The sequence below is a fragment of the Cavia porcellus genome, unplaced genomic scaffold (assembly GCF_034190915.1).
Source record: "Cavia porcellus strain 051 isolate PalLab524CR breed Dunkin Hartley unplaced genomic scaffold, mCavPor4.1 scaffold_17, whole genome shotgun sequence".
Classification (NCBI taxonomy): Eukaryota; Metazoa; Chordata; class Mammalia; order Rodentia; family Caviidae; genus Cavia; species Cavia porcellus.
The window spans coordinates 44704628-44776716 of record NW_026947500.1 but is presented as its reverse complement, the minus strand read 5'-3'; the positions used below and the strand labels follow the sequence as shown (position 1 = coordinate 44776716).

The 72089-nt window shown below is 37.1% G+C and overlaps 3 protein-coding genes and 2 pseudogenes across 4 annotated transcripts; all 5 read left to right on the top strand.

The window, feature by feature from the left end:
- Positions 1-17153: 17153 nt before the first annotated feature.
- Positions 17154-34112, top strand: LOC100732459 (olfactory receptor 4C15-like). 2 transcript variants are annotated; one of them, XM_063229256.1, is made up of 2 exons: positions 17154-18060; positions 33125-34112. In XM_063229256.1, exons 1-2 carry the CDS (start codon positions 17157-17159, stop codon positions 33742-33744), a joined length of 1524 nt encoding a protein of 507 aa, XP_063085326.1. In that variant the 5' UTR covers positions 17154-17156; the 3' UTR covers positions 33745-34112. The 2 variants fall into 2 exon arrangements, with proteins under 2 accessions (XP_063085326.1, XP_003465136.2); XM_003465088.3 differs by lacking the exon at positions 33125-34112 and having other exon boundaries at positions 17154-18092.
- A 5068-nt stretch (positions 34113-39180) lies between these two features.
- Positions 39181-45203, top strand: LOC106026547 (olfactory receptor 4C11-like; annotated as a pseudogene).
- An 11882-nt stretch (positions 45204-57085) lies between these two features.
- On the top strand, positions 57086-58021 carry LOC100734883 (olfactory receptor 4P4-like). The gene has a single exon (XM_013147400.2). The coding sequence runs from the start codon at positions 57095-57097 to the stop codon at positions 58019-58021; it is 927 nt and encodes a 308-aa protein (XP_013002854.1). The 5' UTR covers positions 57086-57094.
- An 8205-nt stretch (positions 58022-66226) lies between these two features.
- On the top strand, positions 66227-67159 carry LOC100732184 (olfactory receptor 4C11). The gene has a single exon (XM_003465087.1). The coding sequence runs from the start codon at positions 66227-66229 to the stop codon at positions 67157-67159; it is 933 nt and encodes a 310-aa protein (XP_003465135.1).
- A 4585-nt stretch (positions 67160-71744) lies between these two features.
- LOC106026546 (olfactory receptor 4C16-like) overlaps positions 71745-72089 on the top strand; it is a 603-nt pseudogene continuing 258 nt past the window's right edge.

Here is a 72089-nt window from a genome sequence, read left to right as displayed (position 1 = left end):
ATGTGTTTTAAAATGTTGCAATTTTTTAAAGAAATTTTGAGGCCAGAGAAAATATGACAGTCATGATATTAGGTGATAGTTTCACTTCCTCCAAATTCAGATTCCTCAAAGTGAAAATATAAGTAACTACCTACTTGACTAGTGAGAGGTCATGGTGAATGGCAGCAAAGTAACACTCCCACTGTTTTCTCCTGTGGGACAGAGCGTATGAGGGCACAATAATTTCACTGCCTGATACTTTCCATCTTCTCAAATTATAAATTTTAGTGTTTGAAGGACACAAAGTGATAAATTATGCTAATTGGGGATTACTAGTCAAATAGTTAGAAAACCAAAAGTGCTTTATGTTTGGAGGTAGTGACAAATTTACAGTTCAGACTTCCCAAGACATAATTTTGTACATGTTGCATATAAAAGTTATTCAGATGAAGTATAATGAATACACACACACATATGTATTTATGTGCCATCCATTTATCCATTCCTGCATCTGTTCACTCACACAGACACAATCAACAGGCACAGAGAAACAGATAGGCAGGAAATAACATGCAGGTGTGTTATATGCTAAACAGTGGTAGAAAAGGGAGGTACAGAAGAATTTCTTCCCCAGATACACTTGATGTGAGAAAAGTTGCCAACAAAAGATTTTGAAAATTATTCATCACATGTGATTTTAAACTCAGGATAGTGATATAATTTGCAAAATTTTGTATATAGTTTAATCAGAGATTCATAAACTTTTGCTATGTACAAAGAAAATTGAAAAATAATATGAGATAATATCACGAAGAGAAGCAAATATGAGAAAAGGATAAAATATCACACGAGGGTTTAGGAATACTTCAGGGAAATTGATGCATCTCAATCACGAAGAGACACTTGATCCAAAGCATAATAAAGCACTGAAACATTAAAAAGACATTTGTTAGTAGTGAATCTCACTTAAAGATGAGCCGACAACAAAAGAAGCCAGGCACCTAAGTATATGAATCAGAAATGATAAACAGAATCAAATAATAACAGATAAATAAATGAAATAGGCAAGTCAAGCAACAACAAAAAAGTACCTAAACAAAAACACCAACAAAATATTTTACAAAAGAGAAGGCTGAAAATAATTTTCAGCACAGCAATAGCAACTTCAATCTAAAAGGACATTTGAAAAGGTGTTGGCTATAATAAAGGGGAACCCTTTTTAGAAATGCGAGGATAGTTTAACAAAAGAAAATAAATTTGATACATCAAATACATTAACAAAAAATCGTGATAATTTTAATAAATTTTTTTGATAATATTCAAAATTTCATAATAAATATGTTGAAATATTGTTTGTAGAAGCAAAATGTCACAATATAATGAAGACCATTGAAAACACAGCAAAAGTTAACATTATATGGAATGTGGTAGAAACACTGAAGGAGTTCTCTCTAAGACCTAAAGCAAGACAAACAGGCTCCTTACCATTTCTTTTACTCAACAATACTAGAAGCTTTCTGCAGAGCACACAGACAAGAAAAAGCCAAAACCAGAATCCCAATTAGGAAAGAAAATGTCAAATTGTTTACAGGTAATAGTATCATATGTGTAGAAGACCCCCCCCAAACCCCATCAAATACTACTAGAACAAATAAATCAACTTCTTAAAGTTGCAGGTTACAAGATCCATATATAAATCAATAGCATTGCTATATATTAGGAGTGAATTATATGAAGTAAAAATCAAGGACACAATCCCACATGTCCATGAATTAAATAAATAATATTATGTTTTAAAAAAGTAACATACTACAGAAACAGATTTTCAGAGCCACTACATTTCTTATCCAAATATCAATGAAAATCTTTACACAATTAGGAAAAATCCTAAATAATATAAGCAAAACCCCAGCCCAAAACAATCACATAGCTAAAATCAAGTAGACCAAAATGAAAAAAGCAGGAAGTATTGCACAATCTGGTTTCAAAATATACTACAGAGCTGTAGCAACTAAAACAACATGGTATTGGCATTAAAATAAAAACAGAAGGCAGTTTCTACAGTAAATCTATGGTCAAGTGTCTTGAAACAGGTGTTTAAGCACATGCACTGGAGAAAGGACAGTCTACATAATAGACTTAGCTGTGAAAATTGTTTCTCCAGTGGGCAACCCACTCTCCAGGCCCCCTTGTGTTCCTCTTAGACAGAAATATTCTTTCTCTCAATGAATTCTTCATGCTCTTAACCTCCATTGATCCTAGAATTCCTTCCTCAGTTTTAGAGAACCTAAACTTGACTTTTATGACATCTAGCAGGTTGGGAGTATATTTCCCCTTTATCATTGAAAGATGCCCCACTGAGGTAGGTGGATAGAGCACCAACTGAACTTCTAGATATAGTCCCATTAAGCTGGGATTCCAGATTTTATTCACATTTCATAGAGCTAAGATCTAAAGGCAGGATAGGGTAAGAGGGAAAAAAAGATAATTAAGAAAAGCCAACCTTGGCAGGGATGTGATTGCCTGCACCAACCCTACTCCAGCCTCAGGCAGCATAGCATGGAGCAAGATAACATCCACAAGAGATGGGTCAGAGAAGTAATCACAGCACTGCTTTGGTTCTTGGTTCCAGGATGTGGGCTCTTAACCCTGAGCATATTCTAATAACTGCCACCCTCAGGTCAATGTCTACAGAGTTCTGTAGGAAGAGCCCTGTGTCAGACAGGGACAATAGTATCAGTCAACTGAATTTCTATTCCCACCCAACACTGAATGTGACTGGTTGTAGAATTTTTGGGCCATGAGTTTACCTCAGCAGTAGATAGCCCATAGAAGTGTGGACCTTGGTCCCAGCCCAGTGCTGCAGTTTCCATAGTGGGCTGTGAGCTCAGGGGGTGACAGAGCATAGCAGAATTCCTGGTCAGAGTTTCTGCATTGAAGCCTGACCAGATAGTCTGACCACGGTGGTTCTGTCCCAAGTGGAAAAATCCTATAGTTCTAGAACAAAGGCCATCAAATTTGGATGAGATATTTCAGCTCACCTCAAAACTGATACAAACTCTTAGGAACAGATTGTCCTTTGAATGTTCTCCCCCAGTTGAAGCTAAATAGTATATATCTGTGATTTTGAGTCAATCCTAGACTCTGAAAACCTTGCATTGATAAAGTAGAGGCAGCTCACCAATAACTTGTGATCAACATGGACATAAGGTTTCACACAGAGCTGAAAGAACAACTGTGACTTCCAGCACACATAAAATAAAAACTTTAGCTGACTTTCTGGAAAAACAGACCATAAAATTCTTATTATGGAGACTCAAATAAACACCACATCCATAAATTCCAAGATGATACCACAAACAAGCATCAAAAGCTTTTAAAAAATATGACCCCAGTCAGAAGTAAAAATAAGCACCAGAAACTAATAAGAAATGTGGGAAAACTCATGCATATAGTCCTAAAATAGCATTTTAAGGAAATTTAACAAACTTCAAAAGAACAAGAGAAATGATTCAAACACTAGAAGAGATCAGGAAACATTTAAAAATCAAACAGATATCCATAGCCAGATACAAAATCATTACCTATTTTGTATTCTGAGAGTTGTGATCTGAACTAGAAATTAAGATATCAGTCTTTTTTTTTCAAATTTTATTTAAGAAGAAAAAGAAAAAAAAGCAGAAAAAAGGGTATAGTTATACAGAATTTCAGAATTTCAGAAAAAAATAAACAGTAGGAAATCACTAGTTAATGGATTACATATTGTCATCTTAGAAATATTTGTTCAAGTTACAAAATTAAAAGCATATAAAGTGGACATTCAAACAGTGAGACTGCAAAGAGTTCTGTTCAATGATCCAACAAAACTCAGTAATATCATTGTCTATTTTATACACTTAAATATACATGCAGTTATATCGTTTAGAGCACTTTCTTTTCCTCTCTTTTGTACAATGACTATTACACTTTTTGGGTTTTATTACTCCCACAGTTAAGATATCAGTCTTATTCACAATAGCCACCAAATAAAATACATATCCAGGATATTTTAAAGGAGTGAATGACATTTATATTGAAAAGTATGTCAGTGATGAAAGAAATGGAAGATGGCCAAATAATGGAAGGGTATCTTGTGTTCATAAATTGGAAGAACCAGTATGCTTAAAATTTCTTAACAACCCAAAATAATCTACAGATACAATATAATCACTCTCAGAGACTTCTAGGAGAACATGGCAGATAGATAACATCAGCTACTGAGGCTCTCTGAGATAGCCAGCTTAGATTCCAGGGATGGTGCAGTGTGGGGAGTCCTAAGCAGGGGGAGATATACCCTGCTGACCCAGGAACAAACTAAGCTGAGAGAAACCAACTGGAAATGCAATCCCGGTGCTATGATTGGAACAGCTAATGTCTCAGTTTCAAAGCTGGAACCCATGCCTCTGGAAACCATGGCTTGAATTTCCTGTCTCCACCGCAGCATCTGAATCTGCACAGCAGGGATAGAGACATGAAAGCTCTGAGAGCAGGAATTGGTGAACCAAATTGAGAGCAGAGCTGGCAGGGAGTCCTGCATCGACCTGCAGTGAGTGAGAGGAATGGGGACCCTTCCACAGACTAGGAGGCTCCAACAGAGGACATTCTGGGACGAGGCCGACTAGCCAGAAGAAGACACTGCCGGGGACCAGGCAGGCTCCCTGCCAGACCAGTGAATGGAGCAATGGTGGCTCGGAATCCCGCCCAGCCTGAGGGAACCTTCTTCCTGAACTGGGGACCAGTCCAGTCCCTGCTGGACAGGTGAGTGGAGCAGCAGCAGCTGGGAATCCCGCCTAGCCTGAGGGAACTCTCTTCCTGCCCTGGAGACTAGGCCAAGATTCCCTGCCAGTTCCAGTGAGTGGGGCCACCACAGGGAATCCCACCCCAGGTGGCAGAACTCTCTCCCACACTTGGAACAACACTTGAAGCTCCAAAATATGGGAAGATGACAAAGCGAAAGATCAAAATGCAATCTCAAACATTCAGCCCAACCCATGAAAGCCTAGGTGCCATGTGCATAGAAGAAAACACATGCCACATAACTGAAATACCTGAAATAATAGTAACTGAAATAAAGAAGCAACTCTGGGAAGCCTTAAAGGAATTCAAACTAGAAACAATCTCTCAGGTAAAAGAAGAAATGATAAAAGAAATGAAGCAGATGCTAAACATAGCTAAAGAAGATGCAGTTAAAAAATTGGAGGACCTAAACAAAAAGATAGAATCCCTGGATGAACAATATAAGAAACAAACAGAATACATAAAACAGATGCAAAGAGATATGCAGGAAATCAAAAACTCCATTGAAAGTTGTAAAAACCACCTCAATTAGTGTGAAGATAGAATCTCAGACCTTGAAGACAAGATTGCAGCCAGTGAACAGGAAAGAAAAGATCTTTTAAAAATAACCAGAAATCAGGAAATAACAATTCAACACCTGCAAGATGACACAAAGAGGAACGACATAAGGTTGATGGGATAAATGAAAAAGAAGGGATCAACATAAAGGATGTCAAGAGGATATTTACAGAAGTAATAGCTGAAAATTTCCCAAACACGAGATTGGAAACTGATACCAAGATCACTGAAGCATATAGAACTCCAAATAGCCATAACCAAAATAAATCTATACCCAGACATATAATAATGACCATTCCAGAAATCAAACAAAAGAATAGAATATTAAAGGCTGTCAGAGAGAAAAGACAGATGACCTATAAAGGAAAACCTATCCGAATCACAGCAGACTTCTCAGCACAAACAATAAAGTCAAGAAGATCATGGAGTGAAGTATTCAGATCCTAAGGAAAATGATTTCCAACCTAGACTGATGTACCCCGCAAAACTGTCCTTCAAAATCGATGGTGAAATAAGATACTTCCATGACAAAGAACAGTTGAAGATCTTCGTGATCACCAAACCAACCCTGCAAAAAATACTGAAAGACAGCCTAGATACATTTAGGAAAAAACCACTAAACAAAGCAGACAAATAAACAGAGCAGAAAGATAAGCATCCTACAACAGAAAGATAACATGTCAACAATAAACCAATACATAACAGTTCTAACTATTACTGTAAATGGTCTCAATACACCAATTAAAAGAAACAGACTGGCAGAATGGATCAAGAAACAAAATCCAACCATATGCTGTCTACAAGAAACCCATCTAACCCAAAAGGATACTCACAGACTGAAAGTCAAAGGATGGAAAACAATACTTCATGCAACAGGAACCCCCCAAAAAGCTGGGGTAGGTATTCTGTTTGCAGACAAGTGAACTTCGAGCCAATAATGATCAGAAGAGATGAAGAAGGTCACTACATACTGGATAGGGGAAAACTCCAAAAGGAAGAGATAACTATCTTAAATATATATACACCAAACTCCAGAGCACCCAGTTATATAAAACAAGTACAAACAGAAATGTAAAACCAAATCAGCAGTAACACAATTCTAACAGGAGATCTTAACACACCATTGACACCAATGGACAGATCAACCAGACAGAAAATCAACAAAGAAATAAAAGAACTGAATGGCACCTTTGAACAAATGGACCTAATAGACATATACAGAGTATTCCACCCAACAACAACAGAATACACATTCTTCTCAGCAGTACATGGGACATTCTCTAAAATAGACCATATATTAATTCACAGAACATATTTAAATAAATGCATGCTATCGGACCATAGCACTATGAAATTAGAAATTAATGATAAAAGATACTGCAAAAATCCCACAAACACATGGAAACTGAATAACACACTCTTGAGTAATCAGTCAGTCACAGAGGAAATTAAAGAAGAAATTAAGCAATACCTACAAGAAAATGAAAATACAGATACAACTTACTGGAATCTGTGGGATGCAATGAAAGCCATCCTCAGAGAAAAATTTATTACACTGTGTTCCCACATCAGGAAAACAGAATGAATACAAGTAAACAATTTGATGCTACACATCAAACAGCTAGAAAAGGAAGAGTAAGTCAATCCCAAAGCCAAAAGAAGAGAAGAAATTATAAAAATCAGAGCAGAAATCAACACAATAAAGCATAAGAAAACAATCCAAAGACTCAATGAATCAAAAAGTTGGTTCTTTGAAAGAATAAATAAAATCGATAAGCCCCTAGCCTGGAGGGGCAGGCCGAGCATAGGCTTCCCAGGTTTGTGTCTCCCTAGTACACTGCAGTGGGTGGTAATACCTAGCCGGTGTAATTCAATCGAATTGTAACTGAAAAAGAAAGAAACTGGCCTCGTATATATGCTTGTATGGAAGGAACAAAAAGTATGGGAAGGGGGAGGAACAAGAAAGGGTCCTCAGTCCCTAATCTTGAGAATAATGATCCAGGAAAGGTAAATGCAAAGGGAATGAGGACAGAAAACATGCAATATCAGGCATGGCACCAATAGACATAAAGCAATAACTCCGGGACCTCATAGACAAGTTCAAAAGTGAAGTATTTAACCAAGTAAAGCAAGATATAAGTAAAATAGTTAAAGAAATGCTAAGCACTTCCCCAGAAAAAAACAGACAGTGGAATGGAAGAACCCAAAAAGAGGGAGAATTGTTCTATGTTAGAGAAAACATAGAATACATGAAACAGGTTCAAAGAGATTCCCAGGAAACTAAAAACTATGGAAAGCTGGTATAACAGCTTGAAAGAAACTAAGGATAGATTATCTGAAGTGGAGGACAGATTTTGTAATGTGGGAGCATGAAATGAAAAACTTCTTAAAAATAACAAGGAAACAAGCAGTAACAATACAAAGGCTAGAAGATGATAACAAGACCTATAACTTAAGAATTAAGAATGCAAAGGAAGAAGCAGGGATACAAACAAATGAACTGCAAAAGCTATTCACAGAAATAATCAAGAACTTCCCTAATACGGGAAAAGGTAATGATACTCAGATCTATGAGGCATACAGGACCCCCGACACCTACAACCCAAACAGAACTACACCCAGGCATATAATAATCAAAATTCCAGAAATCCAAAATAAGAACAGAATATTAAAAGCTGTCAGAGACAAGAAACAGATCACTTACAAGGGAACACCCATCAGAATTACATCAGATTTCTTGGCACAAACCATCAAATCATGAAGAGCGTGAGGGGAAATAATTCAAGCTTTGAAAGATAATAACCTCCAGCCAAGATTGATATATCCTGCACAACTGTGCCTAGCAATTAATGGAGAAACAAGGTGCTTCCAGGATAAAGAGGAACTAGGGGAATTTGCAACCACCAATTCAACTCTACAGAGAATACTGCACATTCTAAAAGAGAAAAATACCAAGATTCCAGAAACAGTGGCAGAAAGACCACAAGGAATGGAGCAGAAATTGAAGTGAAGAAGACAAACTGACAACTAATGACAGAAAAAGCTCTCAACAGAAATGAGGTAGAGAAGTTTGGATGGTATGAACAGCTATTTTGGAGAAAACAAGACACCATAATAGCTAGTGCTGATTTAATATCATCTTGTTAAAGTCCCATCAAGCTTTTGTTCTTCTGTCTCCATCGGACTTAACATGTTGTATCTTATTGGATTTTATTAGATGTGAAAATATAAACAAAAACTTTTATAGACAAGGACATAATACAGAACACATTGCTCATTTTCTGTTAGTTGGTTCTAAATACCCTGTAATACTGTCATTCTCTTGAATGGTTTTACATTGTCTTGATATGTTTGATGCTACAGTATGCAAGGTTATACTCAAAGATTTCAAGGAAAGAGACACTATGGTAACTACTTTTATGTTGGGATATCTTGTGGTGAAACACTATTTTGCTTAAATGATTATGTTCTGACCTGTGCTGTTTTGTTGTTATGTCCTCTTTTATATTAATCTCCTTTTTATTATTTATTTATTTTTTTGCTTTTATCTTTTTAATTAAGGGAATACACATATTAAAAAATAGCAGGATATATTTGACTTTCTATTAACTTGATTTGAAACCCTGTATTGTTCTCACCATCTTGTTTTGACTGATTTTACTCTATGCAAGAGGCAGTATGGTAACCATTGTTTATCACCTTGTATTTTGTTTTTACATTATCTATTATGTCCATCCTTTTGATTTGACTGACTCTGTTTTGTTATGTCACATTTGGTTTTATTCTCTTCAAAAAAGTAATAAGAACTGTGGAAGTAGTAAAACCCAAAATGTGTAATTGTCACTGTAAAAAAGAGAGGAAAAGAAAGTGCTCTAAAGGATATAACTGCATGCATATTTAAGCGTATAAGATGGATAACCATATTACTGAGTTTTGTTGGATCACTGGAAATAACTGTTTGCAGTCTCAGTGTTTGAATCTCCACTTTATATGCTTTAATTTTGTAACTTGAACAACTATTTCTAAGGTGAAAATATGTAATCTATTAACTAGTAATTTTCTACTCTTTATTTATTTTTTTTGAAATTCTTTATTACTTGTACCCTTTTTCTGTTGTTTTCTTTTTCTCCTTAAATAAAATTTTAAAAAACCCCAAACTGTCTTTACAGATCTAAAGTTGTATGGAACCTTAAAGTATTCTGAAAAGCCAAAACAAAAATAGAAAATTAGAATATGTTACAACAATAGACTAAAAAATACAATTCAAAACTGTAACAATGAAAACACTTAATATCCAGCTTGAAGTCTGACACTTAGTGGGGTTTCAGTAGATAGCTCCTGAGTAAATAGATGAGTCATAATCACAGCTGTACTGTACTGGCTGGTTGTTTTGCATACTCTCTTTCAATTCCTAACACTTTAAAATCATTCCTTTCCCTAAAAGTGCTTTGGCCAAAATCCTCTTAATCATTTCACAGACACCAATTTATCTCAACTTTTGATTTCTTTGTGTTTGGAACTCTTTTCCTAGGTCTCCCCCAGATCTTTGCTGTGCATCCCACTAAAGTTCTGAGGAGGGTAATTTCAAAATTTACAGTACACATACAAATAAGCAGTGATGTGTTGGATGTGTTCATCAGCTAGATTTAGTCCACATTTTCATCTGTCATCTATCTATCCATCCATCTGTCCATATATATGATGGCATCATGTTAATGCATAGATATATACAATCATAATTTTTTCATAAAAGAATGTACATTAAAATGAAGCAAAGTCAGAATTCAGTTTTTGTATTCAAACTACTATTTATTGAAAAAATGCATCTCGAAAATATATCTATTATTAAAAATTTCCCTTAAATAGAGTTTTGCTACATTCTCACATGCAACCAAGAACATGCAGTAAGCTGTCCCAGATTGATTATGTGCTTTCTGAAATTCACCTGCAGACAGGATTCTGACTGGAAAATATTTCACCTTTGCCTTCCCAAGAGAAGTATTTGATATTAACGACACATAATATGAAAGTCTTGGGAAAGTCATTTTCTAAAGAGCCCCTTTCCTCCCAATTGAGAAATATGAGCTATAGTTGATCAAAAAATTATTCCTAAACTTATCTTCAAACTCTGGGAAACACTGATGCCATGTACTTATAATGAAAGGTATTAACTTGGACAATACATTATATGTTTTAACTAAAACAAAGCTGAAAAAGTAAAGATGAACATGGATGACCCTGAAGTAGTAGGAATCCCATAAGAGAAGGGGAAAGAGACAGAGAGAAGGAAGAGACAGAGAGTGATGCTGGGTAGGATGCGATCATAGAAAGCTGTGTGAATGTACAAAAGCACCATAATGTAACTCATTGTGCTGTGAAGTGTGTTGTACTAATAAATGCTAGAAAACCCTAAAAATCCTCTTATTTTTTTCCTATGCAATTTTCCCATCAAATGAAGCACAACTTCGTTAAAATGACTGACTTTTCTATAGTGCTAAAAGCACAGGAGTATAAATGTCTTCAATATATTCATTTTATTTCTTTGGCTATATAACCATGAGTGAATTTAATGGACCATAAGTCAGCTCTATTTCTAAGTTATTGAAGAGTCACCATGCAGTTTCCATGATGACTGCATTAATTCATTAACAAACAGTAAACAGCCACGGCATGCAGATCACAGAATACTGGGTAATACGAAGCATGGCTCGAAGTGAACACCAAGTGTTGGGGACCACTAATTCACAATGGGTAGTTTTGTGTACTTCCCAAAGAGATGATAAAATGGAGGCTTGGGATTGTCAATACCTCCTGTTCTCGATTTCTCATTGAATCTTCTCACAGATGATCATCTATGTCCTCGTGAGTCATCCCAAGATTATACTCCAGGACAAGCCTCTTCTTAGCATATGATCATCTATGCCCTCTTAAGTCCAAGACTTCAGCCACATCGTGGTCCTCTGCTAGCCTCACATATAGTCACATTGCTATGTATATAGATAGCTATATATATATATATATATATATATATATATATATCATAGCTATATAGCTAAGATGATTATACTATTAATTCCATTAATTCTTGGAAAAGAACAGTTAATACTCATGCCATTTGTTTAAGAGTATTATACTACTAATTCTACTAGTTCTTGGAAAAGAACAGATAATACTCATACAATTGGATCATTTTTGACTGTCTATGTCTGATAATCTCAGCAACTCTTTTGAAGATGTCAATATGCAGTATGGCAACCATTGTTAAATTCTTATCATCTTGTTTTGAAAAATCATATTTTTAACAAAACTTGCATCCACAGAACACAAAGTCAACCAAGAATACAATGCCCTTTTCCATCTCAGGAAGTTCACTCCTTAAATCAGTTCTTCAGGTCTTACAGATATAGAAAGCTTGTAAACTGGCCTCCCTGCTTTTCGCCTGGTACTGGAGCCTGCACTTTTCATCCCGCTGAGCTCCAGCTCCAAGGAGTCAGCAATGTTAAGTGAGCAGAATATCCATAAACTTCAGATATGTGCAAATGGTCTCTACTTCACCATAACTCACACATGAATATCCTGACAACTGATAAGGATGCCATCCTCAGTCACTTATCCTGAGGACTCCCCAATATCAAGTAAAGCTGCACCTTTAGACCATGGTGGATCCCATTCTGGAGCACCCACACTCACTTCTGAGTGCATCCTGCTTTCTGCCTAACTTACGACCACTTTAAGGTGTCTCCCCTTGTTCTGAAATTCTTTTCTTTAGTGAAGGTCAGTGAACCAGCAATCTGTTGTTGGGTGTGGTGAGTGGAGGCGCAGCATTCTCTTTGGAGGGCTCCTTGGTCTCTATCCAGTGAACATGTAATTATATTTTGCAATGTACTTAAAAATAGATAGTGTTTCTCTCTTAATTCTGATGAGCTTTGGGGTTGCTTTTATAAGGAAGCACTTCAGTTTTGCATTTTTCTGTGAGTATAGACCTAAAAGTAGTGAGGACACAAGTTTTAAAGGCTGCATGAACAGCAGGTTGTTTGATTTGGGCCTGTCATTGGGTCCTGGCCAGAGCCGTGTATCTGGGACTCAAATATTTGGATCGATGTAGGAGCCTCCCATCAAATGTAAGGGAAAGATGAACAAAAAATGGAAAAAAAGAGCTTATTCACAACTACACCAAACTAAGAGGACAGATAATCTGAGGAAAGAGTGTAACTTAGAGAAGGAAAATAGCAAAAGTCAGGTAATACGCAGATAGTGATTCAGCTAGATTTTGGCCTTAGCATACACCCAGGAATCCTTGAAATCTGGTTCTGTTGAACATTTCTAGGTGCCAAGGCTGGCGGTGAAAGTTTTCATTTCAAAATGTGAAAACCTGGGTAACAGGTTATTTTTCAGAATTCAAAATTTTAAAGCTCTATTTTAAACTTTCTTGTTTTGGGCTCTTTCTTAAGAAGTCTGAGGTGCTGAGCTCAAGTTTTTCTCCAAGTTAAACAGATCTGTCATCTTCTAGATAAAAGAAAGAAAGAAATCTCTTTAATCTCCAGAAATTGCAAGTTTAGTTTTCAAGTCATACATTTTTCAACTTACTTTTTGAGAAAAAAATAACACTTCAATTAATGTTTGCCTTATATGAAATGCTTTTATTTAATAAGTACTTGTTGCTACACTGTTACCCAAAACCATAGATACTGTCCTTAAGGATTGATGGATGATTTTTTATCATTTAAGGTGTTATTTAGGGACATGAAAGTTTATAAACTTTGAATAGGTGCACACACAAAGACAGACAGACGGACAGACAGACAGACAGACAGACAGACACACACACACACACACACACACACTGCTACCCTCTTGATGGTAATTTCCAAGTCCTGGGAGGGTAGAAGCAACTGCACATGCTCAGACCCTCTCTGTGAAACCTCCTTAAACTGCACTTTGTAAACAAGGAGGCCACTTTGCTGAGCTTGGCTGGAGGCGGTGCATCAGCAGCAGGGGGAGCATCTCCTACTCTGATCACCTCCTCTTCCTTTCAGATGAAGACGACATGCTGGATGCAAGCCTGATGTTTGGACCAAACACTAAAATGGTGTTTGCGGTAAGATCTGCAATTTTCATTGTTGCACAGTGTGTGTGTTATGGTTAGGCCATGATGTTTAATGAAATTCTTGGTCCTTCCTCTGAATCCTGGGCAATTAAGCTGATTACAGGTTTTTCACTCTCAGACTCTTTATTTTTAATGAGGGTTTTACTACCAAGACCAATGAGTGCAAGAGAAGAAATAATGTATGTGGAGCCCAGAGAACAGCACTTGACCTTTATAAGCAGGCATCAGTTGGCACAGGGGCAGGTTCTCTGACTCTTTTCCTCACTTTTCCTCTTTCCTCCCTCCCCGTGTTGCTTCCTACCTTCCTCCTTACCTCCCTCCCTTTTCCTTTTTTCCATTTCTTTGTGCCTCTTTCCTTCCTTTCTTCTATCTCCTTTGTGTTCTTTCTTTCTCTCTTTTCCGTTTATGTACCCTTCCTTCCTCCTTCTTTCCTTTCTACATTTCTTCCTTTCAACTCCAAAGAAACTAAAATTATTGTCATTTCTGTTATTGTCAGGTTAAAATGAAATATTAGAAGTATCATGAGTGTGTATATTGCTATTAACACTACAAGATATTTTTATTTGTCGTGCTTAAATATATCTCATCCCTCCTGTAGAGATTTCTGCATTCCAATGATTAGGCTGAAAAGCAGAGTGTTTTGAAGCTGCATAAACTACACTGATATAAGACCAAGGTGAACTTGAGTGCTGAAGTTTGTGTTTATTGATAGTGATTGATAGAATATAAATTTTCTGTCATCACAACCACACAGTAACAGATGGCAGAGGGAAGGACATCCCTGGCAAGGATGAGTGGCTCAGAGCACACACTGGAGTCCTCTGATGGAATTAAGTCCGCCCAACTTTCCCTAACGTGCATTTGGTACCCTAAAGGGCATTGGGTTCCTGCTTCCACACCGACAGGAAAGCATAAGTGGGTGAAACTCTGTGCTGCTTTACTGCTAATGGTTGTGGCTGGCCCCTCTCCTTTAGCAAGAGCTAAATCACAAGATAGCAGCGAAAAAGGAGGTTCAGGTCTCCATCAGGAAGGGCACCAGCAGAAACATAGAAAACCATGTCCCACCTCTTCATTTTTTAAACTAAATATTCAAGGTTAGGGTTACTACGATAAATCAAAATGTCTTTATTCATTCTAAGATTTTTTTCTAATGCTTTCCAAAACATTGTAGAAGTGAATCAATATTATTGCAATTTTAGAATTTTTTAAAAGCATGACAAATAAAATATTTAATTCTCATGAATAATTTAAACTTTCTCCCTACTTTGTGATGTTGACACTGCTTAAAATAATGCTGGCATTTGAATTTATCTTCCTCTTACACTTTTCAGAGGGTGTTCATAACAACTCTACTTGTTTCCAGGATAATAAAGCTCAGCGAGTGATGCTTTGTTCAGTGACGCATGGCTGTTAGATGCTGCTGATGCACATGATAGTTTTCATATAGTAGAATCTTTAAAAATATCTTCTTTCAACTCAACATTTTACTGGAATAATGCTATATTTACAGAAATAAGACACTATAAAGATTTCTAGTTTATTACTCAGTTAGTTGCCTTTGGTGCTATCTCTTTATATGATCACAAGTTCACTTGTCAAATTTATGTAATAAACACACAAAGAATGCTTCTCAATATGTACCATATTTTATTTACACTTACCAATATTTTTCCACCACTGTTTTGTGCCATCGTAGATTTCACTGCTACAAAATAGGATACATTTAGGGCAATTACCTTTTAAAAGAGTTAAAGTTGTAAGCATTGTGAACACAAATGATGAACACAATAAGTAGTTCTTTTCTGATTGGATGAATTACAGGGTTTGTTCTTATTTTTGAAACATTGGTGCTAGCTTCTGAGTGGATACATCACTCATGGTGCAAACACTGGAAGTAATGAACCTGAGGATAGGCATGGAGGCTTGTAAGCCCTTACTCAGGAAGCTGAGGTAGGAGGACCACAGTGAGTTTAAAGCCTGCCCATGCTAGATAGGGAGTTCGAGGCCAGCCTGCACTACATGATGAGACATTGTTTCCAAAAATCTCAGAATAAATAAATAAAGTATGTAATAGTACTTCTTTTAATTTTCAATGACAGTCATAAAATATTACCTTATTACTATTATAATAAACCTGAACATCTTTTATTTAAATTTGAACAAGAAGTACACATATGCATGTTTGTCTGCCAAAATATACACTAAAATGCATTTGACTGCTCTATTTAATAGGTTTACTGATGTCACATATACCTGTGGAAAATGAACTCGATGTTGACATATATACCTAGTAACTCATGCAAAAGCTTTCTGTTCATAAAGCACCTGGGTTTTTAAGAAGATTATTTATAACTACAATTGCTAAGGACATTATCTCATGAGTAATATTTTCACATTTTAAATTAGACCCTTGTGTAGTTTAGGAAGACAAACAGTTATATTGTTAACAAATACTTCTGTTTTACCACAAACTTAAAAAAATGTAGCTATATAATAAGATAGTACATCTTAAGAATTATACTTGTCCTTGCAGAGCTACCTTATATAAAATTGGAATAATGAAGACTGAAGACTCTAAAGTATGCTCGACCTGCTGTTTTCCTGCCCATCCATGTGCAGTTTCTCCCAATCTGCTTATGCTGGGATTGGCCATGACTGTGATTCCACGTCACTTGCTTTCATCAAGGGGCCGCCTTCATAAATGAACCTCAAAATCAAGAGTCTATACATCGTACAGATGGAGGGAGAGTGTGGAAAAACCACTTCTCCTGTTAAATTGCTGCTGGAAAAGAAACATATCTCTGCTCCTTTCCTTGTTGATCCAGTGAAAATAATGTGACTGTTGACACCAGAAGTTCTGTGTTCAAACCCCAAGCAGCTGATGGCTTGAATTGCCCACTAATAAAACAGTGATAATAACAACTTTACACAGTGATCTGGAATCATCAGGTCCTGGGCAGGGATTTTCCTCCCATTGCTTCACTTAGTCATTGTGATACATTTTTATTAACTCCTGTTCACTCCTTAAAATAATAAATAAAAGTAGAATATCTTTGAGTCAAGCCAGAGCCAGGCTCTGCCCATGGGAACTCTTTCACACAGAATGAGTTAGTACACACAGAGGCCCAGTCCTTCTCAGTATTTTAGAGATATAAGAAGCAATAAGAAGTGCTCATAAACCACCTCTTTTTCTCTTCTGTCAGTGGTTAAGGCAGTGCTCTTAGACAGATCTTAGACCAGCTGTCCCCACCGTATTCTATGGCATCAGTAGAAATGATTAATAAATAACAATTTTCCTTATTTATAATGTGAGTGTAGCTGCAGAGTGCCTTTCAGTAATCGACCTCAAGAGGCCACTAGACAGTGATTGAGGTCACAGCTAAAAAGAAACCTAATTGTCTTGTTAGCCACACATGCATTGTTCTCTTCCATCTACACTGAGCAGCTCATTCTTTTTAAATATTCAGTAATTCGTCTCCACCCAAATTTTGCATGATCTTCAGCTAATTCTGTTTTTAATGATGATAAACACACTCAAAAAAAGTTTCCATAATTTTGTATGACTGTACTGCAGACTGTGCTATTGGAAACCAACCTATTAGAAGTAATTTTTATCATCCTTTTTAGATTTACATAAATTATTGTTTTATGAATTTTCACCTTTATTTTGGAAATCATGCAAAACCACAGCTTTGTGACAGAGTTTGTCCTGCTGGGATTATCTCAGAATTCAAAAGTTCAGAAAATGGTATTTGCAGTGTTTTTTTTGGTCTACACTGCAACAGTTGGGAGCAACATGCTAATTGTGGTGACTGTCATCTGCAGCCCTGCCCTGCTGGGCTCCCCCATGTACTTCTTCTTGGCTTTCCTGTCCTTCCTGGATATCTGTGTCTCTTCTATCATCATACCTAAGATGATTTCTGACTCCCTCTGTGAAAGGAAAACCATCTCCTTTGAAGGCTGCATGATGCAGCTCTTTGCTGAGCACTTCCTTGCTGGGGTGGAGATGACTGTCCTCACTGCTATGGCCTATGACCGCTATGTGGCCATTTGCAAGCCCTTGCACTACTCGTCCATCATGACCAGGCAGCTCTGTTGCATGTTGATGGGTGTAGCCTGGACAGGGGGCTTCCTGCATTCCATCATCCAAATTCTCTTCACTTTCCAGCTCCCCTTTTGTGGCCCCAATGTCATTGACCATTTCCTGTGTGATCTGTACCCTTTATTGAAGCTGGCCTGCACTGACACACACACCTTTGGCCTGTTGGTGGTTGCCAACAGTGGGTCTTTCTGCATTGTCGTATTCTCCTTGTTGCTTGTCTCCTATGGTGTCATCTTGTTCTCCTTGAGGAAGCACAGTTCTGAAGGGCAGCGGAAGGCTCTGTCCACCTGCGGATCCCACATTGCTGTTGTGGTTTTGTTCTTCATCCCATGTATTTTTACATATGCACGACCTCCAGCTGCCTTCTCCTTTGACAAGATGGTGGCCATTTTTTACACCATGCTAACTCCATTGCTCAACCCACTGATTTATACTTTTAGGAATAAGGATGTGAAAAATGCTATAAGGAAGGTTTGGAGTAGATTGGTAGCTGTTTCCCATGTAAAATAATAAAGCCATGTGTAAAGCAGTCAGAAGATTTTTAGATGAGAACTGTACGGGATTTCCTCTGTATAGAGTGTGTTACTGTACGCCTATAGAAATAATCTTCCTGTAGTTGTAATAAGATGGATTTTTGTTTGTCTATTTCACATTAGGCATTACTTCTGATCTGGTAAATTGATATTCTTATATCTAAATTACAGTTGAATTTTTTTTTTTATTTAAGAGGAAAAAGAGAAAAACACAAAACAAACCAAAGCGGCGTAAGGGTACACGCAATACAGAACTACAAAACAAAACAAAACAAAAAACCATAACAGTAAGAAATTACCTGCTAGTAGATTACATACTATTTTCTTGAAAATAGTTCCTCAAATCACAGTATCAAAGAACACAAGGTGGACATTCAAACAGGGAGACTGCAAACAGCTGTGTTCAATGTTCCAAAAACATTGATAAAGTCAGCTATTTAACACCCCCAAACACACTTGCTGTTATATCCGTTAGAGCTCTTTTTCTTTTTTTTTTCCTCTCTTTTTTACAACAAAATTTACACATCTTGGATTTTATTACTCCTTAGTGCTTATTACTTTCTTTGGGGGGGGGGAAGAATACAGTCAAATATGGCAAAACAAAGCTGTCAGTCAATACCAAGGATAGACATAGCACATGGTGTAGAACAGAGTACAAGTTTATCAACAATGGTTATCAACGTTGTCCCTTGTTTCCTTAAAAAGAATTGTCTATCTTATTAGATATTATAAAGTTGGACAAAACAGTAGAGAACAAGACCAATAAAACTTAGGCATTGTAAACATTACAGGACTTCCAAAGAAGACAATAGTCAAACCAGAATGGGTATCTTAGTGAATCTTATTGTCTTCAAAGTAGTTGCCTATGTCTTCAAACTTGATACTATCATATAGAATGGAACAGAGTCTAATCAGTCAAAACAAGATCGTGGGAGTACTACAGGACTTCAAAACAAGTTAATAGGAAATCGAAAAGTGTTACTATTTATATATCCTAATTTTTTTGAATTTTTTCTTTAATTAAGACAAACATAAGAAATGACTAAATAATTTTTTTTGAAACAATAAGGGGGAGATTAAGATAAAACAGGACATAACAATATAACAATAGAGGTCACAGCATGACTGTTTCAATAACCTAGTACTTCACCACCTTATAACCTGACTTAATAGTAGTTACCATAGTGTCTTTTTCCTTGAAATATTTGGGTAAAACTTCATATACTCTAGCTTCAAATATTTTCATATCAAGAAGCCCAGAATAAAGCCTTTCTAATTAATGAGTGAAAACTTTATAAGGCTTCAAGGCCACCTAATGGGGAATCATGATTACCACATATTTTTATATATTTGAATCATTACTTACGTTAGGGAAACTATTCGGTATTCACACATGTGAGATTGATTTATTTCACTTATGAGTATGGTCTCAAGCTGTGCCCATTTATTGATAAATATCTCAATGTGATCCTTCTTTATAGCTGAATAATACTCCATTGTATAGAAATACCACAACTTTTTTATCCATTCCTCAGTTGATGGGCACTTGGGTTGTTTCCAAGATCTGGCGATTACAAATTGTGCTGCTATAAACATAGGTGCACATATATCACTGTGGTATGATGCTTTCAGTTCTTCTGGGAATATGCCTAGAAGTGGAATAGCTGGAATAAATGGGATTTCCAGTCCCAACTTTTTGAGAAATCTCCAGACAGATCTCCACAAAGGCTGTACCAGTCTACACTCCCACCAGCAGTGCAGGAGAGTTCCTTTTTCCCCACAGCCTCTCCAGCATTTGTTGTCGGTTTTCTTGATCCTGGCCATTCTTTCAGGAGTGAGATGGTATCTCAGTGTGGTTTTAATTTGCATTTCTCTAATGACCAATGATGATGAGCATTTTTTCATGTATTTATTTGCCATTTGCATTTCTTCATCTGAGAATTGCATATTCATCTCAGATGCCCATTTTTGGATTGGATCTTTGAATTTCGGAGGTCTGAGTTTCTTTAATTCTTTGTATGTTTTAGACAAGAGGCCCTTGTCTGAGAGAGAGTTCACTAAAATCTTTTCCCAGTTTGTGGGTTTTCTTTTCACTATGCTGGAGATTTCTTTTGACATGCAGAAACTTTTTAATAAGAAGTGGTCCCAGTTATTGATTCTGGGAAGTATTTCCCGTGCGGTTTGAGTCCTGTTCATGAATTCTTTACCTACTCCTATGTCTCCAAGGTTTCTACCTATTTTGTCTTCCAATAGATTTAGTGTTTCTGTTTTAATATTCAGATCTTTGACCCATTTACATTTTAATTTAGTACATGGAGATAGACATGGGTCTAGCTTTAGTTTTCGGCAAATGGAGAGCCAGTTTTTCCAGCATCATTTATTAAAGAGACTGTCGTTCTTCCAGTCAACCTGCTTGGCTCCTTTATCAAAAATAAGGTGGTTGAGTGTGTTCGTAGTTGTGGTTGTATCTTCTAATCTATTCCACTGATCTTCAGCTCTGTTTTGATTCCAATACCATGTTGATTTTACTACTGTTGCTTTGTAGTATAACTTCAAGTCAGGGATTGTGATGCCTCCTGCTTTGTCTTTGCTGCTTAGAATTGCCTTTGCGATTCTAGGTCTCTTCTGGTTCCAGATGAAATTTAGGAGTGATTTCTCTAGATCTATAAGGTATGTTGATGGTATTTCTATTGGGATTGCATTGAATCTGTATAACAGTTTTGGGAGAATGGCCATTTTCACAATGTTTGTTCTTCCTATCCATGAGCAAGGGATGTCTTTCCATTTTCTGAGATCATCTTCAATTTCCTTTTTCAGTGTATTATAATTTTCACTGTATAAGTCTTTCACTTCTTTCGTAAGAGTAATTCCTAAATATTTCATTTTTTTGCTTGCTAATGTGAATAGTCCAGTTTCTCTTATTTCCCTCTCTGTAATTTTGTTGTTCGTGTATAGGAATGCTATTGATTTCTGAGTATTGATTTTGTATCCAGCCACATTACTGAATTTATTTATTGTATCTAAGAGTATTTCAATGGAGTTTAGGGGGTCTTCTATGTAGAGTATCATGTCATCTGCAAACAATGATAATTTAACTTCTTCTTTTCCTATCTTTACCCCTTTTATTTCTCTTTCTTGCCTAATTGCTCTGGCTAGTACTTCCAGTACTATATTAAATAGGAGTGGTGATAAAGGACATCCTTGTCTTGTACCCGATTTTAAAGTAAAGGCTTTCAATTTTTGGCCATTTAGTATGATGCTGGCTGTTGGTTTGTCATAAATGGCCTTTATTATATTGAGGTAAAGACCATTTATTCCAATTTTCTGTAAAGTTCTTATCATGAATAAGTGTTGGACCTTATCGAAGGCTTTTTCTGCATCTATAGAGATGATCATGTGATTCTTATTTTTGGCTTTATTGATATGGTGGATTACATTTATTGATTTGCGTATGTTGAACCATCCTTGCATTCCTGGGATGAATCCCACCTGGTCATGGTGTATAATCTTCTTGATGATTTGCTGGATCCTATTTGCCAATATTATATTGAGGATTTTTGCATCTGTGTTCATTAGGGAGATCGGTCTATAGTTCTCTTTTATAGTTGGGTCTTTCTCAGGTTTTGGTACTAGAGTAATATTTGCTTCCAGGAATGACTTAGGAAGGATTGCTTCCCTTTCAATTTCATTGAATAGTTTGAGGAGTGTCGGCATTAGGTCTTCTTTATATTTCTTGTAGAATTCTGCAGTGAATCCATCTGGGCCTGGGCTCTTCTTGGTTGGCAAGGACCCAATTACATTCTCAATTTCATTAGCAGAGATTGGGTTATTCAACAGTTTTATATCCTCTTGATCTAGCTTTGGTACTTCATATGCTTCTAAGAATCTGTCTATTTCTTCTGTGTTATCAAACTTTTGAGAGTAGAGGTTTTCGAAATAGGTGTTGATGATCCTCTGTATTTCTATTGGATCTGTAGTGATTTCTCCTTTTTCATTTCTTATTGCATGAATTTGAGCTTTTTCTTTCCTTTTTTTAATAAGGTTGGCTAGGGGCTTATCGATTTTATTTATTCTTTCAAAGAACCAACTCTTTGATTCGTTGATTCTTTGGATTGTTTTCTTAGTCTCTATTGCATTGATTTCTGCTCTGATTTTTATAATTTCCTCTCTTCTTTTGGCTTTGGGCTTGACTTGCTCTTCTTTTTCTAGCTGTTTGAGGTGTAGCATCAAGTTATTTATTTGTATTCGTTCTGTTTTCCTGATGTGGGTACTCAGTGCAATAAATTTTCCTCTCAGAACGGCTTTCATTGCATCCCACAGATTCCGGTAAGTTGTATCTGCATTTTCATTTTCTTTTAGGTATTGTTTAATTTCTTCTGTGACCCACTGATTACTCAAGAGTGTGTTATTTAGTTTCCATGTGTTTGCGGAATTTTTGCAGTATCCTTTGTCATTAATTTCTAATTTCAGAGCGCTATGATCCGATAATATGCAAGGGATGATTTCAACTCTTTTGCATTTGCTTAAATATGTTCTGTGAGCTAATATATGGTCTATTTTAGAAAATGATCCATGTACTGCTGAGAAGAATGTGTATTCTGATGTTGTTGGGTGGAACATTCTGTATATGTCTATCAAACCCATTTGTTCACAGGTGTGATTCAGTTCTGTTATTTCTTTGCTCATTTTCTGTCTGGTTGATCTGTCCCTTGGTGTCAGTGGTGTATTAAGGTCTCCTGTTACAATTGTGTTACTGATAATTTGAGTTTTCATTTCTGTTAATAATTGTTTTATATAACTGGGTGCTCTGGAGTTTGGTGCGTATCTATTTAAGATAGTTATCTCTTCCTCTTGGAGTTTTCCCCTTACGAGTATGTAGTGACCTTCTTTGTCCTTTATGGTCATTGTTGGTTTAAAGTTCACGTTGTCTGCAAACAGAATGGCTACTCCTGCCTTTTTTTGGATTCCTGCTGCATGAAGAATTGTTTTCCATCCTTTGACTTTCAGTCTGTGAGTATCTTTCTGGGTTAGATGGGTTTCCTGTAAACAGCATATGGTTGGATTTTGTTTCTTGATCCATTCTGCTAGTCTGTTTCTTTTGATTGGTGCATTGAGACCATTTACATTAATGGTTATTACTGTTAAATGCTGGTTAATTGTGGGAATGTTATCTCTCTGCTGTTGCATCTTTATCTTTCGGTTCTGTTTAATTATTTGCTTTGCTTAGTGGTTTTTTCCTTTGTGTATCTAAACTGTCTTTCAATATTTTTTGCAGGGTTGGTTTGGTGTTCATGAAGTTCTTCAGCTGTTCTTTGTCATGGAAGTATCGTATTGCACCATCTATTTTGAATGATAGTTTTGCAGGATATATCAGTCTTGGTTGGAAATCATTTTGCTTTAGGATCTGGAATACTTCACTCCATGCTCTTCTTGACTTTATCGTTTGTGCTGAGAAGTCTGCTGTGATTCTGATAGGTTTTCCTTTATAAGTGATTTGTCTTTTCTCTCTGACAGCTTTTAATAATCTATTCTTGTGTTGGATTTCTGGGATGGTGACTATTATATGTCTGGGTGTAGTTTTATTTTGGTTATGACTGTTTGGAGTTCTATATGCTTCACTGATCCTGATGTCAGTTTCTGATCTCATGCTCGGGAAATTTTCAGCTATTACTTCTCTAAATATCCTCCTGACATCCTTCATGTTGTCTCCCTCTCTTTCATTAATCCCTATCATTCTTATGTTATTCTTCTTTGCATCGTCTTGCAGTTGTTGAATTGTTGTTTCCTGGTTCCTTGTTATTTTCAAAAGATCTTTCCTTTCCTGTTCACTAGCTGCAATCCTGTCTTCAAGGTCTGAAATTCTATCTTCACTTTCATTAAGGCGGTTTTTACAACTTTCAGTGGAGTTTTTTATTTCCTGTATATCTCTGTGCATCTGCATTATGTATTCTGTTTGTTTCTTATATTGCTCGTCTAGGGATTCTATCTTTTTGTTTAGTTCCTCCAATTTTTTATCTGTGTTTTCTTTAGATATATTTAGAATCTCTTTCATTTCCTTTATCATTTCTTCTTTTATCTGGGAGATTATTTCGAGTTTGAATTTCTTTAAAGCTTCCTGGAGTTGCTTGTCAATTTCAGTGGCTATTGTGTCCGATATATGAGGTGGATGGGATATATTTTCTTCTATATACATCGCTCCTAGGGTTTCTTGAGATGGGCTGGAGGTTTGAGGTTGTAATTTGGTCTTTCGTTTTGTCATTTTCCTATATTTCTGTGTTTCAAGTGTTATTTGAAAGCTTCCTCAGGATCTGTTGAAAATCCCCTTCTATGTTTGGAGCTACTGGGACTCTGGCGCCGCGCTACTCCAAGCCATTAGGCCTACAGAACCAGTGGCCCTCCTCTGCCTGCTCAGAACTCCGCAGTTCCAGACAAGCTGGGCCTCAGGGACACTGTGCGCCCACCTGCCCCTTGGAAGCTCCACAGTTCTTCAATCGCAGCCGGGTTAGGGTACTCACCACAGGCCGCAGTGCTTCAGGAACCTGTGGACCCTCCCTGGTTGCAGAGATATCCACAGTCCTCCAGACACGCAGAGAGGCCAGTGAGGGCACCCCAGATCTGCCCAGCTCCTCCTCTGCAGACCTATGGCCAGGCGCGGCAGCTAAACAGGCTGGGCTAGGCTGGTTGTGTGGGCCAGCCCACCTATCGGGAGCTCAGCAGGTCTCCAAATGAAGCCGGGAATGGGGAGGCTGATGTGGAAGCCTCAAACCCACCTCTCTCCTTCACTGCACCTGGAAGCCTGAGGGAACTCCAGCAGTCTGGGCGCAGAAATCCAGAGTCCTCCAGACACGCAGAGAGGCCAGTGAGGGCACCCCAGATCTGCCCAGCTCCTCCTCTGCAGACCTATGGCCAGGCGCGGCTGCTAAACAGCTACAGTTGAATTTTTATTTATTCAGAAACTTCTAATCCATGAAGGAACAGAAAAGTAAATTACCTAAGAGATTACCTACCATTTATTCTATGATGTGTGTGAGTAGATTAAAATCATTTTGCTTTAGGAATGGAAAGTTACTGCATCTAGGTAAGTGAGAAAGTGACCATATGAAGGCTGGTGATCTCTGTGGCTGACGCAAAGCAAGCCCAGGACAGAGTGAGCACTGAGCACCTGCAGCTCTTAGCTGCGAGGGTGTTGGATGACCTGAGCGTGTCAGCATTGTCAGTCAACAAGGGCTACCTAATTTAATCCTTGCTGAGTTTCTTTAGAGATGTTTGGTGATCTTCCTATGGGTGAATTCTCCTTGTGTCAGGTAATATCCCCATCCATTGTAACCAGTGAAGGAGAGAAACGGGATCCAGATTCAAATGGAGCAGCAGCCAGTACTACTTATTGTAGAATGGTGAAGGAGAGTTATGGAGCGACACTGTATGAGCAACACAACACTAACGCTATTTATGTAATCACCCGTTTTCGCCTTAAGAAGAAAGTAATCAGTGGCAGCAGAAATGACAAAGCAGACAAAAATATCATGCTGTAATTTGCTTGGTGATTTTCTTGTAGTTCAGTTATTCTAAATGACATGAATTCTATTTGAATAAAAATAAATAAAGAGATCACTTAAATTTAGATACTTTCATTTTTATATTATTTTTAAGGCTTATTCTTCTCATATTGGCAAATGATTTCTAGAACAAATATTTGTAAACAAATTTCAAGTGCTCTTATTCTATCAAAACAAATAAAATACTAAATGACATTTTTCTCTTTGCTGCTATACCAACTCCAAAGTTAAAAAATATATTGATTAGTTTTCTTCCTCAGAACTGATGTGGCAGAAGATCGATAAGATTTCATTACCTCATTTAGGGAAGTTTATTATGCACTTGGATTAGGGTCTGAAATATATTCCACAATAAGTGTTTTTTTAAGATAAAATTTTACCAAAATCCTAGACGTGCTGGGGAGCATGCCCACTCCTTTCTTTGTATTTCTCTCATTTGACTGTCTTCAAAGCAGCAGTTACTACTCTACGCCCTTTCCATTCATGGTGACTTTTGACATTTGGTAAATAATTTATCCCTAAGAACTAGCTAGAAAAATTAGAATCATTTGCCTAATGAACTTATGAATGCTAGATTTGAAATACAATTAAATGATTCATTATTCTTTCGGATGATTTTGTCCAACAGTTTCTTGTCTCTTGCAGCTTACACTCACAAAACCACATTTTTAATTTTTAACTCTCAATATCTGTGGGCTCCTGTGAAGTAAGCTAGCCATCTGGTCCACAAGAAAATTTTAATGAGATAACTCACTGTGGGCCTGAAGGGAAGAAGGAGGCTCCTCACTCAGCTTCTTGTTGTTTCCCAGGCCGTGAGATCCTATGACATTATTGTGATACTTTATTAAAATAAAACACCCTCAATATGTAATTAAGTAATTAATATTCTTGGCTCAGTTCTTCTCCTAACTGGTTTGCCTGAATTTAGGTGAATTTCACCACTTATCTGATTTCTCATCTTCAAGCTTAAGAAAGACTAAGAAGAGCACAAAACTATTTCTTCTGTACTTTCTGTGTATTGAGGTCTTTCTTTTTTATCTATAGATTTTACAGAATTCTATAATAGTATATTTATATGGGCATGTCTTCATCCTCTCATTTTGAGGATGAGGAAACAGACTTAAAACTTTAAGTAACACTAAAACTATTTCTCAGGATTTTCTAAGGTTATTTGAAACAACAACAACAAAAAAGCACAGGCTTGGGGGGTTATTTTTCCTATGATATTTCTCTGAGACACTGGGCTTGTTAGTCGCCCTTAAGCTCATCAGCAAGGGTGTGAGATTTGGTGCAGTCTACTCATGGCATTGTCTAATACTGATTTCTGTCTCCCCTGCCCCACATCTGGACTTCACTTCATCCTCACACTGAACTCCTGACCTCAGAGGGCACACCCAGCAGGTCTGGTTAGTATCTGTTTGTCAAACTTTGAACTTAAAAAATAACCATGTAAATGGTTACACTTAGTTTGAAAGAAAATATTTATGTTAAAGGAAACAACAAAAGTGAACACCTGTGAAAACTATAAGACCACACTCAGGAGCCATGGGATTGTGCCATTAAATTCAATGCATTTGTAATAAAACATATAGTAATATCAAGGCACTGAGAATGGAGACAGATGTTTAATTCTGGAGAGAAAAAAGAGAAGTGATTTTGAGCAGCTATCATGTGGATTGATTAAAATTCCATGGAGTAAACACAAAAATTGAAGATGAGCTAAAAGGAAAGGGCACGCGCCCCTACGTGATGCATCCCGGAGGCTGAGAGGCTGGGAGTGCTGGGTAGCAGCGCTGGAGTCAGGGACCAGCTCTGGGCAGTGCTGATCTGGCAGGTGTGTGCGTCTTGTCAACCTGCGGCTTTCTTGTCTTCCCATCCCCAGATATTTTTCTTGCTTGTGGAAAATGAAACAGTGTGCAACTGTATGACCTGGTTTCTCATGGCTGTCTTTTATGTGCCATGAACATCTTACAACTTTTTGCTTTTTAGAGAGTATAGTTTTTGTGAATATTTTCTCTGTGTTTACCTGAAGCAAGGCAGGCTCTCTCTTTTTGTTACTAGCTCCTTTAGTTACTTTATTATTCTTGGCGCTGTGGATTGAACCCAGGGCCTTGCACACTCAGGGCGAGGGCTCCGCTGTGGAGCTCATCCCCACCCCACTCTTCCCATCCCTTCCTCTTACTGCTCGGCTTCCCACACCCTCGTCAGAAGCCCAGTGCATGAAATAAAGGATCACTTCCTGTTCTGTTTTGCATTTGTCAGAAACAATTCGAAGCACCAGTTGGAACCTGAAGTTATCGTAACAATACTAGTGCATTTCCCTGGATTAATACTATTTTAGCTGGATGGCAAAGAAATAAAGCTTTATTTACCATATAGAACCTTATTACAAGTAAATAGACAAATCAGCTCACTAATCTGAGGTGATAATTCTACATAGAAAATCTAGCATATGGTTACTAGGACATGGATGTTGCAGAAAAAAATTGTTGTAAACTTTGGTATACTGCTTAAAGCCATAGTCCCTTTTCTTACTCATTTTTTGAAACTTCTCTGACATTGACTCATGTTGGGCTCTGCAATTTTTGGGAAAAAAAAGGACTTTCACTTTATATGCAGTGATGAGGAATTTGTAATTTTAAAGTAGTGTACATAATCCAATTTTCTGGTGCTATTCTAGTTTCTGAATATTTAAGTAGCTTCTTGGCACATGTATGGTGATAAATCTAAAATGCAGTGAATTTATTGATGAAATTTTGATTATTCAGAAAAAGTTAGTTTATTTGAAAATCCATAAATAACAATATATAAATAAATTCTAGTAATACTATGAGTTAGAACAAAGATAATAACTCTGAATTGAAAGTAATTGGCTACATTGGAAAGGGAAAATTGGTAATTTGAGCATATAAAATAAAAAAGAGCTCAAAATGTAAATATACCAAAAAATTAACTGTCAAGAGAGTCACCTAGTATAGAATGGATATAATACAAGAAAGAAAAATATGCAAACATTTTGTACTGTTATCCATAATTAAAGAAATTTATGTACTAAATTTATTCTAGTAACCAAGCAAGTAAGACATTGCCTCAGGGTTATTTTTATTAAAAATACATTTCATATTGCTACAGTTTAAAAAATATGGGATAAAAAGCTTAACATGTACATGCAGGAATGTTTAATTAGAAATATGCTGATATGTAACTCTGAACAATCTAGGAAAATTGGTGGGGAATTATCACTTACCTCTGGAAAGTGAGACTAGAAAAATGTGTATTTTAACACGATACTTTATAACCCTGTAATCCACTGTAATCTTTGGATATTTTATTGTGAAAGTATCTCTTTGCTACAACCAAAGTGTCTCTAGTCAATATTGAAACAATGAAATTAAGAGGACATTTGATAATAGTCAAAATCATGAAAATATACATGTCTCAGAAATCCTCGTAACTCATCTTAATGAAATTATTAAAGTGGAAAGTATGAAATGAGAAAAGACTTACTCAAAAGTTTTTTATCAGAGTAGAAATTTGAAAATAAATTTAAAATAATGAAAGTCGTGAAATTTTGATATGTTAAATTACAGTGGGTAAAATGGATGATTGTATTATGCATGTTCTATGAAAATCAGAAAGCAAAATATTGCAGGGTGAGTGAAATTCTAGATATATACATATACGTATGGGACTTGTGTAGAGTAATGGGAAAACATCCGCAGGCTGAAACATGAAATGAAACTTTAAAACTGTTTTAAGAGGCAAAAAGTGGATCAATTAAAATGGTAAGTATACCTTAATTAGTTAAGGCATTATTCAGGTTACAGGTACATAATAAGTGGCATATTACATTTGAAACATAAAATATTAAATTCAAAGCTAAACGTCTAACGTGAGTCATGGGTTATTTCAAATGCACACTAATTTTCTTAAAAATGTCATTTTCAAATAACGCATATGACTGGACCAAAATGAAGGTAAAATTATGGTCACACTAAATCAAAGGTTAAAGAAATAATTCTTCCATTCATTCTTCAGCACAGATTTTCCTGGCTTTAAGCTTGCCCTTCTGTCACCCCAATGTGACTGCTCACTATTTCTGTGATTTGCAGCCCTTGCTGAACCTCGCCTGCATGGACACTTAGGTGATAAATTGTTAGCTGTGTCTAACTGTGGAGTCGTATGTGTGTTGAGCTTCATAATGCAGCTTGTCTCCTATATTGTTATCTTGTTCTCTCTGAGAAGCCATAGCACGGAAGGAAGGCGAGAAAATCTTTCCACCTCCCACTCCATTGTGGTTGTCATGTTCTTTAGCCCATGTATATGTATATGCACACATCCACCTTTCCAGTAGACAGGATGGTGACTGTATTTCATATGACTGGCACACTCTTTATCATCCCTCAGATCTACACATTGAGGAACACAGAAGTGAAAAGTTTTATGAAAAAGTTATGTGTAGTGAGATGTGACTTTAGGTGAACCACACTGTGTGAGAATTCTAGTGTACACTCCCTTAGTGTAACATTTATTGCACGGACTGGAAAAAACATCCGACTTCCTGGAAATATGTAGCCATCTCAAAGTCAGTTCTAGTGTTTCACAACTTGAACTTGTGGTTTTATGTGGGGATATTTTACCAAATGTTATTTTCATTTTGAAGATAACCTCATCCATATATAAATGCACAGTCACAAGACTCCACTTCATAATACCACAGTCAAATGATGCCGGGCTCTTTCACTGTCAGTCCATGATTCCAGTCACACCAAGGACTTTGACTTTAACCGATGCAGATGAAAGACAATTGCAAAGATATTTGTAAGTACTTTGTGTGCACATCAGCGTTACCTTCAAATGAACATAGAATATCACGTTTCACAAAATAATGGCAATAATTTTGATAGAGACAGAGACAGTGTGAATATCTAAGTCACAAATATGATGCTCATTAAAGTCTGCAGTCCTGTATTCACATGTGAGAAATTTGGCTGCAGACCCTCAAATGATCACAGTTTTCCTTATTTCACATTTTAGAATGTATTTATTTTATGAGTAAATATCTCCCTATATAATAGTGCAGGCTAGCCATGAGCTCAAGGCTGTCCTCAAACTCACAGTGATGGTCCCGCCTCAGTCTCCTGAGTGCTGGGATTAAAGGAACGTGCCAACACCTCTGCTCACAATTTGATTTTAAAGAATTTTGAATCTAGTTTTGTGAAGTTTAAAGCATACTTGGTCCTTCATGGCTGCACTATAATTTCACAGAATATTTACTTCACATGGCATTTTATGCATGAACATAACACACTTTGATCATGTCCTACCCTCTCTTATCATCCTCACAGCCCTCCCTTGATCTTCCATTTCTCCTCTATCTTCCTTCTATTTAATGCCATCTCCTTGTCCCCCGACATTCCACACTGCAGGAAAGCACGATGCTCCGTGCTCTGAGCCTGGCTTATTTCTCAGGATGAGCTCCCACTCCATCCATTTCTCTGCACATGGCAGGGTTTGCTTCCTCCCTGGTGTGTGTGTCCTGCATTTTTGTGACTTCCTCCATGATGGGCTCCAGGCTGGTTCCATATCTTGAAATCCATGAATTGTGTTGGATGTGCAGATGCATGCAGGGACTTCCATGGTACACCGCCACTAATTCCTTTGGGTGTACACCAAGGATCTGTGTCACATGGTCACTCTGCTTTTGTTTCTTGAGGAACCTCCATACTGATTGCCACATATTCCCCCCAAACAGAGTATAAAAGTTCCTCTTCTCCACTAGACATTGCCAGCATTGTTTATACATTCTTGGTGGCAGCAATTCTGTCTGTGGTGAGATAAAATCACTACATTTGTTGCTCCTTCAAACTTAAATCAGTGGGAGAAAATTTCTGCCTGAGTCTGAATGAAAAATTTAAAGCTTCATAAATTTTCTTTTCCCTGTTAGAAAACACAGATTCTAAATCTCCATTGGGTTTAGACAGTGATAAAACACAAATCGTCCCATCTATGGCAATAACAGAAACATTATTATACCTGCAACTATACATGCTACTAAAGCCTGGGAAACTAAGTCAGGAAAGGAAGACAAGAGAGTCAGTGGCCTGGGGTACAAGGAAGGATGAATTGTTCAGGGGGCAGAAAAGTTACTAAACTTGGTATCTTAATAAGTCAGCCTTCTGTCTCTGGACCCAGAAAATGCTGAAATATTTACATTTGTCTTCTCTGTTGGGTCCTTTTCCTGGGCTTTTTAAAGATAGTTCTTTTGGACTTCTGGGAGAACATGGGGGACAGATAACAGCAACTACCGGAGGCTCTCTGAAAGGCTCGGCTCAGAAGTCAGGAATGATGAGGACTAAGGAGACATGATCCGGTAGAGATATGCTCTGCTGACTCAGGAACGAACTGGGCTGAGAAAAACCAACTTGGAATGCAGTCCTGGCGCTAAAATAGGAACAGAAAAGACTCGGTGTGGAGGCTGGACCCCGCGCCATTGGAAACCGTGATTTGGCTTTCCCGCCGCTCAGCAGCTGGCTGCCTCTACATCGGCTCGACAAGGAGAGACGCGCAGAAGCTCTGGGAACGGGAGTCTGCGAACGAAGTCAAAAACAGGACGGACTAGGAGGCGTACACTGACTTGTGGCGAGATGAGTGAGAGAAACTGACACTCTACCACAGTTTGACTCCAGCGGAGGACTTTCTGGGTTCCGGCAGTCCTGTAAGAGCAGGGCGCGGTGGCAACTCCAGCCACACATTCCCTTCTCAGATGGGATTGGTGAAAAGTGCCTGGCCTGCGTGATGCTGCGGGCGGACTTGGTAGGCTGGCCCAACCCAGATCCCAGAGCCTGACTGTGGCCCGGAGGGGTGACTGACTTCCGCGTAGGCTGCCTAGTCCGCAACTCCCTGGTGCACAGGGGTGGGCGGGAACACCTAGCCAGCGCAGTGTGATCAGGCTGTGGCTGACAGGCAGGGAAGCTGGGCCTCCTATGTAACCTTGCATATATATAAGGAACAGAGAATATGGGGAAGGGAAGCAACAAGAAAGGCTCCTCGGCCCCCAATTCTGAGAAACAGGCAATAGTGGACACCACACCAATAGACATTAAGTGCCATATAGAGAGCCTCATAGACCAATTCAGGAATGAAGTTATCAACGACCTGAAGCTAGAAGTATGCAGAATAGTTAGAGAAATGGTAAGCACCACCCAGGAAAAAGCAGATGGTGGAATGGAAGAACAGAAAAAGAGGGGAGAATTGTTTGATGGAGAAAACAGAGAAAGCATAGAGTACGTGAAGCAGGTTCAAAGGGACTATCAAGAAATTAAGAAGTCTATCCAAGACTGGCATAACAGCTTGAAAGAAACTAAGGACAGACTATCTGAGCTGGAGGGCAGACTCGTAACATGGGAGAATGAAATGAAAAACTTCTTAAAAATAACAAAGAAACAAACAGCAATAATACAAATACAAGAAGATGATAAGAGGAGCCATAACTTAAGGATTAAGAACATAAAAGAAGAAGTAGGGACACAAACAAGTGAACTACAAAAGCTACTCACAGAAATAATCCAGGAGAATTTTCCTAATTTAGCAAAAGGTAAAGATACTCAGATGTATGAGGCAAACAGGACCCCAGCTATCTACAACCCAAACAGAGCAACACCCAGGCATATAATAATAAAAATTCCAGAAATTCAATACAAGAACAGAATATTAAAAGCTGTAAGAGACAAGAAACAGACCACTTACAAGGGAACACCCATCAGAATTACAGCAGATTTCTCTGCACAAACCATCAAATCACAAAGAGCATGGGGGGAAATAATTCAAGCTTTGAAAGATAATAATCTCCAGCCAAGATTGAGATATCCTGCACAACTGTCCCTGGAAATTGATGGAAAAACAAGGTGCTTCCAGGATAAAGAGGAACTGGGGGAATTTGCAACCACCAATTCAACCCTACAGAAAGTATTGCAGGATATTCTAAAAAAAGAAAAATACAAAGAACCCAGAAATAGTGGCAGAGAGGCCACAACGAATGGAGCAGAGAACAAAATGAAGAAGACAAACTGACAGCTACTGACAGAAAAAGAGCTCAACAGAAATGAGACAGAGAAGATTGGGTGATAGGAACAGCTATTTTGGAGAAAATGACATCTTAATAGGTAATACTGATTTAGTATCATCTTGTTTTGAAGTCTCATCTAGCTTTTGTTCTTCTGTCTCCAATGGTCTAAACAGGTTGTATCTTATTGGATTTTATTATGTACGATAGTATAAGCAAAAACCTTTTAAAGACAAGGAGATTATACAGAAACCATTGTTCATTTTCTGTTAGTCGATTCTAAATACTCTGTAATGCTGTCATTCTCTTAAATGGTTTTACATTGTTTTGATATACTTAATGCTACAGTATACGAAGTTGTACTCAAGGACTTCAAGGAAAGAGTCAATATGGTAACTAGTTTTGGGTCAGAATTATCTGGTGGTGAAATACTATTCTGCTTAAATGGTTATGTTTTGATCTGCGCTGTTTCGCTGTTATGCCCTCTTGTTTCTCAATCTCCACTTCATTATTTACTTTTTTATTTTTATCCATTTAATTAAAGGGAAAAAAAGCAGGATATAATATAGTAACCCACTTTGACTTTCTATTATCTCGATTTGAAGCCCTGTATTACTCTCACCATCTGGTTTTTAACTGATGTTCCCCTATTCTGTTTTGCTGGATAGTATCAGGTTCGAAAGTTTAGGCATCAGCTGTGAAGATAATGAGATTCATTATAACACCCATTCTCGTTGACTTTTATCTACTTTTGAAGACCTACAATGTCACCAATGTTTTGGTTTTGTCAGTTTTGTTCTTTACTGTTTTGTTCAATTGTATTATAACTAATGATATAGGCAATTCTATTAGAGATAGCGGGAGGCATTATGGTAACCATTGTTGATCACCTTGTATTATGTTTTTATATTATCTATTATGTCCACCCTTTTGACTTGACCGATTCTGTTCTGTTATGTCTCATTTGGTTTTACTCTCTTCCAAAAAAGCAATAAGAACCGTGGGAGCAATGAAACCCAAAATGTGTAATAGTCATTGTACAAAAGAGAGGAAAAGAAAGTGCTCTAAACTATATAACTGCATGTATATTTAAGTGTATAAGATAGAAAATGATATCACAGAGTTTTATTGGATCATTGAACAGAACTGTTTGCAGTATCATTGTTGGAATGTCCACTCTTCAAGCTTTAATTTTGTGACTTGAACAATTATTTCTAAGATGGCAATATGTAATCCATTAACTAATGATTTCCTACTGTTCATTTTTTTCTTCTGTAAATCTGTATAACTTGTACCCTTTCACTGTTTTTTTTTCTCCTTAAATAAAAAAAAATTAAAAAAAAATAAAGATAGTTCTTTTGGCCTGGTTAATTATAGAATCTTTCATATAGAAGAAAAATACATCTTTTTTAGAGCCAAGATAACACCTCCTTTCAGCCCAGAGCCAGTGACTCTCACCTTCAAAACTGCCTTCCTTTCCAAACAACTCTGTGGGAGTGACCACCAGAGAGCTCATCACAGGCCCCTTACCAGCCCTTGCAAAAGTTTTATTTCATAGAGACCATTTTATTTAATTTTTAGAAATTGGTTCAAATGGTGCAAACATTCATCAAACAAAATAACATGATCTAAATCATGTTAGAACTCATGCTCATGCTGCTATGCCAAACAGAAACAGTGAAACATTACCGAGGACTGGAGGCAGATTTATTTACATCGATGAGCAATAACAAAGAATCAATTATTATAACAATGTTAGGCTTTGATTCTTGGTAGTCTGGTGCTTATATGGAATAAGCAAGAAGGAAGTAGAGGAGTGGAGTGCTTGGTTTTCTTTGATTGCTTCTTACCGTATGCCCCATAGTGACGAGCTGATTCTAGGAGAGATAACAGTGTTAGGCTTAGCTTAGTTTTTCAAACAGTCCATCTCCTGCATGGAGCCAGGCTGTAGATGCCCTGCCCCTGTACCAGGACTGGAACATGGGTTAGAGGTAGAGCCAGACATGATGGGAGCAGGAAGAGAACCAGGTCATCTAACCAAGGTGTCAACAACGGCCATGCAGAAGACACTCCAGTGTTTGATGAATGAATAACTATCTACAGTACATCAAGCCAAGAATAAGACAACTGTGGTCCAGCAGAGAGGGTCTCTTCAGAGCTTCAGGAGCTCACTAGAGACCCTTGCCAGGGATTTCCAGTGACATGGTTAGTGTAGTCCCAGTGATAACCAGGATGGAATAAATTTGATTAAAACATCACACAATCCATTAACTTTTTCCAAGGACAAACCCTACGAAAAACCTCAGTGATTACACCTAAGCTTGATTAGGTTCACGCTGATTTGAACTGCTGCAATATTTGACTTGCCCGCCGCCTGGTGGCCATCTCACATCAGAACAAACTAAGCAAACTCCGCAGAGGTTCAGAAATCACTAACAATGGTAGTAAGTGAGCCAGGACCAAGGAGTATGGCTATTCTTGTAATGGTTTAGGAAATAGGTTGTTCTGAGATGTTACTCGAGCATTTCCAGTAGCCGTGGTTTACCTGATTTATATACAGTTGTAATCAATTACACTGTGTGTGTGTGTGTGTGTGTGTGTGTGTGTACGCTGTAAGGACTGAACTCAGGGCCTTACACTGAGCTACATCCCTTGTCCTTTCTAACTTTACTTTTCAGTTTTTGGAGACAAGCTCTCTCTAGGTCACTAAGTTCCCCAACCTTGGCTTGAGCTTGTTGACCCTGTTACCGCAGTCTCAGGAGTGCTGGGCCTCCAGGCCTGCACACTACCGTGTCCCAGCCCAAATACTTTCTAAAAGTGTGATGTCATTTCCTACTACTAGTGTTCCCTTTACCTTTTGGTGTAAGAGTCTTTGTCTCTTTCTTTTTCTCTCACATGTGTGAACAGAATTTCACTGAAGAGTTTTAGAAATGGTCTATTTTGCATCCTCTCCAAATACATTTCGAGTCAAAATAAATGTGGAAGCAGTCTGGGTGCCAACGGGGCTGTGGCTGCCCACGGACCCTTCTGAGCATCACTGGGTCTTGATTGTGTTTGCTTCCATCTTTCCCTACAGTTAACAAAATCCTTCCACTGCACTACTGAACTTCTCACTGCAAATGTGGTTCCGATCGGTGTTCCCAAAGGAGACTGTGAGAGCAGTTTTTGTTACAGTGTCATTTTTTGCTACAGGTTGACCCTTTAGCTTCTGCTCTGTGGAGCAGTTTACAGTCTCAGCAGGTGGTTACCTAAGCAGCTAGAGATCTGCAGAAACATAATTATGCAGTCAGAATTACGTGCAGCCCACATAATGTGCTCCACAAACCTGGTCAAGGACGCAGCATGCTGGGTTACACTCACTGCATCCCTCAGCTACGTAGATGTCTCCTTGCAAGCTGGATGGAGGGTGAGCAGCTTTCTCTGATGAATTCTTGACAAGTGTTAGTTCTTCAGTAACTGAAAACCCTACTGCAATCTCCACTGGAGCCCAGCTCACTGGGAAGATGTCCGGGGCAATCAGTTTGCTGATGTTCATGTGAAGCACAATGGGCACCTGCAGCACCCACGACTCCCAGAGATGAATAGCTTATTTTCATCTTTCCAGTGAATACATTTTCAAATTGATCCAGTGCTATGACTTAGCGTGGTTTAAGTGTGCCCCACAGGTTCACATGATGGAACCTCGGTCCCCAAAATGGTGGCAGTGCGAGGTGGAGAAGCTTTAAGAGAAAGGGCTTCATGCATGGTGATTATGTTACGGGTCATTGCCCCTGGGAAGGACAATGCTGCTCTCACTGGGTGAGTTAGGTCCTGACACAATGGATTGTCACAAGAAGAGCAGGCCTGACCCGTGAGGCTTTCTTCCAGTTTTATCTTCTACAAATGCTCCTGCCACTGCAGTGTTATATTCCATGAGGTTCTCACCAGAGTCCTCCAAAAACATGAACTGCAAACTGGCATTATGAAGTGCCTAGCACTAGGTATTTTGTTATAGCAACAGAAATAAAACTAATACACCGAGTATCCATCTTGTCAGCTCTTCCTTCTCCTTCTCCTTCTCCTATGGTCTTCCCTCCTGGGAAATATTTCTCCAACATCTTTATGTTTTAGTATTTTTTGTCTATTTGTTTGTTTGGGTTCGTTGTTTTGAGGCAGGGTTTCAGTGTGCAGTTCCTGCTGGTCCTGAACTCATCGTGATGCTCTAGCTGGCCCCAAACTGCAGTGATTCTGATGCTCAGCTTCCCAAGCACAAGGATCGCAGGAGTGTGGGCCACCACACACGACTCCAATATCTCATTGGGAGGACTGATCCAGACCATTTCCAATGGTCACTGTTCTATAGCGTTATTGTAAAAGGAATTTCCTGTATCTTAAGGAATTGTATGTATGTGAATGTGTGTGGGAGAGTGTGCCTCTGTACAAACATAGTGTTACTTTGACGAAACACCTGAGATAATCAACTTAGAAAAGAGTAACGGTTTGTTTTTACTCATCATTTTGGAGGCTTCAGTCCATAATGATTTGGCTCTGTTGCTTTGGGATAGAAGCAGCAGAATACATCATGGTGGATATTTCAGCTGAAAATAGAAATTCTCATCCCAGGTCTTCTCATGATATCTTGTGTCATCTGGGAGGCTGAGAGACAGAGAGGACAGAGACAGAGACAGAGACCGTATTCCCAGTGTCCCTTCAGTGACATTCCTGGTGATTTCACTTCCCTGTGTTGACTGTGCCTCCTGAAGAGTTCACCTCATCAGTGTTTAAGTATCACCACTGGCTTATGCCAGGGGCCTGTGGCCTGCTGGGAACAGGAAACCCAACCTGCAGTGTGTCTGCACATGACTACTACAGAGCCATACTAGCCTCACCTGATGATGTTGTTAGCTAGCTTATGGCAGAATCTACCAGGTCAACGAAGCACAGGCCATAAAAGAGAAAAAGGGAAAGTTTGATCAATTTCACTGTGCTTTGTGGATTCTACCTTTCTTGGTCCTGAAGGGATTTTCTGTCATTTGCAGCTGTGACTCTCCTGCCTGTGTTCACATGGTGGAACTGAGATTCATATTCTAACTGCTCATACTATAAGGATGTCCGTCTGGTTAATGTTTGATATGTGCTAGGAAATTCAAGGAAAGCAGTAAATGAGGAGCCATCTCTAAGTTACATCTGGAAAGTACACGTTTGATTGATTTGATCTTTTTTTTTTCTTCGCTGTCATTCAACTACATCCCCAGCCCTTTCAATTTTTTGAGAAAGAGTCTCACCAAGCTGCTTGGACTTTAATTTGGAATTGTTTTACCTGAGCCTCCCAAGTACAAGCAGGATAGGTGCTCCCTCAGTGGCTTGGGATATGCACTCGTATATGAGAGTGACTATCCATGCAACGACAATGACACTGCTTTATATTGCAGATTGCAATAGTGACATTATTCAGGTTGGATATGATGGTAGCCTATGCAGCTGTGTTGTCATCAGGAAAAAGTAACAGAAATGACAACACAGGCATTGAACTCTTCAGCCACCAAATGCAGCAATTCAAGCTGGTAAATTGGATAGGAAAGCTGAAGCCGAACTTCAGAATGTGTTTATTTAAAAACCTTAATAACTGCATTTGAAAAACAATTGTCTTACAAAAGTTCCTTTGTAAGATGTTTATCAAAATCAGAAAATTTTAAGGAACACACAAGTCTTACGTGACCTGGCACTCTGCCCATGACATAAGTGAGAGGCAAGGGAACGCAGTCATGGCAGGAAGATGCGCTTGCAAAAGACAGGTTGGTCTGGACTCACAGACACTAAGTGAAGAGGTCTTAGTGACAGCTCTTGCCTGGGCAGCACGCTGTAGAGAAACACTATCCAAGGTTGTGATCTATGACTTCAGAGAAGCTTTTAATACATTGAGGGAATAGGTCCTGCTACTGGGAGCTATTTTCCATAGCTCAGTATTAGAATTCACGTCTGAAGCTGCTTGCCAAGAAAACTTTGGCTGCTAGAAGCTTTCATGGGGGATTGGAAATGCAACAGTGGCTGTTAGTGTGAAAATGGTGTTGGCAGCAAATATTCAGAATAATTAAAGACTTGCATCAGCCTTGGGACCAAGAGACTGTATTGGAAGGAGCTGTTGACCACAGCTTGGCACACGCTGCTGGAGAGATGTGTGTTTCCCTACCCACTTCTTGAGGCAAAGTCTGATAGTAATTAATGACATCAGGATTTGCATCATGTATTTTGGATACTAATACTCACGTGATTCTCTCTTGAATGGCTTCCAAGCTTCTAGTTCTGTGGTTTCAGTGTGCCACAGTTTTCAGGATTTAATCATGATTTGTTGTGCATGTTCCTTGAACCATTTCAGGGAAGGACAACTTTCAAATAAAAATGTATCCATATACTTTGCCATGAGCTCAGTTTGTTTGGCATGACTTCTCCCAATATTGTGATTTAAAATATCAGTTATAAATGATGTTTTTCAGGCAACTTTTTGCTTGCACATCATATAGCTATCTGAATATTAACATCTTGTTTCTGTCTTAATATTAATTATGTGTTTCTCAACCCAAGATAGTCTGACTTAGCCATTGGAAATAGCCTCAGAATAAGCATTTGAAAAACTGCGCGTTTTTCATTTTAGATTAATATAAAGAAAATATGTGAAAAAAGAAGAAAAACACAAAATATGACAGTCACTATTACATATCTCAGTATGGAACTTACAAAACACGTATTTTAGATTAGCTGCTTAACTTCTATAAACTTAAATTGCTCTTCTATGCAGTATTATTTTTAACTTCCTTCATGAAATAGTAATGTCAATTAAAAGGGCTAGATTAAGTAATATGTGCTAAATCTACGATATAAAAGATACTCAATAAATATTTGGTGAACTAAAACTATTCCAATGAAACGCCTTCCTGAAATATTTTTTTACTAAAATTAATTAGTAAAACAGATGAAATAACTTTGCAAAAAGTTACGAGATTTGGTGTCTGCTTGCTACCCATATTACCCCTCAGACCATTTCTTATGCACAAATCAGGAAATCCTTGGAAGTTCATGAATGTCTAGTTTTCTAGATACAACACTGTCCTTCTACTTTGTACTTGCAAATATATTAGACCTGAATTGCAGGAGCTAAAAAAAAAAAGCTTGATTCCAGCTGAGAAACTGCAAATTTGAGCACTGAGTGGGAAACAAATTTGTTCCTTGATGAGCCAGATCCTCTTTTACCAGTGAATTTTGCTTTTAAAAATACTCAATTGTTCTTCCTTATTTCTGTCTCCGCACAATCACCCATGTGTGCTATCCCTGCTACACGTGTGTGCCTGAGACAGTGACCACGTGCATATCCTGGTTTCTGTCTGGTTAATTGTATGAAGACAGCTGCTATTCTGGTTAGACAAGCCCAAGGATAATTTTTAAATAAATATACAAAAGATCCAAGATATTTTAAATAAATATACAAATTTAGCAGAATAAGGGAAACTTTCAGGAATAATATGTTTTAAAATGCTAGTATTTTGGGTCATTGTGCATTGAAAATTGGCCCTGGAATGCAGAATTTTGGTGCGTCATCTAATGCAGAAGTTGCTTTCCAAAGAGTATGGGCAGAAGGTGCTAATTTAGACTCATCTGTCTGGTAAGTGATGTATTATTCTTGGTTTTTGAGTTCAGAATCATTATTAGACGTTAATTTATAAAATTTGTATTATACTTCGAAATGTTTTCAATTACATTATTCCTACACCTTGAAAGAAAGAAAGTAGAGGAAAAAACATAAACCAATGTTTTAAAAGTTTACTGTTAAGAAAGGAATTAAGTTGAGTGAGATATTAGCTTTAAAATAGAAGCTATATTTTGAAATCAGCAAGAACCAAGTACAGCAAAAGCAGCACTCTTGTGGAGGCAGAGAATAGTGCTAAAGGTCTGTCCAACTTCTATAAATGGCAGAGTGTAGGAAGATTCCCGAGTGCTTTCAATGTAATGATCCTGAGAAGATATGTCCGCACAGAGTCATGGGTACCAGAAATATAGGTGACACTTTTTCTGATCAATAATTAAGGAAAATGTTAGTGGAGAAAAATAGTCTTCCCAGGTTTTCTAGATGAGACCTCATTTTCAATCTCCAAATGATGTTTGTCCAGAATATTGTATTTCACAACATAGAACTATTACTTTTTGTGGTTCTTAAATACCAGCATGAAGAATATAATTTGTAATTGATCAACAGTTAAGATTTAGATTGGAAAGTTGAATATTTTCCAGAGCTTGTTCCAATATGAAAATTAAGAGATTAAATGTTATATAAAATATATGATGTAACAATATAATAATAATTTATGTAATTACTAATACTTTTTGAGGATGAAAGAAAATATGCCATATTTTGGCCAATCCTCAAAATATTTTGGGTAAAAATCTTTCTTTTTCCTCAATATTTGTCCCTATCTCACCTTCTTAAACTTGTCATCTTGTCTACTTTATCCTTTCATCATGTTATGCTCTATTTCTGGTAAGATTTAGAAAGAATACATATTAATATTCTGACAGTCAAGGCAACTGGATATACACAGCATAGGATGACACTGAATTTTATGACAATTTCTGGTAATATACACCAGATTGTAGGAATCATGAGATTGAACTATAAAGCAAAGAGCTAAAAGAAAATAGTTTGCATTACTCTTTAAATTGTTATTGAGTGGGTGTGAAATACTTTAGAAAGACTGTTTGCTTTTTTGGAGAGACGGGCAAACTCTGCATTTAAATAAAGTGAGTATAAGGATTCACTGAAAATTAAATGCTACGAATGTATCTAATGCAGAGGGTATGTCATTTAGGAGAGTCCTTAAGGAGCACTGCTTCTCACTCTGGCCTCTGGAGCATGACATACAGGCATAGAAAAAGTCATCTGAAGCTGTGTGCTCCCCAGCCCCTTTTTCAGTGTCTGTTCTAATTAGTGTATGTTTGTGGTACATGCTAGATAATGTCATCTTGGAGGAATTGATAGACATGCATCCCACCTCTTCATCATCACTGCATCTCCTTCCCCTCCCGATCACACTCCATCCCAGAGCCTATTCCCATAGACTCAAAGACTGCCTGCCTTTCCTATAATCTACCTTTTATTTATTCTTTAAAATATCTAACCTTTGAGTTTTTCATACAGCAGACACCATGCAGTATTTAAGTTTGTGTTGTGAGTCTGATGAATCTCACTCAACATTATGGTCTCCAGGTCCTCCCATTTTCCTACAAATGACTGAAATACATCTTTCTTCATAGCTGTAGTGTACTGCATTGTTCAGACACAGTACATTTTCTTTGTCCATTGGCCAGTTGCTGGACCTGTATAGGTCACAACCATGTTTAGCTATTATGAACTGTGCTACTACACACATGAGTGTGTGAGGTTCTCCGTTATAGAATGTCTTTAAACCTCTTGGGAAGATACTCAGAAGAAGTAGAGATGAGTTGAATGGAATTTCCATTTTCAGTTTCTGGGGGAACTTCCATACTCATTTCCACACTGATTTTACTAGTTTACTTTCTGACCAACATGAGTTTGGTGATAGCCATTCTTCCTGAAGTCAGATGGAATTTCTGCCTTATTTTGATTTATGTTTCTCTAATGGTGAAAGACAGACATTCTTTTCATATACTTATTGGTCATATGTACATTTTTAAAGAAACTAGCAATTTCAATTACCCATTTATGATTGGGTCTTTTATTTGGCAGGTTTTTATTTTTTTAGTTTTTTTATATTCTAAATAATAGTCCACAAGAGTAGTTGGCATTATTTACATTTGCATAAGTTGTCTCTTTATTCTTTTGGTATTTTTCTTTGCTTTGCAAAAGTTTCCATCCAATTTCATCCTGTTAAGTTTACATATATTTTTTATTAGTAGGTGTCTGTGACACCTATAAATATTCACTGTGAGAAGCTGTTATACATATATATATATATGCAGCTAGTAACATACGGATGGTGTCTTAATCTTCCTCTTCCCCTCTTTTGTGATTCTGTCATTCTTAACAGATGATGGAAAACAGGAAGGTATATTTCTAAGCAATATATATGCATATATATTCTATTATGTAATTATGTATTTGAGTGTTGATGATACATGTACTTATCTTACAAGCAAAGCAATCTACTGTGTATTAAATGTTCAGTGATACACACACACACACACACACACACACACACACACACCTTAATGTTTATGAGCATGAAATGTAGTGAATAATGAAATACATCCATACTAATTAACTTTAAATTCATAGAATTGGCAAAATCAATTAGAATTTCTCAAAGTTAAAGAAGGGCTTGTATTTGAAATGTGCTATAAAGCAGAATCACATTCATAAGCATATTCAAGGGTCATAATAACACAAAGAATTGTCAATAAACACGATGAACGAGACCTGGGGTGACATTAAAAGACACAGACAAATATCATTGATAAAAATATTTAATTTGCCTGGAGTGTTCCAGACCTTCTCAGAGGACAACATTAATTTCTTTATTTTTTCCAGATAACCCTTTTCCGAGTCATCCTTGCTCCTCACTAATGGAACCATGAATCTGAACAATAACATGACTGAGTTCAGTGTGCATGGGCTGATACACGATTCTGTTAGGAAAAAAAATAGTTTTCATCATGTTTTTCATTTCTGTCAGGGAATTGGGAGTCCAATGTACTTCTTACCTTTTCTATTTATCCTTATCTGACACCTGCTTCTATAGGAGCATAGCCACTAGAGTTATTGTGGACTCACTTTTGAAGAAGAACATAATGTCCTTCAGTGAGTGCATAATTCAAGACTTTATAGCTCATTTCTTTGGCTTCCTGGAGATTTTGATCCTGATCCTCACGGCTGTGGGCTGCTACACAGTCATCTATAAGTCCCAGCAATACATGGCCATTAGGAAATGCAGGGTCTGTGCAGTGGAGTGTTGGTAGCTGTGGCCTTGAACTTGTGTCTGTTCTTTAGTTCTTAGTTTAGTTCAAATTTCTGGCATTGAGCCTGCCTTTCTGTGGTCCAGTGTGATTGATCACTATTTCTGTGACTTACAACCCCTGTTGGAATTTACCTGTGCAGACACCTAAGGGGTCAACCTGCTCCTGGTGTCCAAAAGGGGGGCCATTTATTTGGTGACCTTTGTCCTGCTGATGCTCTCCTATGGAGTCATCCTGCATTCTCTCAGGCACCACAGTGCTGAGGGGAGGAGGAAAGCCCTCTCCACCTGTGTCCCCCACATCACTGTGGTCGCCCTGTTCTTTGTACCATGTATAAATTTACACACACCCTGCCTCTACCTTCCCCACGAACAAGATCGTAGCTGTCTTTTATGTGACTGGGACACCATTGCTCAGCCTTCTGATTCATGCACTGAGGAATGCAGAAGTGAAAAACACCAATAGCAGGCTGTGGAACAGGAAGATAATCTCAGATGTAATGTAAGGTTTCAGGTTCTTCATAGTTTGAATTGACCTCAAAGAAGGCAATAGAGAATATTGTCAGTTAAATATAATCATCCTGAGGGCTAGAAACATTTGTTATCTTCCCTTATTATCAGTTTCTTCCTGACTCAGTACAAAACAATAACTTTAAGTAATTCTGGATGCTACTTGTTGTACATATACATTACGTGATTTCCCTTCTCATTCTGGGTTATACTCTGAAACGTGACCTTGTGTTTACCTCAGTCCTTCCAGAGCAGTGATGGAATATGGAAAGAAAGCTTCATTTTTCTTTTTTTAAACATTATTCTTTTTAAGTTGCTTTGGTCTTATTTATTGTGGCTGTAGTCATATGAGTGTTTTGGTAAAACTTACATTTTTATTCCTAATTTATTTAAGTTTGAAGGAATTATTAGTTTGTTTTGTTTCACAGTTTTTCTTGGATTTAATAGAGCGCTAATAATATATATAATGTCATACATATTTCAAATTAAGATAAAGATTATTATGTGCCCTGGTAATAATGAGTTATAGCTATTAGGTCACAGGAATTTGAAAATATTGACACATTAAATAAAGCAAGTGATACCTAAAGAAATGACCTCCTACTTTCGTTAATAATTCAGCTCTGACTTGCAAAATTAAGTTTTCATACTTGACCACATTCCCTTTCTTACATCTTTCAAAGTACAGTGTTCACCTGTTAATACTTAATTTTCAATCAAGTATCATCTACATAATCGTAGAAGTTCACATTTCAGTTGTGAGCTCAAGAATCTTGATTTTGTATTTCTATACCATATTCTTTGTGCACTTCTCTACAGATATTCTGGTTAATAAATGTCTTCTTTCTACTTATCACTAAAAATGAATAGTATTTAGTTGTTTAATTTCTTGCAAATCATAAAAATAATGGTTATTTTAGAGATAACAAATCTAGCACCAGGGTTCAGTCTGTCTCAATGATAGTAGTCATTAAAAACAAGGAATTTCTTCTTTAAAAAATATGGCTAAAAATAAAGAATTCCTGTAGCTCTAAGGATAAATTAGAATCATTAGTGATTTAAAATTCTGGAAGTCTAGATTTCTATCATCTGTAATAACCTGAGCTTGAATGTGATTCATCATTTTCCTATTAATTTTTATTTTCTCTTTAGTGTCTGTTAACTTTGCTTGTTTAAAATACGTCTTTCCTCTTGGCTTCATCCTGTCAGATGTACTCTGTCGTCCCACAAACTCTGCCTTGCTCTATCCTGACTGTCAGGTTCTGTTATCAGAAATCCAGAGAAGAAATATGAATGGATCTGTTTTTGAATTGAACAGAATAAGCATAATAAACCTATGATCTATTCCCTAATTTCCCCTGCCCATTAATCCCCACCCACTCTAATTCCCTTTGCTCTCCTTTCATTCTTGTTGATATTATTAAATTTAGTTCATGTCTGTGGCCTATAATATTTGTATTCCTTAAGGTTATTTGGCTACTGGGTTATTGGGGTACTAGGTGCTATCTTTGGCACAGTCTACTGTGATTTGATAGGAAGAGAGAAAAAGACAGCAAGACCCCAAATTTGGCAACCTAGAATGTTTATTCACCATGGAAGATTAATAGTTAAGCATCTTGAAGAAAATGATGAAAATGGTTTACTAGCAAATCAGAAATTTGCCTAGAAAGTTTAACCATTGACTAAAATTGGGAATACTGATTTTCTAAATTCCTTGTTTTCCAAATTGTTTAACTGTTTCTGCACTGAGTTGAGACATCTCATAAAATGAGTAATTTAGATACAAAGTTTTTGCTGGGCATGGTGGCAAACTCTTGTAAGGTCAGCACTTGGGAGGTTGAGGCAGAAGGGTTACTATGACTTCATGGCCAGCCTGTGCTACAAAGTGAATTCAAGGCCAGTGTGAGCTGCATAGCAAAACTTGTCTCAGAAAGACAAAGAGGGGCTGGGGATGAGCTCAGCTGCATAATCACCTGCCTGGCAAGTGCAAGATCATGAATTTGGTCCCTGATACAAAAAAAAAATTTTAAATTTAAAAATAAGTATCTCTTGGTCTTGAGAAAATTATTTTGAGTTTCTACTTTATCATACACTGGTTTATTTTTCCCCCAAATGAATGCTGTATACTTCAAATAATATTTTTATAGTTTTCATTGATAAATCTTAAGGACGTCACATATTTATTGACCCTCATGTCCAAGAATCCTCTCTGTAGCTCCATCTTTAAATACTCCTCATTGTATACTTAATTTTGCCGTCTTCCTTTAACTCAAGCTTCCTTTTCCTGGAGACTCAGTCTTTTTTGCTGTCTTTCCCATCTATTCATGTATTATTTGTACATGTTTGCACTACATGCATTTCACAAACATTTTGAAGAGTGGACACGGGCATACGACAGCTCGTTTCTTTCTTAAATTCCCTTCCCTCCTCCTCATTCCCTCCCTCTCCTTCTAATTCCCCTTTCTCCCTTTTCATTCTCGTTGGTATTATTAAATTTAATTCATGTTTGCTTCTATTCATTGGGGTTAGTCGGTTCCTGTACATGCGTTATCATTTTCCAAACTATTTCCCCTTCCCGGTCCTCTCACTCCTCCCCCATGCTCCCTTGGGCCACTTTCCGATTGCAAAAGATCTGTCCCCTTGTCTCCCTCTGTCCATTCTGTCATTTTCTTTGTACTTTGGCTCATGCAAATGAAAAATACACTACAGTATTTAAACTTGTGTGTTTGGTTTGTTTCACACATTATATTTTCTAAATATATTCATTTTTCTACAAATGTCTCAAATTTACCCTTCCTTTTAGCTGAGTAGTATTTTATTATATTTAGGTACCACATTTTATTTATGCACTTGTCTGTTGATGGCTATACAGGCTGCCTCCAGGATTTAGCTATTACAAAGTGTGCTATCAACATTGCTATGTGTGTCTCCTTGTACTATGACATACTCTTTAGCACCAAGTATTCTTTGAAGTTACTGTGGTTATTTTATATTTCTAAAATAAAGATCATTTTCTAACAGTTATGCTGTTTTTGAATCTACTTCCAAGAATCACATTCATAAGCAAAATATGACATATTCCTAGGCATGAGAGAATCTCAGGGGAAATAAAAGCGGTATTTTATAGCAATTTAAACACTTACAAATAAATAAGTAATTTTCACCAGGTATCCTCCACAACCATTTCAGTCATAAAAATTATCTGCATGAATAAATACAAAATTCCATGGATAAGTGCTTAAAATCTGAAATTTCTATTTCAGTTTTGCAAAGTGAGCTGTTGATTTTTGTTCACTAAGACATCCCTTGTTTCACTCATGAGATCTGACCTGAATACTTGCTCTTTTAAATATTTTCAAATAGCATTGCCTTGCTACTTTCTGAATGAATTAAGTCATGATTTTCTAATATTAATAATAATGAAATTCATAATGCATCTGTTATTATACATGGCAAAGTACCTATCATCATTGCACTTGCAGATGAAGGACCTGGATTCTTCACGTGACCTTAGTTCACGGGGAACCCAGTATTCAGTCTGAGACGCTCACTCTTCCTGTATCGGGGCGGGGAGCAGAAGCTCATCCCTTTACATTTAGTAAAAGCATCTTTTACATTTAGTAAAAGGTAAATCTGCCTTTGCGCCTTCTGAGTACTTTGTGTCTTTCGAACTTGTCAACCATTTTCCTGTAACTGTTCATTCACAAGCAAAATCTGTGTCTTGAAAAAGTTCTTCCCTTCTGTAAATCTGTATAACTTGTACCCGTTCTCTGCTTTTTTTTCTCCTTAAATAAAATTTTAAAAACAGAAAGAAAAAGTTCTTCCTTCTCATAATGTTTCTGATATCAAAATTGCAAAGACAAAATTGTGTAGTCCAACGCAATTATAAGTAGTTGAAGGGAAATTTAAAAATTAAAATTTTAAATGTTTATTACCTTGCTATCATCAAATAATTAAAATGATGGTCATTTTAGAGTTTTATTTTATTCTTGATATTAAAATTACACTATGAATTTATTAATTTGAATAAAAATACATAATTTTAATCTTGATGACTAGGGAATGATATTTGAGCATCCTAGCAATATATTATTCAAAATTTAAATGTGACTTGGAAATATTCAGCAAGTTATTTCATCATCATACACAACATTTGAAATTCATAACTATTTCGTATGTTCCTACTATGTACTGCATGTGGCCGTACCATTCACAGTGTTTGTAGGATTAGCGCAGTGACTACTCCTGATCTATCACTTGCTAGCTGCCTGATTTTGTCAGGTAGCTCCTTACGTTTTTTTAGAGAAATATTAATAGTACCACATCGTGCATTAAATTGAAAAGAAACCTTTCAAACTACTTAGCATATTATTAACACATTGCAAAGAATATTTAAAATTATCACTATACTCTGGCCATCACAAAATAATTATTAGACAAAATGCAAAGAAATGTAAACTCTAAATTCACTTAGTGTATTGCTGGATAGCAATAATCTATTGAGCATATAAAATAAGAACTATGTTATTAAAATATTCAATCAAATGACCAAAGAAAACGTTCACAAAGTAAGACTTTGAAAAATAATTTAAACGATCTGGAAATCAGGTATTGGAAGTTCAATAGGATGACGTGGGGTGCGAAATAATATTGTAGGAAAGAAAATATAGTGAGGAAAGGTCTTATGGAAGTGGAGCACTTACGTTTGACCTCGTAACCATGATAGAAGCAGAGAAAAATTCTATGCACATAATAATAAATGAATAGGGGTTTATTTCTTGCTGGAAAGTAAAAAGACTCCTGTTGTAATGTTTCGATTACTGTCTGTTAAACCTATGATGGGTATTTACCATCACACGTTTAAAACAGGGATCATTTAAAAACTTCTCTTAAAAAGACAAAGCATAATTAGTTCAAATCAGGAACGGGTAATTTTGGTAGGTTTGTCCACACAATGCCGGAGGGATTTTCACTGCGTGTCACCAGCTCCCTGCAGTGCCCTCCCGCCTCCTTGAAGTCCACGTACAGCATCTCCCGGAGCAGGAGGCCCTGTGCTTGGAGGGTGCAGGACGCAGCCTCTGGTTCCTGCAGACGCCATTGCCCTTACAGCATGGGCTTGGGGGCGCCACAGGCCTCAGAGGACTTCTCTGCATTTCTGTGAAGCTGTTCTCAGTTTCATTCTGAGTACAGGTGAACTGAGTTTTCATGAATTCAAGAGACAAAGAAACCATTTAACGTGCTGATTAACGTGAACTGAAAACAAATGTGTGAGTTCTTAATGTTTTTTTCTTTTTGCCATTTTTTGTCTTTTATATTTTGTATGCCTGAGCCTATGTAAAAGTTAACATTGTGCATAATTATAGAATCATCTGTTGTTGTTTTTTCTGTGTCATCTATACTTTTTTCTTGTTTTCCAAGGAAATTGTTAACTCTATGAATGTATATTTTGAAAATATAGCTTGTTGATAATTACTTTGTATAATCTTTAGATTCTTCCTTATGTCTCAGTTGGGGAGCATAAAAATATTTAAGATATGTATCTGCGCCACTTCCCCACATTGAATGTAATCATTAGGTGTGGCAAATATGTATTAAAAAATAGAAGAAAAAAACCAAGTTGGTATTTTAGTAATTTATCAATCAGTCAACTTTAAGAAATCTTTTTAAATTGAAACCTTGCAATGGGAATATTCTATTTTACTCCCCAATTTTAATTTTGGGAGTGTTAGAGGCTAATAGACATTGTGAATTTTTTTTTCTGTTTCAGATGAAAAAGTAAAAATCAGAATCATAAAAATTTGAAACCTTTAATAAAAGCATAAGGTAAGCAATACATGAAATAAAATTATTAGAAGATTCTGTCTATATCAGGGAACATGTGATTCACACGTTTTTGAGACTGCTGTTTTTCACTAATATGTAGGTACAGGGAAATTATTTATAAATACATAACCTACAGAAGAGCCATGTATTTATTATTTAAATGAGGACTACTTTAGCAAGAAAATTACATAGACCTCTTTCTCTTTTTATTTTTCTGAACATCTCTGTAATAATAGATATTTATAACTACACTTTTACAAGCACTGACACACATAGACACACACCCAATTTTTTTCCCCAAAGAAACCACCCTACTGATAGGATTGGATTTAATTTATTTTAGCTGACATCAGCTGAAGTCCAGAGTTTTGATGTTAAAAGCAAATGAAAAAATCAAACTAATATTACCTAAAAGAGTCCACTTCTGATGGTAAGAGAAAGGATGTTAGTTAGTTGATTGTTAATTGATAAGTAATTTAGTAGAACATTTGACTAAAAAGGACTCTGGCTTCCCCAAGGTTCCACAGGCCACTCCCACCCTCGACGCATACACACATTTACGCAGTACTGAAGGTGGGAACGCTAAGCACGCAGAGGGGTGATAGGCCGGTTCTGTCACTGAGCCACACGCCCAGTTCCTCCTTCCTTAAATGTTTAAGGGAAGCAAGAAGCCCAGAGAACTCGGAGACTTTCCCAAATCACCTAACAGGTGCAGCAGATGAGACCGGGCTGTTCTTTTCCTGCAATACTGCAGATGAGACTTTGGAATAACTCATGACATTATATACAGTATTTTTGAAAAAAAATCCAATAGCCACAACTGAAATTCATGTTGCAACACTGAATTCAGTGTTTTTGAAAAAAAATGTAACCACGATTGAAATTCATATTACACAATGAATATTTTTTTATCATAGGTAACAAACCCCAAAAAACTACCTAATTACCTAGTATAATGTGGAGGGAAAATAATCATTCTTTTGAAATTCCCCTAAAAGTATCCCAGTTACAATAGAGGTTATCTTTTGTAGATATTAGGCTGAAAGTCCTAATCGTCTATACTGATGTCAGGTCTGTGAAATGTGACAGCAGTTTATTGGGGATTTCCACTACAAATTAATTATAAAATAGTTTATAACAGCTGTATAAATCTATTTTCAGTAGTACACTAAACTGATTTTAAAAATTGATCCGTCAAACCTCCCTTGACTTACAAATCGTTTAGACAATATCAGAATATTAGTCCTTTTAACATTAAAAATAAAAGATTTAAGATTTAGTTATTTTTTTCAATGCATTAGGTATACACATCTATAGCTGGGGGTGTGCTCTTTTCATTTTTGTATTTTGAGACAGGGTCTCAATATGAAGTTCTGTCTGGCCTTGAACTAAATATGTAGCTCAGGCTGGCCTCAAACTCATGGTGCTCCTCCTGCCTCAGCCTCCTTAGTGCTGGAATTACAGGCTGTACCAGCATGCCTGGCTACACAGCTATTTTCAATCAATATATTTATTTGAATTTCATAGAAATTCTATATGATAGATAGTTAGTAGTGTTTTGCATGTTATAAAACCCAGGTTCAGATTATTTTCCTGCTTGCCTAAAATTATCCTACAGTTGAGCGGTGGGCCACATATTGGAAGCCATTCTGTCAGTCACAAGCAGTATATTCATCCTCAGGGACAACCTGCCTCCCTTGGGAATACAACTGCAGACTGTGCTTTAAGAGGCAAAGATAAACCTCTTTTCCTAACGAAGCATTTCTATGAGAGTGAAAAAACAATATGATCATGAAAATCAGAAGTTAAGAATTTTCACCGAAAGCCTTTTTTTCTTCCTAGAGGTTGTGGGAAGGTGGGGTGAGTATTGGTATCTGGATTGTCCCTTGTAGATTTTATTTCTGACCTTATTTCAGCAGAGATGGTGTAAATATGATGACGTTTCTACTCATGAACACATGTCAGAGGCTTTCAATTCAAATCACTGGTGTCACCTCTGATATTTAAGATACCATGGAATTTATCCAAATTTAAGATTATAAAGAGATGAAACCAAATCCAGATACAGATGTAAAAAGAGAAGCAGATGCTGATATAAATGTAGATGCAAATATAGTCCTTGTTTTCTTATATAAAATATTTCCTGTCAATGTGGGGACCAGAATTCTATCTGCCTGGTTATTTTAAGGGTTCCTGTGTAATCCATGGGGTACAGTGCTTAGAGAACAGCGTGTACGTTTCAGCTTACTTCTTGAGAAAACAGTGCCGGGAACAAGTTATATAAAAGTTCACTGTACCCTAACCAAGATTTTATTTCTATTTTATGTTTAAATTTCATTCTTTAGATTATATATCGTTCTTGTTCCACATTAAATTTTAAGTGAATTTAATTTTAAAAGTAATATTTAAAATACTCTAACAAATAAAAATTATATAAATTGTGTTTTAAGTATAATTAAAGAAATAGAAATTTTAAAATCTGTTTTAATTATACTCCTCTTGGCCATCGCCCCCTTTATTTCTGTAATGTCACTATTCCCTTCCATGTCTTCTCCTCTTCATCTTTCAGCACACAGGCATTCACTGGGTTCTGTGGTTTGTGATTTTTAAAAAAGTCATCATATTTTCACCATCTTTGTATACATTATTGTAGTCCACCAAATGATGTGTATTATTGCTTTATTCCTTTGAGAAGCACCAAATAGATAAATTTCATTAAGCTGCTGCCTGGTAGTTCATAAGAACATATTGTACTTTAGGTCCATTTTCTCCATCAGATGTTGTAAGTACTTTAATATGTCTTTCTTTAGATTTTGTTTGGCAATGTGAAGAAGACAAATATGAATGCTATTGTGAGTGCTTTATGGGATGCTTTCACTAGGTCAAATGCTTATTTTTAAAGAGAATTGTTGTCAAATTTCATAAGGACAAATGTAATTTTGTTTTCATAAGGCTGATGAGTGAGCCTCATTTTTAATTTGCATCTTCCTGATTCAAAAGTGTTGGAGAAAGTGTATACTTGAGCTAGTAACCTGTTGTAATTTTCTTTCTGAACATTAAGTAACAGTTTTATTCTTCTTTGAAAACAGGGTAGCATATGGGAGATTTATAGAATATGTGTGTGTGTGTGTGTGTGTGTGTGTGTGTATGTGTATTTTCCCACTTTTAAAAATAGTTTGTTTAGGGGCTGGGGATTTAGCTTACCGGCATAAGCGCCTGCCTTGCAAGCATATGGTTGTGAGTTCGATCCCCGGTTCAGATAAAAAATAATAATAATAATTTGTTTATATGAAATGTCATCCTATAAAATATTTAAATTCATTATATATCTCTTCAAATGTTTTCAGGTAAAAATTCATTCTCCTACATAATCATTCCTTTAGTATGCATTTTATCTTTTTTTTTTATACTAGGGATTGAACTCAGGACCTTGCATTTACAAGGCAGGCTTTTATGCCACCGAGCTATATCTCTGACAGTATGCATTTTCAAAATAATTTTGTTTGACATATATGTTTATTTCAGCCACCTTAAATATATCATTTTTGGATCAACAAGATAGGATATTTTTCCAAATAGAAATTCAAAGTTCTAATACTAGCTACCAAAGACTTCAACATTTTGTAATTTTAACTGATTCAAACAGATTCAAATGTAATAAATTCATGTATTTTTTTTTGTCTTTTTCGTTTTTACCGGTACCAGGGATCGAACTCACAACTGCCTGCTTGCAAGGCAGGCGCTTATGTCGCTGAGCTAAATCCCCAGCCCCAAATTCATGTATTTTTTATTGACTGCCTTTGAACTCTGCCATCTGCTTCTTCCAGAACTTCTTAGCTGTCACAGACTCACACTGTACTTCAGTACCTGAAAAGGAACGCTCACTCATTTGTTCTCTTTAAAAAGTGACCTTAACCATGGTGTATATCAACTGTTCCTGAATTTTGCAACGTGCTTTTCAAGTTTTAATAAAAACTTTTGTTACCATCTTTTCATAATTACTATGAAAGATTATTGTTTTCCAGCTTTCTATTGAATGTGCAGATTAACGAGTTTCCTTTGGGCAGCTGTGTCCACATACAGAAGAGATTCTCTTCAGCTTCATCCCTCCACCACCCTCTGCTACTTTTTCCAGTGTCACATTGTGGTTATGTGTGCAGTTGAAGTGTGTATAAAAAAGTAAGTTTGGTTTTTAACCAATGACTGTATTGATTAATTTAGAAAAATTAATTTGTTTTATTTCTGCTTCTTAACAATCAAGCACAAAGTAAAGTTTTTCAGAAGTTTTAATCTTTTTTATGTATTTCAATAAAATTCTATAGTTAAGAAAAGGATTCTTTTTCCACAGAAAAAAGAGATGACTTGTCTTAGTTACTTTATGATCGTTGCTAAGACAAAATACCTGATGCTCAAGTTGGGAAAGGAAATATTTATTTCTTACAGTTTTTGGAGGTTTCAGTCCACACTCAGTTGGCTCCAAGACAGGCAGGCATGGCTGGACCGCCATTCATGGTGGCTGCAAACAGCAAGCTCCAACCAGCAAAGAGAGAGACACACCTTCTTCCTGCCATTACATCACATCCTGGCTCCAACCCCTATGTGGGTGGAGCACTGACACCATTGATCTAAGCATTAGACAATGAACTGTAACAAATGCACAGTGCAAACGCATGAGGCCTGAGGGACACAGACATAAACCATGACAAGACTCAAAGTTAAAATAAGTTTAAAATTTTCACTTAAAAAATTCACATTACAGGTCAAGGCCCATCACAATTGATCTTTTCCTAAATAACACTTTCAGAGATTTTAGAAGTTACACCAGACAGTACTAACTAGAGGTCCATGGATTGATTTCAAAGCAATTTTAAACTATCTACAGTCCTATTCAAAATCTCTATGCAGGTTGAAAGCACCTTCCCTAAAACCTTTTCTCCCATACACTACAAAGTGCATTATCTTCTTGTTCTATTTCATAAATATGATAACAAATTTTCATTAATGACAGCAGTTTTTTTGTAAAACTGACACTTGAGTGTAGCATTTGTGTGATACACTTTTCCATCAAGATATTTTTAACTTCAGTGCACTTTATTTTGTATTAAATATTTCCTTGTTTTCACTGACAGTTTCTAGGACATGGCTTCATAAACATACCATGATCCTGGTAAAGCTAAAAATGAGGTCCAGTTTGTTCGATTCAGAGACAAAGATGCTGAAAAGGATGAAGTCAAGAAAATCCCTGGATGCAATTTATCTCCCCGTACTCCTTCCCTAGTTGTGCCACTGCAAAAGGAAGTGCTAGCAAACAAGGCTCTGGTGAAAACCACAGGGCTTCTGCATTATGCTGAAGAACAGACTGGGAAATACAGTAAATTCTAGGAAGCCACAGCAGTGCTAGAAGCCCAAACTGTGGACCGACACTTCTCTCCAAAGATCTGCTTCCTGCTTTTCCTCTCCCTTTATGTGTTAAAAGAAATGTGCAAGGAAGGATTCTAAAGGCACTTTCTGAGATGATTACTGCGAGAGTCACCGTTTAACATACGGCACTGATTAGTCTACTAGACACCTTTGCACATTCAGAATTTAGCAGTTGTAGTCACTGGGAAAGGCCAAGAATTGTAAAGCCTGCTGACCTTTGAAGAGTAGATAAACTCTGGGCTCTTCATGTATGGTGCAGATTTAGAAGCCTCTGTTAAGCTGTAATATTGAAATTCCATCTCAAAATTAAACTGGAAAAAACATGCTGCATTTTTTAACTTATTCAACTTGCTGTTCAAGGTAAGCGTAAGCCTTTGGAATTCATCACAGTTGCAATTTATTGACTATTTGCACTATATTTATTGCGTTTGAACACTAATCAACTATACTGTGAGTAGGTGTTCTCCATATTAAGCTAATTTGTATATTCCTCGCTCCAATTATATTGATTGGATCATGATACATAGTCAACACCTGTTTATTGAAAAAGCAAATGACTTTGAAAATAAATCAATAGTTTCATAAAGTATAGTGTTTCAGGTACATTATCCTCTCTTTCTAAGTAATCAAGTCTGCAGAAGTAATGGAGTATGAAAATGTTACGGAATTTATACTCCTAGGTCTTTTTAGTGATGAGGATGTAAAGGCTATCTGCTCTGTGCTCTTCTCACTTTGCTATCTTGCAATCCTCTCAGGAAATCTGGTCATGCTCCTCACCATCAGGGGCAGCCACCTTCACAAACAGCCCATGTACTTTTTCCTCAGCTACCTGTCTCTCATGGATATGGGCTTCACTTCCACAGTGGCCCCCAAACTGATCATAGATCTTTTGACTCGGTGGAATACCATCTCCTATAACGGCTGCATCGCCCAGATGTTTTATGCCCACTTCTTTGGTGCCACTGAGATCTTCATCTTGGTGGTCATGGCCTATGATCGCTATGTGGCCATCTGCAGACCCCTTCACTATATGGCTATCATGAGCAGACAGATGTGCTATGTCCTTTTGATGGCCTCTGTTGTTGGAGCCTTTCTGCATTCATTCATGCAGGTATTGATTATTATTGATCTTCCCTTTTGTGGCCCCAGTCAGATAGACCACTATTTCTGCGACATATTCCCATTGCTGAAGCTCGCCTGCACTGACACAAGGCACTTGTTTATTACAATCATTACCACCACAGGGGTGCTGTCCATTTTGACCTTTGTTGCCTTGGTGATTTCTTACATCATTATCCTGTCCACCTTGAGGGCAGGCTCCTCCCAGGGCCGCCGCAAAGCCCTCTCCACCTGCGGCTCACACATCACTGTTGTGTTCCTGTTCTTCCTGCCTCTTATCTTCACCTATGCCCCCACAGCTGATTCCATCAGTGATGACAAGGTGTTAGCTCTCTTTTACACTGTGATTGCACCATTGTTCAATCCTCTCATCTACGCACTTAGAAACACGGACATGAAGAAGGCCATGAGGAAAGTGTGGTGTGGAGACCAACTGTTTGGAAGGAACTGAGGTCTCTGCTGCTGAAGTCACCATTCAGCCTTCTGCCCACAGAATCAGCGTCATCAAATGCAACAGGTCTGAGAGCTGGAGTCAGAAGTCACTAGACTTGGCAAGAAAATGTTCCCTCTTGATTTCTGTTTATTATTCTGTGCTTGTATCCTCGGGACATGGATTCCTTCTCAAGTTTACTTCCTGTAATTTACTTTGTTTATCCAAATCCTAAATATAATGAACTTGGTGATAATGTTATCAGCACAAACTAAATATTCTGCATGGTTTAGCAGTTGTGCCTTAACTTAGAAACCAAAAATTTTGACTGAGACCTGTGTTGTAGCAAGAAGTCCTGAGCATTTCCTTTTTGAGGTATTCATTGCAGATCAAAGGTAAAGAATTGTTAAAATGACCAAGGCTGGTCAAAAATAAGATTAATGTTTAAAATTTTACATGCTTATTACATTGAAGACACATTTCCAAAAACAGTAAGTGTGCTTGATGCTAGGAGAGTATTTTGAAGACAGGTTAAAGGCAATTTATCTTTTACTATAATAAATTTTTAAAATGTTGTATTCCATATATATTTGATCAGCTTACATTGATCAAATCAATTCCTGTCAAATAAAACATGTGACCTTACCCAATTAATTTACTGAATCTGGCACTGTGCAGCTTTTGGTTCTCTGCAAGAGAAGGTGCATTGATTGAGAACTGCCAGGCAGTCATTACAGCGCACCAGGAGATGTTAGAAAGGATGTCAACAGCTTTTTCAAGCAGTGGCAAAAGTGATGGGACAAATATGTTTGAAGGGAAGGGGAATACTTTGAGGAAGTTGAATAGCAATGTGTTTTTCAGTGTAATAAGTTTTTAAAAACATGAAAGTATTCACCTTAGTTTTAGATCACACTATGTATGTGTTGTACATTGTAATTATGTTAAGAAATTATGATTCTAAAGTGAGGTAATGCAATGTAATTATTCCTTGCACTTCTCTAATTATTTACTTTTGTTTGATTAAAGTTATTGTAGTTAATCCTAAGTACCGTATTGGTGATGTATTTTAGTAATTAGAATTTTCAAATTGGGGTAATAGTGTAATAAAATTGTTGGAATAAAAATTTCCAGTACTCATCCCCACAGAAAAGTAATGATCTGAATAACTGCCCAACCACATACACCTTCAAAGGAGTTAAAGAAACCAACCATGTGACGGTTTATAGTGCAAAGCATATAGCACAGATGTAAGGAGAGATACACTGGAAAAGGAAAAAGTCTTACTTTTTCCATTTCCTTTACCCCAGAAATGGAGAAAAGTGGAATCTGGTGCAGTGCAGACCCTCTCAGCCCCATGTTATAGTCCCAGTATATGTGAGCGCAGGCTATAGGACACTCTCAGTGGATGGAAGAAGGAGACCTATCTCAGTGCTCAGAAATCTTGGTAGACTGGAGTTCAAATCCCACTCCAAAGTGACACACTCTGTCATGGGCTCAGGCTGCAAGTTGGTCCCTGAGGACCCAGACTCACTCCTGTGTGCCTGATGAACAGACACTTCTCAGGTGAGCCAGACTTCAAGAATTCACAGAAGCACGCACTAGGGCTGCTCATCTGTTGACTAAGGTACCAAACCAGCTCTCCAAAGGATTTTTGCAGCAAGCTTTTCAACCATTTGCTGTACACTGAAGTTTACCCACAACCCTAGATTTACTCTTATTTTTGTCTTTAGAAGCTTGAGTATCGTGGAGTATAAGCAACTAACACCTTCTCTGTGATCTGGAATGGAAACACTTGGAAAATTTTTTCTTAGAAAAATAGAAGAATGTCAAAACTCAAGAAAAACCTTCAGGAAAGCTAAAAGTCACAAAAGAACAGAAGACAATGCATAGAGCAGAGTGAATCAGTCTGGAATGCTAACACTGGATCCCAGAGTGAGTAGAGGAGCCCAACTCTACATGCATAAGATGAGACTGAGAAGAGCCAAGAGAGCTGCAGTCTCAGTCATAACAGCAGGAGGGTAGCACTGGCCCAGGAAGAATCCGTGATTATTTTAAGCTGTGATACAAGGTGGGGTTTTTCTCTGAATGTCACTGCCTCTTCATGGCAGTCATGAAACATGACCTCTGCAGTGGCAAACAAGGAACCACTGACTGATCCAGCCCAGCAAAACAGATAGACAAGACTCAGCATTCATATAGAAAATCCTGTTAAGTGGATGTGAACACAGAGAAAGTCCAGTTATGATTCACTTTTCTTCCCTCATATTTAGTGGATTCCAATATTGCAAGGAAAATACTGATTCTATTTATTTTTAATTCTTTTTTTCGATTCTTTTTATTAGTGCATACTTGTAGTGCACAATGATTATATTCCTCATGGGAAGTGATATATGTACATAACACATCTTAGCTTGTTAATTCTTTAATTTGAGATTTATTTCAGTTTTTTCTTTGCTTTTTCATCCTTATTCTGCTTTTCATCCTTTTTTTCTATTTTTACATTTAAGTTATTCCATGTTTCCCTGTCCCCAATGTCTCCATATTTTATTATTAATTTCATTGATTTTTAGCATATATCGTTACTGGAATTTGTTTTATATTATTAACATTCATATAACTGTTGCTTTTAATTGGCTTGTATATATTTTAATGCCTGGTTTGTCATTGTCACTGCTGCAGAGTTCTTCCTCCTCTCTGAGTGGTCCTGGGAATCAGTTCTTGAGAAGACGGCTGGATAGGGAAAAGGAGAAAAGAAAGAAAACGCCACATACATATATATGTATATACATATATGGGCAACATAAATATACTAATCTCGATTCATCAAAAAGAACAGCTTACACTTTCATTGTTCAATTGTTTTATCACGTTTTCATGTCTATATTTTGTAATCTGAAGAACTATTTTGAAGGCAACACACAATATATTCACTGGTATTAATCTCCTATTATTTTGTTTTTAGATTCTGTATCATCATTTTTCTTCATTTTTAAAAAAATTTTTAAAAAGGAAGACTAAGTATTAATAAAACACTCAAACAAAAGTACAGACTATTTCCTTCCCACAGATGTATAAATCTCAATATATAAAGAGAAGAAGTATAAAAGAAAAAGCAACATTATTCCTCTATAGGTCTGCAATTTACTGGTAATTGAATTTATTCATAAAGTCTGGGTGATTAATGACTTCTAAGGGGACACAAATAGATTGGTGAACTGAGGAAGACAATAAAGGGTAAGAAGGAGCAATTCGATTAAAAGAGTTGATTCCTAAGAAGAATGAAACAAAATTCTGGAAATGAAAGCACATTAAATTAAATAAGTTCAATGGGGATGACCACCAATCAACAGAAAGAATCAAGGATAAGATATAATTTCAGGGTTGAAGATAAGTTTGAGGAATTTGTGTACACAGACACTAAGAAAGAAAAACAAAACAAGAAATTATGAACTAAATATCTAAGAACTGTGGAACATTGCTAAAAGACCAAATTACAGATTTTTGGGGTAGATGTGGGCTCTGAAATTCAGACTAATGACAGAAAAAAATGTTTAATTCATTATTAACAGGAAACTTCCCAAACTTTATAATATATATACACATCCAAATATAGGTGGCTGGCAAGAATACAGTTCAGGAAAAGAATATCAAGAATATCAAGTGCTGCAAGGTAGAAACACCAAGGCTCTTATAAAATTGAACCCATCAAAAATAGCTCCAGACATCACTGGAAAAATTCAAAAGGCCAGGAGAGCAAGAATAGTGGTTTTCAAGACCTGAAGTTTCTATAATATATTTGAATGCAAATTGCCTTAATTCTCCAACTAAAAGCCACAGATTTGCAGCCTGGATTAAGAACACTTAACTTGATGTTGCTTTTAAGAAACATTACTATCAAAGACACAAGAAGACTGAAAGTGAAAAAGTAAAAAACATTTCACACAAATGGAGCCCCAATGCAAGCAGGAGAACCTAAGGTCACATTGCAAATCTGGCTTCAAGACAAAATTAATTAGGTGAGACCAAAAAGCCCACTCCATCTAGGGAAAGTTAGCAATCCAGAGAGAAGTCGTAGTAATTGCAAATATACATGCACCGAGCACCAGTGTTCCCCGCTCCATAAAAATAAATGCACCAGTCACCATAAATGGACACATAGGTCCCAATATAATAATAGTGGGTGACTTCAGCACTCAATTCTCAAAAGTATATAGGTCATACAGACAAAAAATCAAGAGAGAAACACCAGAATTAAATTACAGCAGAGATCGAATGGACTTAACAGATGTCTATAGTATTTCATTTAATGACAACAAACACAGATTCTCAGCAGGTCATAAAAGATTCTCCAAAATTGATCTTATTTTGGACCTTAAGCACATTTTAGCAAATACAAAACACTGAAAACTTTCTTCCAATTTTGGGCCATAATTTAATGAGAAATCAACAGCAAGGAAACTCACAAAATTATACAAATGAATGAAAATTAAACCATTTGCTTTTGAATGGTACATTGTCCCTTTGAGAAATCGGGGATGAAATTAAGAAATTCCCAGAATGGTGTAAAGAGGTTCCCACATCAGTACATTAGCTGTCAATCACAGCACATCCTTACTTTCTACCATTACACAGTGCTCAGTTTTTGGTCAACCTCTGGCCAGATTTGCAAGCAGGCATCTCTTCAAAAGGCTCTGAGATTGCTTTTGGAGAACAGTATTGGAAGCAATGCATGTGCACCCAAATGAATATGTTTAATTGTGGGAATAAGCTGCCTATTATTTCCATAATCCAAGACAAATTAAAAATTAATTCCTCATGACATCTGGCTCATGTTCTTAATTGGAAGGGAAAGATACTTTAGGGAATGACTTCCCCAGGCTCCTGTGTTGCTCACCACTCATACTAAACACACTTGCAGGGAGGCAAAAGGAAAACTTTCCTGGTGAAACACCTGTGTGAGTGTATATTTCAGGAAGAGCTGAGTGAATCAGGTACCACTTTAGTTTCTTTTGAGCACACAGATGAGAATATGTACTTCTTTGTGAGATCAAGGAGAGCCTCATTCCTGAATAATCACACATTATTACAGAAGCACTTTAAAAATTCTCACTTGAGTAAGTACCCTTTAAATCATTTCAGGAAGAAAAGTAGACACCGGAACATCATAGCCATACATTAATCACTTACCAAAATTCATAAGGTTTGTATTAAATTACTTGCCTTCTTTCTGTGGAAAATGAGTCAGATCTGGTGTCTCAGTCAGTAGCCAACATACACAAGGCACTTGTGGGAGGGCAGATGGTTAGACATAAGATGTTTAGGAGTGATTTACAATCCTAACATGAGCAGACGGAAATGGAAGTCCCTCACAGTATTTCCTGATAGATGTGGACACCCCACTAGCAGAAGACATAATTAAACAGAAATAATACCTGTTTGTGAGATTCAAGAACTGATTCATGAAAGTGTGATAGGCTATAGATATGGAGGGGTGCAGATCTTTGTTTTCTTCAATGGCAACTAAGTATAGAATGATGTGGGACATAATTGATTTGAATCTTTGGAAAATCTCTTAATTCTGTAATGTTGTTTCATGCTAGTGTACCTATAATGCATATCTAAAACATATATTATATAAATGGGCCAGCATGTCTATCACTTATTCCTATACAGATATATATATATATATATATATATATATATATCTAGATAGAAGATACAGATATGTTTTATTACTCAATCTATTTGCTCCAAAATAATTTTTCACTTCACTTATTAAAGGGATTCCACAAATCATACATTTGGAAAACACGCAATCAAGCAATCAACCTGTAGGTAATAGCAGCGCAGCACTGCAGGATGGATTTGAAGAACAGTGAGTTTCATAAAACGCCTTGAAAAGCTTCTGCCTTTTGTGCCTCTGGCAGGAGGAAGTCATGGGACTCGGTATTATTTCAGTGTAAACAACAGCCTCCCACGGTAAGGTTTGCACATTAAAACTTTTTTTTTATTAGTATGTGTTTGCAAAACATAATGAGCACATTTATTATGAGGAATGTGTGCATGTATATAACACACCTTTTCATTGTAATACATTTTCAAATACCGCCAAAGTGAATGTTTTAAAGTCTTTCTCTCATCTCGAATGACATTGGTTTCCTCACTTGGTCACTAAATATATTATGCTTTTTGAAAAGTCTTCTCCATGTATTTTATTTATATTTTGTTAATGAAAATGTTGCCATCCTAAGGAAATATAAATGAAATCATGAATTACCATTTACATGTTAGAGACAACTTCAATTTACCACATTAGAGACAATTTATTTCAGAGCCAGCATACATAAATGTCATAATCACTATAGATTCCATTTTATTCAGAAGAACACAGTTGACTATTTTAGAGGCGACGTGGAGCCATGGCAGGGAACCTCTGGCACACAGGGCACAGCCAGCACACAGCGTCATCTCTCTCCGAAATCGAGACCTGTGGCCCCACCATGCTGAGCACCCAATGTTCAGGTTTAACTGTATTGTTGTCAGTTTGAGGTAAATAAGTGAGTTTTGGATTGCAGTTTGGGGACTGATCTCTAAAAGGTTCACCATCACTGGAATGAAGACAGATATACCTGTTTCATATTGATTAATATTTGCACAAAGTGCCATTCCCGCCTCCTCCATTCACCTGATCAATGCTGAAGTTGCTGCCTGTGTCACTACCCATAAGGGGTGCAGTGCCTGTGAGCCTGAAAGGCTCTGTCAGGAGGAAGCCAGTCTCTGGACCCATTTCAACTTGCAGTTGTTATTCTACAGGTTTTGAATCACTCTCTAATAAAATGCAAGCACTTAAAAGGCCACCAAACAGATATGGAACTGACTGATTGTTACATATTTGTCAGGACCCTGTGCTGACACATATTTATCAAAAGATTGCTTCGTTAGTCTGATAATCAACTAGCGAAATATAATCAACAAGAATTTTAACTTGAATGTATTTAACTGTTAATGAAACTGAGCTTTTTTTAAGTTTAGACTTTATCATAAGGACATTTTAAAAAAAAAACTCAGCCCATTTTCAATTCTCCTGTGTTTAAGACTGCTCTGGGAAACTGATTTTTATTAACAGAAATTGTGCTGCTGACTGATATATATGTCATGAAAGTGTTGCATGATTTAGGCACATGTATTTTGTTTTCAGAATGATATTGGGAATATAAATACATTATAAATTAAATAAGAACTTTTAGATACTATTTAATAAATGCAAAATAATATTAATTCCATTTTATATCTGCTCCCTCTTACTTGAATTTAGGGCAAAGAATACTAAATATTACACTTAGAATTCCTCTGGAATTATCAGTGATGACTGGAGAATCTCAAGGTCATTTTCTAAATCCCAGTGCTCGCCTGAAATCTTGAAATCTGAGTATTTGACTTTAGTCAATTTTTCTCCCCTTTTTTCACTATGTTAGCTTTAGTGGCTGTTTCTAAGTCATTGTGGAAGGACTCAGTAAATAATGATGGGAAGAACTTTATTTTTGATTTCATAGCATAATGAAAAGTAAAATGCATTTAATAATAAAAGCCAAATTTAGAACTCAAAAGAACTAGAAATTTTTGAGCAATCAATTTGATAAAATTTAGACAAAGGTAAGATATTAGAACCAGTCTTATTCTGGACTGTACTGGCTAGAGTGTTCTTCATTTTGTCATTGTTAAAATTTTATGCTTCTTACTTTTGTCTGTTTCTATCTGCCTGTGTCTCTGTTTCTGTCCCCTGTGTCTCTCTCTCTTGGTCTCTGTGCCTCAGTGTCAGCCTCTCTGTCTCTCTCTGTGTGAGAAGCTGCTGAACTCAAATAATGCAAAAGCTTCTAACTAATTTAAACAAGTCATTGCTTAAAACTGATGAAAAAAGGATCTATTATTTATGCCAAATCCCCTTAAAAATCCTTAACTATGTTTGAAGAAGCATTTTCTCTTTAATTATTTTATTTCATTATTTTAATGTGCAATAGGTAACTGAATTGAGTAAAAGGTATAAGTTCCCTACTTTTCAGAAAAGCAGCATAGGATTGATGAGTGATGTCCCACTGGGAGTAGTGTGGATTCATGATGGACAATATGTGTTCAGTCTCCACATTTGGAATTCACATTAAATTTTGTCTTTTTTTGTTGACAGATTAAGGGTTTTCAACCTGTGATTTCCCAACATCAGTTGAAACAATGCATATAACAAACAATGTAACTGAGTTTGTGCTGTTAGGATTGACCCAGGATCCTCTGAGGCAGAAAATGGTATTCTTCATCGTCTTGATTTTCTACATGGGAACAGTGGTGGGGAATCTGCTCATTATTGTGACCATTAAGTGCAGCCGGACACTAGGGAGCCCCATGTACTTCTTCCTCATCCACCTGTCCTTTGCTGACTCCTGCTTCTCAACGTCCACTGCCCCTAGACTGATTGTAGACGCCCTCTCTGCCAAGAAAGTGATCTCCTACAATGAGTGTATGACTCAAGTCTTTGAACTCCATTTATTTGGCTGCATGGAGATCTTCGTCCTCATCCTCATGGCTGTTGATCGCTATGTGGCCATCTGCAAGCCCTTGCGTTACCCAACCATAATGCGCAGACAAGTGTGCCTCATCTTGATTGTTCTTGCCTGGATAGGGTCATTTATCCATTCTACAGCTCAGATCATCTTGGCTTTGCGCTTGCCCTTCTGTGGACCCAATCTGATTGACCATTACTGCTGTGATTTGCAGCCCTTGTTGAAGCTCACCTGCATGGACACCCACATGATCAACCTGCTGGTGGTGTCCAACAGTGGTGCCATCTGCTCAAGCAGTTTCGTTTTCCTGATGGTTTCATACTTTGTCATCCTGTATTCACTGCGAAACCACAGTGCAGAAGGGAGGAAGAAGGCTCTCTCCACTTGCACTTCTCATATCATTGTCGTTATTTTATTCTTTGGTCCCTGTATATTCATATATACACGTCCCCCCACCACTTTCCCCATGGACAAGATGGTGGCAGTATTTTACACCATCGGAACACCCTTTCTCAACCCAATCATCTACACACTGAGGAACACAGAGGTGAAAAATGCCATAAGAAAGTTATGGCATATTAAAATTACAGCAGAAATCAAAGGGTGAATAGTTGGCCCAGCATGACTAATTTTTTCAGTTACAATTTGACTAAATGTAGTTATGTAACATGATGATGTCTAAATATTGCAGATATAAGATCCTAGTTTATATACCTTAGAAACTGTTAAATACTATGTATCTCGATCTATCTATCTACACTATTAATTGCAAAAAGCATGATCTTTGTGTCAATGATAGATACAGATTAGCCCAGTTGTGTACCAAGTCTTTCTTCCTTAGGTTCTCTCTTTTCCCTTATTTGTCCACACCAACCTTTTATACTTTAATTATATTTATTTTTCTTACTAATAAAGTAATAAACTAATAAGCTGAGTTTCTGGTCATAGAACAGTGACTTTCCTAAAACTTTTTTTTTTTTTTTACTTTATTATAAGTGAAAGGGTTGTTGACCCAGACGGGATGCTGTAGCCAGAAAAAACCTCAGCCAGAATTAGGGAGCTCCTGTGTCCCCTGCCCCTAGAGATTTACCTATAACCCTATACCCCCCACCCTTCAGAATCTGCCCCTGGCACCAAATGTGTGACAATAAAATACCTGTGCATCTCTAATATAACCTTAGGGCACTGCCCTAAGCTTAGGCTACTTATATTCCCCCATGCACATGTCCGCGTGAGAGAGACTGCCAGATTCCAGGGCCCAGCACGCCAGTCCTCTCTCTCCGTGTTCCCAGAATAAAGGCCTTTTTTGTTTTATACTCCTCATCTTTTGGAAATATTTTTCATCTTCTGGAAATAATCCTATTAATAAGCTCAATTCTGATACTATTTCCTGTGAAGCACATATCAAACTCTGTCTACATACTGTTTTAACAAAAAGGAAAACACTCATACAATAAGATATTTTGAAACTTGCAATCATCCACAAATGAAATGAGTTCTCTGAATTTAATTCATTCTATAACACATTTCTGATAAAGAACTGAACTGCTTCTGGGACACTCCTAGAGATATAGGAGAATAAAACTCTCGACCTACTATGCCCACACTACTATGTCCACAAGTTCGTGTTCTCTATAACTGAAGACTGAACTTTAGGTACAAGGGAGGTGAAGACTAGAATATATTTATTGAGAGAAAGAAAGCATCTGTCTGAGAGGGAGACAGAAGGGTACCCAAGCAGGTTGCCCAGGACTCTGTCTTTTCTAGGAACTTTTATAGAGTAAAACCATGGATTCAAGGTGGGAAAAGACTGGGAACTCACAAGGCAGATGGGCATGAGTTGGGACATAACTATAGTTAGCCAATAAGATCAATAGTTCAGGTAAAATTGATTACATTAGGGACAAAGGGGGAAGCCAGTCACTTGGAAAGCAGACATTCCTAAGGAGCAGTGACTCTTCCCTAAAGAGATGAGAACTATTTCAGGTATCAGTTTTCGGATATGGGTGCATTTGTATGGTCTTTTGTCTTGAGGCCTGGTCCACAGCAGGAGGCATCAGTTCCCCCCACCCAGTTGCCAGGTATCTGCACTGGCTCCATTGAGGACCTTATCCTGTCTCACTGCCTATAATATTTTTAACTAACTTAGCTGCATGCAACACTAGGGTAGGGGGATTACCCAAGTACGTTAAGGCTGTTCATTTCATTTTATCAGTAGTTTGGGTAGCGAGTTACAATTTTAAACAGAGGCTTTTCTCATGTATGAAATTATAACCTTATTTGATCTTGTTTTCTGTAGCTAGTGATACAATTTTTATGAGATCCCCAGATGAAATTTAATCAATAGTTAACAACCGTTCAAACACAAATCATTAGAACTACATATTTTCACAGTTAAATGTTAACAAACATGTACGGAAGTAATTAAACCAATTTTCTACAGTAAGTATTTGACTTGAAGGTTCTTTTCTAGATATTTAAAAAGGACTTGAGAACTGGGTCCTTTTTTCTCCTTGTGTATATATGCCTACAGAGCTGTAGGTCATAAAATAATTGTTTTAAAAAGTAAGACAAACACTTAAAATGTATTCGTGGGCACAGAGAACCATTTACAATATTTTATAACACAGAAATAACAGAACAGATTTTATTTACAGATAAACATATTGAATTGTCTTTGTGGCTACAAATGTTTGAAATTTGGTATACACTGTGAAACTGTTCATTTCATATTTGAAAAGAAGCTAGACCAACTCACACATTAGTGATATGTTTATTATTCTTAGTTTAACTATAGATAAATGTTGAAAAAGTTATAAGCTTGCCCTAGACAAGCTAATGGGTTGCTAATAAACCCTATCTATCTATCTATCTATCTATCTATCTATCTATCTATCTGTATCATATGTCTACCAAAAAACACACAGTGACTCAGGTGGCTAAAATCATGAAAAATTGCAGTGAGGGCCTTTGATTTCACTTTACTTCCAATGTTTACTTCTTTTTAAAGTGGTACTATTCTTGTAATCCAAAAAATGAGTCCCTTAAAACCCCAACCTTGAGTCCAAAAATGGGGCAAGACATATTTTTAAAAAAGCAGCGCTGATTTATTTTATCCTTAGCCCAGTGACACAGTGCAGTTGGTGTTTGCAAAAGCTGTGTGTCTCCCTCAAAACTTTCTAGACTTTTTGTAGAAAGCACAGTTTACAAAGTAAGGGGTTATGGGCGTGGATCAGGAAATGAAAGATCCTTGATTTCCTTTGAAACCTTTGTTTCCCTTTTCAGAGGACAGAGATGTCTCACAGGAATTAGCAATCCTTTGTCAACTTATTTTTGCTCTCGATTTTAGATAACATCTGTTGTTTGCAGAGGGTTGCAATGGTTAACATATCAATTAGGTCAGGTTCCCAAGGATTTACAATTCTTTACAGATGGGGGTATTGATTAACATATCAATTAGGTCACCCAGAAAAAATGACCCATACAAAACAGTATGGCGGCATTACAGGTACTTTGGTTGTATAAGTTAGGCATAACACAAACATAATGAAGCTCTTTTTGCTAGTGTACAGCAACTATTTTATGACTGTTCAGTCTTTTAAGGAAAAACGTAATTATTGTGATGGTTGAGATGTCAAGACTAGTTCCTTTGTAGTTAAGATTACCTGCTCACAATCATTCCATCCAAACTGAAAGTTTGCATCTACTGGAACGTAAAATAAATAAACTCACCCGACACTTTCACCAAAGTAGCTTTGCTTTGGAAAATAGTCTTGCCAAGTTTATTGAGATTAAAATTTACTAAGGGAGATAAAAACTATGTGTAAGTCGAATTCCACACCAATTTAGTTTGAGATTAGCTTATAAATTTGAAAACAATTATTGGCATTAGGAATGGGAGATTATTAGAAGAAAGGGTATAATTGAGTTTTGCATATTAAATTTAACAACAAACATTAAAGTTTGTACTTTCCTTGCATAAATGTTCTTCAAACATCCACTTAACTAGAAAATAGTTTTATACAAAATGGTTTTCTTCTGAGAAATTTATTATGGCATTTCTTTCCAAAGTTAAAAAAAAACTTTGGTCTAGTAAGTGGAATCTCAAAGATGAGTGGCCATTAAGCTGTTAACCTTCCTGAAAGGAATAAATTGAAGTTGAAGTCAGTTATTGACTGCTGTACCTCTTTCAAGCCACACATTCCTCTCACCTCTGCTCTCTGATGTGTCAAAGGTATGTGCTTTTGGTGACCACCATAATGATCTGCTCCTACGTGTGTCTACCAACAATCACACATCATCCCTGGAAAAATAAAGTGATTAAGTTAAGAGCACATCACTGTTAAACAGCATGATTCTACCTTTAACCTAGAAATGCATCGTGAGGATTCTGAGTGCTCTATGGATTGCTTTTTACAAAATACAGAAACAAAATAAAGATGAGGATATTTTAAGTAGTACAAATTATCAAAGAACAATCATTTTGGTTCCTTTTATATCAGTACTGCAGATCATAAATATGCCTGAAGGTGGCATAAGATCATTTAAAGAGTCAGTCAAATGTGTCATGGCCCTCTTCTCACACTGCGTATTTGAGGAGGGGTGTGCAGAAAGTGGAGCATATTTTCTAATTATAAGTACATGTATATAAAATTTTAATAAATCCATAACTTATAACATGTATAATCATTTTATGCAATTTTGGATGATATGGAACTTTGGACTTATATTCATTGAATTTCAAAGATAATCAAATATATTCTGAGTACCAAATTACATTCTCATAGCACAATTGAATGTAATCTGTTATCTTTTGTAGGTAAGTCTTTGCATTTGTACATTCTCCACATTCATCAAACTAAGTATCTAAAAATTAATGTAACTGAGCTCATTCTGCTGAGAGTGGCACAATGTTCTGCTAGGAAGAAAACAGTCTTCATCACTGTTTTGATTTTTTATGCAAGCACTTTATGGGGGAACTTCATAATTATCATTACTGTCAAGACCATTTGGACACTTGGGAGTCCACTGTAATTCTTCCTTTTCTATTTATCCTTATCTAACACCTGCTTCTCTACTTCCACAGTCCCTAGGACAGTTGTGTGCAGTGTTGTGAAGCAAACCACTATGACATTATTCAAGTGTTTTCCTTGCATTTCTGTGGCACCCTGGAGGTCTTCACTCTGATCCTCATGGCTGTGGATCACTACATGGCCATCTGTAAGCCCCTGCACTATATGACCATCATGAACAGCAGGGTTTGCAAAGTGTCAGTGGGTGTGGCCTCAGATCCTGCATGCATTCTTTATTTCAGACTTTCATGCCTTGAGTTTGCCTTTCTGTGGCCCCAATGTGATTGACTACTATTTATGTGACTTAGATCCCCTGCTGGAACTTGCCTGTGCATACACCTACGTGGTCAATCTGCTCCTGGTGTACAAAAGTGGGACTCTTTGCTTAGAGAGCTTTTTCCTGCTGATGTTCTCATATGTAGTCATCCTGAATTCTCTCAGGAACCACAGTGCTGAATGGAGGAG

Coding starts and splice junctions, on each gene's coding strand:
- LOC100732459 (XM_063229256.1), top strand. CDS start 17,157: ATGCAAAACCACAGCTTTGTGACAGAGTTTGTCCTGCTGGGATTATCT. Junction 18,061..33,124: donor TGCTATAAGGAAGGTTTGGA/GTAGATTGGTAG, acceptor AGAAACAAACAG/CAATAATACAAATACAAGAA.
- LOC100734883 (XM_013147400.2), top strand. CDS start 57,095: ATGGAGTATGAAAATGTTACGGAATTTATACTCCTAGGTCTTTTTAGT.
- LOC100732184 (XM_003465087.1), top strand. CDS start 66,227: ATGCATATAACAAACAATGTAACTGAGTTTGTGCTGTTAGGATTGACC.